Source organism: Thermobia domestica, chromosome 7, assembly GCF_964235325.1.
Source record: "Thermobia domestica chromosome 7, izTheDome1.hap1.1, whole genome shotgun sequence".
Taxonomy (NCBI): domain Eukaryota; kingdom Metazoa; phylum Arthropoda; class Insecta; order Zygentoma; family Lepismatidae; genus Thermobia; species Thermobia domestica.
Genome location: NC_137460.1, coordinates 210,549,293 through 210,621,381, shown reverse-complemented (window position 1 = coordinate 210,621,381; position 72,089 = coordinate 210,549,293). Strand labels below are relative to the sequence as shown.

The 72,089-nt window shown below is 34.6% G+C and overlaps 1 protein-coding gene across 1 annotated transcript; it reads left to right on the top strand.

The window, feature by feature from the left end:
• Positions 1 to 23,401: 23,401 nt before the first annotated feature.
• LOC145689514 (uncharacterized) lies at positions 23,402 to 47,806 on the top strand. The gene is made up of 7 exons (XM_081763687.1): positions 23,402 to 23,751; positions 26,430 to 26,847; positions 29,148 to 29,321; positions 36,288 to 37,310; positions 38,470 to 38,668; positions 40,039 to 40,289; positions 47,651 to 47,806. Exons 1-7 carry the CDS (start codon positions 23,552 to 23,554, stop codon positions 47,804 to 47,806), a joined length of 2,421 nt encoding a protein of 806 aa, XP_081619813.1. The 5' UTR covers positions 23,402 to 23,551.
• Positions 47,807 to 72,089: the final 24,283 nt, after the last annotated feature.

Genomic DNA, 72,089 nt, shown 5'->3' with positions numbered 1-72,089 from the left:
TTTAAGCAAGAATAGAACTGTTACATTATATTATTATTATTATTTTGAAAACAAATTGATATTTTAAAACATTAGAATTACGTGCTTACGAGACTTCCCCTTGTCACCCCTCTCCCCCCGCGAAAAGAAAACCTGGATAAGTGCTTAATATATAGTGATTAAATTCCCATCAAATCAAACAAGTTCTCATGTATCCGAACTTGATACATGGATACATGTATTCAAACTACAGACCAGGAGAGCATAACATGTTCTACAAGATAAAATTTTGAGATGACCAATTTCACATCACATCACATCAGGATTGTGAAGACAAGGGACGTACGCAGGGAGTGGGTCCGGACCCCCCAATATCCCGACATTTTTGTAAATTTAGTCTAATTTTAGGGGCAAATTTACAGTTTAATATAATTTAGCCTCAAATGTGTTTGAACCCGCCCAAAAGCTTTCGACCCCTCCCGAAATAAATTCCGGCGTACGTCTCTGGTGAAGACTATATCTGAATTCGGTTTTTTGTAATAAATAATATAAACAAAATTTTATATAGGCATATTTAACATTACTGTACTCTTTTGAATAACAGTTTCATGATTTGTTAAGATTTATAAGATATTATATTAGATTCAGCTAAAAACATTCCACAATATTTTAAACGTTATAATATATGTGGCAACAGTAGCGTAACTTGAAGCCTCAGAGTCCCCATAGCCCTTGGTTATGTGCCCCCTGGGCAGCAAGGCTTGTGGGGCGCAATTTACGCCTATGTGTGGCATATACTTTTGGGAAATAAACTATTCAATAAAATGATTCTGACAAGTATTCAGTGACATAAATAGAAAATATTTTGTCCAGCAGAATAAGTGGCGTAACAAGATGAAAGACCAAGACGGGTGACCCTCCCTCAATTCTGATAGAGTTTGAGGGGCGTCAAAGGTACATAAGATTCATTTTGCAGCCCTCAATAAAACAAAAAGGAGGCAATATTACAAACAAAGAGAATAAGTATATTAGTTATTTCTTTTGTCGGCGCTGACTGACTACGGTCCGCCTTCGGTAGAATCTTTTTGTACATAAAGTAGTTACTATATAAATTTTCTTTGTACCGTATATGTGAAATGAACCCTCCAAACATAATGTATAAATAAACATGAATAAAAGAATAAATAATGCTATGTAATATTGCAGTCACAGGATATGTAAACATATGCCTTACTCCCTTTATCTATATGTTAGGGAAGCGTAATAAAATAGGTTTCCCCCGACATTTTAAACTTCGTTACTCGGCTGAGTAGTGTTTTCTTGTCTTCTCAAAATCAGCTAAACGGAACATTTTCCTTCTTTAAAAAGTAGTATTACTGTTTTATTACAAACAGTAATAGTTTTTAAAACTATATTGAGGAATAAGAGCTCAAGATTTAAAATTATCGCACTTTTCCGTACGGTAATCGGGTTTGGAGGTACATCTGCGGACAGCCAAATTACTGTACAATTTCCATCTCTAAATCGAACAAAATCTGTTTTTAAATACTTTAGTATTTTATTTCGTAACAGAAGAAAAGACTTGATGGGTTGAAAATATATAAATATTGGGAACAGAAGGAAGAAGTTAAAGGGTTAGTTATAAAAATAAAAATAACGTAAGTGTATTAGCGCGATATTGCGCTCATTAGTACGCGTTTTCGTGCACAGAGAAATAATAATAATAATAATAATAATAATAATAATAATAATAATAATAATAATAATAATAATAATAATAATAATAATAATAATAATAATAATAATAATAAAACGTATCAGATACTCCATAGAAACACATTATGTACCAAGCAATACAGAACAAGTAATCATTTCATTTCCTCCTTTTCTCTGCAGGTATTTATTAAATGTATTTAATTTACTGGTATTTCCTATTCTGAAAATGTACAAGAATGAAGATAAAACAAGAAATTCCCATTTATCACAAACTTTCAATACTTTTTTTCCCTTTTTCTGAGACTTCAAGGGGGTCCGAATAATGATGAGAATCTTGAAAATATTTTCATTATTTCGGTCACTGGTTCTTAACAATGGCTTAACGCCCCCACAGGCGTTTTCCTTTCTAAAAGAGGCTTGGAACAAAAAGGGGCGATTGGAAGGTGTTTGAGATTTCATGACATGTTATAGTCTGTTTTCTTATTATTAGACGAAAACTATGACTTATTTTACCAATACACACAAACATACACGTATAAATATACAAAAGAATTGTGTATATATAAAACAATAATTATGTTCTTTATGTTCATTATTTGTCAACTGATTTGACTGTATTTAACACTTTTTCATTATTGAGATGGCAACATCGAATTAAACAACAAACATTTTCACACACGTTTTTGCGAGCGGAGGCAAGACCGACTGCGATGCTAACTCCATCTCTGGACGGAGAAATAAAACTCGTGAAAGTCCTTGACTGTTAAGTGAAAGAAGATGGAGCACGTCTCGACTTTCTACGACAACCCTGTCCAAAATTGCGGCGGGTCAAAATATAAGCAAAAGCTTAATTGAAAATCTATGGCCACCTTGAATCCAAGAGACAGCTTAAAAGCTATTTCGAAAGGATAGGCATACCAAACTGCTGAAGCTAGGAAAACCAAATTTGGCGTGAATGTTGATCAGTGGATGACGAAAAGATGCGAAATGTTCAAAAACGAAACGTCTTGAGTTCAAAATGCCGTAGTATGTATCGAACGCATGTCCAGCTCAAACCACTGGTGTTGGAGGTAATCCAATATGGCTGCCAGCGTGAAAAATGAGTTTGTATATAAATATATTATTTCTTTGAATACTGTAATTAAACCAACAAAGTTTGGCGCAACTCGAAGTACTGAAATGACTTACACATGGTTTGGTACTACTCGCCAATCTTGCAAATGATTTTTTTTTTTTTTGTATATTTGGTATTGCTTGGAGTATTGCGATCAAACCAACGAATGACATACAAATGTAACCGCCATGAATACGCAGTTACGAATTACAATAGAGCCACCCATCTACTGGTGCAGCAAGTCCTTTATACATGAACTACGTATGACAAAATTAGAGGAAGTCAGAGTTGTGTGTTCATCGCATATTCGTTATATTAAAGTAAATGATGGCGAGGGAACCAAACAAAACATATATGTGTTGTTACCGAATGAAATTATAGTTGAGATGAATCGAAATTCAATTGTTCTTTAATCTTCCTATTGTTTCTAAATATATAATAGAGAAAAATAGAGATTTAAATTTGTATTGTTATGAACGACATAAGTTTTAACCGGCCATCTTGGATTCGAGGTGGCCATTGTTTATCAAATAAGCTTTTGATTACTTTTTGACCCGCCGCAATTTTGGACAGAGTTGTCGTAGAGAGTAGAGACTTGCTCCATCTACTTTCATTTAAGAAGATCTTGAAAACGATGAGCTACTTAACCCCTCTTGCCATTTGAAACTTTTTAGTTGGACCCCACCTGGGACCATGTGGGGACCCTGGGACAAGACATTTTACCTTAAATTGTTGTACTTTGAAAATAATGCCACACTTCCTTTCCTATTTTCACATTTCTCACCGTTTCCGATTTATAGGGGTGACCATTGACTTTTCAATTAAGTTTCTGTTTACATTTTGACCCTCCGCCATTTTGCACAGGGTTGTCGTAGAGAGTCGAGACTTGCTGCATCTTCTTTCATTTTGCAACAGCTATCAGATGATGTGCTACTTAATCCCTCTTGTCATTTGAAAATTTTGAGTTGGACCCCATGTGGGACCTTGAGAGGATCCTGGGCAAACTTTTTTATCCGAAAAAGTGTGTTCTTGAAAATGACGGGATACATATTATTCGAGTTTTCCATTTACCCAACCGTTTCCGAACAAATGATTCGGTCAAAATATTCTGCCAGCTTTGTAGTTCTTACATTACAAAATATATTGTAACTCACGATATTCCGCTCGGTGGCACGTATAACTTTGGGATACATCTAGTTATAACATATCAAATGAAAACACATTTGTCTCGTTCGGATCTCAGCGGAGCCACTGCGTGACCCTTCCTTGTTAGGAGTCTGGATATGTAAACCCGCTTAACGTAGGGATTTATTTCTGTGAAATTTGGGACATGGCGAATAAATACGAGTGAGCTTGGAAATGTGAAAGTTCATCTGAATTTGTTTTACAATCACTTCAAAATACAACTTTATATATACTTTTAAAAAGCCATCCCTATTTTGAAAAAATAATTTTACTGTACTCAGGCTTGAACCGCCGCCCTCCGGTTCTAGAACTTTAACAGCGCTATTAAGCACGCTTGACCACAGAGACAACTCACGAAAATGCGTTGTGATATAGCTAATAGAAGCGTTCCAAGCGCAGGTTTACACTTGGAGTTTTAAATAGCCAGTTTCTGTCTTTTTCAGAAATTCCAACTGAAGATATTGATTGATTTCCCATATTGGAACTTTGCGTGAAGTGTGAATTGTATGGTCATTTCAAAAATGCACTATTTTCTGTTCTTTCAATTTTACGTATTTGTGAGTGTTCCTAAGACCTGTTGTGTGCAGCGATTTTCACACAGTTAAGCATTTTACTAACCCCCGGAGGCATAATATGTTAAACGTAGGCAGCATTCTGTTGTTATCATAGTAGTCACTTGTAAAGGCACACCTAGTATTAGTTTTTTTTGTTCTTGTGTTGACCTTGAAGGACCAACAAATGCCTTTCGTGAAGCTACAAGTTTTCTTTAACTTTATACTTTATAGCAAGAATATTAACTGCTATATAAGACACAATTATATACATGTGGCGTGGGAGATCCTGGTTTGATTCCAACGGGAGCTCATGTGTTTCGGATTACATGTTAATCAGTAGGTCCCGTCTCATATAGCCTCGCTGCTGAAAAGGGCGCTAAACTCAAAATCAACTCAACTCAATAATTATCTATACATTGAATTTAATAATAAGGAGGGAGAACTTGAAGGAGGGAGGCCGAATAAAGAGGGAGACCTTAAAATTTAAAACGTAGGGTCAGTGTGAGTCAGAGAGATCACGGTGGGTGGTGTGTCACAGTGAGTCACGTCCTGTTGACCCACGATCCACTGACCTACTCACAAATCTTGACCCAATTGACTCACTCCATCTCTGGACTGTACACACAGATAAAGCAGACATATATGTAATCTGACCTTAGTTGGCCTTCACTAATTTAAGATAATCTACAAAAAATGAAAGAAAGCAATTTCAAACGCAAAAATATAGAAATGTATTTTCAACGGAACAGAAAAAAACGTAACAGCCCAGATTTGAACCCGGATTTCTCCACTCAGCAAGCAGACGTCTTACCGACTTACCCACGGCATATCTTCCGACTTCTGGTTTTGAAACTTTATTTACACTGCGTGTGTTACGTAACAACGTTACGAGATGTCCTTACTGTTGTGTTCCGTAAATTTACGAAGTCGCTCTTTTAATCCTCAATCAATCCGACACACACACACACACGCATATATATATATATATATATATATATATATATATATATATATATATATATATATATATATATAGATAGATAGATAGATAGATAGATAGATAGATAGATAGATAGATAGATAGATAGATAGATATGTTGGTGCACCAGTAAGCTCCCAAGAATACAGATTAATTCATTCTCGATTTTAATCTACAGAACAAATGCTTTTTATGAAAGCAAGGGGACTGCTACCCATAGATGGCTAAGTGAGGTAAATAAAATTTAAACTTCAAATGGAACTGCGGTGGCTCACCGACAATGGCTGATTTAACACGTTTGATAACAGCGCGGGTAATAGCTGATTTATAGATAGAGCCTGTGTAGGTAAGTGGATACCGTGTGAGACTGTCATTCTAAGGGTCGGGGGTTCGAGTCTCGACCTAGACTGAGTTAAATTTTTTTCAAGGAATTCAACACTATAAATGATGTTCGCGTTTGATACTGAAAGAGATTTATCCTATGAAGGGAGAAAACCCACGATGGGGGCAGGGGAAAAGACGGACACTGTTTATCCTTAAGTGTTAAAATTTAATTTATTCCCATGTCTTTTGCTCTTTCCTTTCCCTCTTTCCTTCTTTTCTCATTTTGTTTAGCTTTCCATACTTTTTCGGTCTCTGCATGATGCGTATTATTGTTTTCGTTTCCTTTGCATTAATTCCTATCTCTTTGATCTTAAAGTAAATGGAATTTCTGTAGATTTATCTCGTGGTTGTTTCTCTAAGTGATGCTCTCAGATAGTAATACTTTTTCCTCCAAATGGAGGAATATCCTGGCATTTTATGTTTTCTGGTACGTATTTGCTGTCATGTTGGTTGTCCAACTATCAGACATACAGTGAAACTATTCTGCTACTGGAAAAAGCTATCATTTTTTATGTATCCAACCTCCATTTTCTACTGTCGCTGACTGTACATCCAATGCTTCGGAGGGAAGTCGGAAGTGTTATGAACCGGCAGCTCCATCTTTCTTTGTGTTCGGAATAACGTGTGATGATATGCATTTCGTCACAGTATATTTCACGTTTTCTTCACTTATAAGCGTGAAAGAAAACATCGCACCATGCGTTTAACGGAGTACAAGAGACCGTAATGCTGGCGATCTGTAACACTTCCGACATCGCGCTAAAGGATTCCGTGTTCACTGCTATCAAGGCTTATCGTTTGTCTACTTTAGACCAATCTTAAAAAATCAGAGCTTATCTCAAAATTCGGTTGATGGCATGTCTGGGAAATTCACCCTGTATGGAATACTCTGTACACCCATTGAACATTAATGAAATATGCATTTTTGAATTGTGTATGCGTGTCTTTCTTTACGCTGATAAGAACCACCATCCGCGGTCTCTCGAATTTGAAATAGGGCCTCTTGAAATTTGGCTCTTTCTTGATTTTGGACAGGCCTAGCTCTGAAAGTATGCACTTTTTGCCATAGGTCCATATGAACCTTTTCTCTTATTTTGATGTAATCACCTCTTAAAGTGTGTCGGTATAATTCATTAACACCCTTATAATGGTATTTGCCTATTCGTTATGACGTCATTGGTTTGTGACGTCATCAACTCGCTCAGAACTGTAATGTTTTCTTTTTTTCATGCCAGATTTTACATGAAGCAGAACGGAAATTTCTACTTGACTTCTTACTGTCGCAAAAATTAGTAGTAAAATACGTAGAATTTTCCAGGAATTTTTTTTCAATGTTGTATTACGTCAATACGCGTGGCGATCAAACGATAATTATTGGCGATCAAACGACATCAAACGATTTGGCTCAATTCCAATCAAATTTGCTTACAGGGGGGCTAACATGTCACCGGTAATAAAAATTTATGATCCTTTGTTGTTCTTTGCAGAATTGTACATGTATGTGTGTGAGCGAATAATCTTTTATCCAGCAAGCTGGCCTCAATGAAGGTAGAATTTTTTTGGCGTGGGTGTCTTATTTGTCTCCTAAATTTTAAATGGAAACAAGTTGCATATAATAGTTTTTGATAATACTGAACATATACACAACAATGTACCAAATTTACAACAATACGAGGTAACTCAAAGTGCCAGCCTCTCGAAAATTAAAATAATCAACAACGTTTTTAACAACTGTGCAAGTTTTTTAAACAAACAAAAAAAATCACTTGATTTTTTTAATCATATGACTCGAAATTATGAAGTTTTAAAGTTTTCAAATGGCCTCTATTTTGAAACAGTATGACTGATCGAATTTGTAATATGAATGAACTGACCAAATTTGGTTTTCATCCGATTTCGCACGTTCAACGTAGTGTGATGATAGATAATTGTTAACGTAAAAGTAGTTTGACACATGTCCATAAACAGTTCCTTGTTGATTCATGTATGAATGATATGATAGTAATTTTGAATCTAGCCTTCAGAGTAGTTCATTGAATAACGAATCAGCTGTTACGTCAAGTGCTGCAGACAGATCACTAGTAAATAGTAAACATATTAATCTTTTTCAGAAAAGGTTCAGTAGTGCAGTGAGTTAAACACGTATACTTGTAAAAAAAACAAAAATAAAAATAGATGCAAAATTAAATACAGATCACGAATATTTGTCCGTGTTAAACTATCTGCTAATCGTGCTGTTGCCATGAAAAAATCCAAGCATACAGGTAAATTGAAAATCCAATCTGCAATGTTAAAAAAAAAAAACGTGCATATTTCAATACATTGTGTTCTAAAAGAAATGTTATTAGTAGAAGCTATCTAGTCACTTGTGATGTCACATTCGTTACATTTAATTGTTTCTGCATTAGAGAAACCTCAATGCTGTTGTAAGCTAAATAGAATATTGCCTTAAGCCGGATAGCTTTTATTTTGAGAAACTGACACGTGGGATTATTTTGGTATTATCGAAATTTAAAATTCCTTTTACAATAATTTCATAGTTGACGATTAATATTTCAAAATTGGTAGTTTGTAATACAAATAAAAAGTATTTTTGTTGCAGTCACATTTCAGTTCAGCTGTAAATAGAAACTTCAGTAAATGTAAATTTTTCAAATGTAACCGAAGTAAGTCTGTCTATTTTCGACACGAGTGAAAGTAACAAATTTAATATCCAATTATTACAGGAAGAACTTTTAATGTACGATTTGTATTTGCAGTATTTGAACGATAAATTCAACTGCTAAAGACGTGTTTTCATGTTATCTCTTAACAATTTGTTGAATCCAAAATTAAGTAGATCTGACAGGTAAAAAAATCATTATTCGTCATCATTGTTCTTGTATGAGATCTCACGTTAATAGATGAGAGTTTACTATTGAATTGTATTGCACAAAAAGAGACATAAGCCGAAAACTTTCATTTATGTAAGTGGCCATACTCTCTCACTAGTGCCTTTGCGACAGCTTATTGCAGCCGGCATTTAGAACTTAATCCCTCTATACGAGAAGAGTCGCCTAGTGTTTTATGTAATATTATTGTTATATATCGTAATATTTAGTTTGTTGAATAAGATATTAATAAGTTTTTCATGAGTTATTGAAAACACTTTAAGATTACTGTGTGGAAAAGAATGGCAACTGTCTCTAACATTATCTTTAACCTTAGGGGTTCAATTTCCATTTTCATTTTACAATTCTACCTCACTAGAAGGTCTTGTTTGAAATTCAGAGGGGGTGGCATGAAACTCTGAATATGTGTATGGGAGGTTGATTTGAAAATTTAAGAGGATAGGCGCAGATGCGCATCTTCCATCGTGCCTCACTCTTATTGTAACAGTAGGAAAGAGTGGTTATTGAAAAAGTTTATATATGTATATCATGTTGCAGAATCATGTATACATGTTAGAGAAATATATATATATATATATATATATATATATATATTAAAATTGCCATTATATTGTGATTATTGTATCCAATGTATAGTAAAATGCTTAAAAATGCAGCGCTATTAATAATTTATCCTAAATATTGGAAAGGAAAATATATTTACTTATTTCCTTTTTGTTTGTACGGTACATTGAAGTATTCGTTTAACCAATGTATATCTTACTGGTTTATGTAAAGATGTTACCATATTATTATATGGTATAAAGCAGTGGTTCTCAAAGTGGGGTAAAAAATTGAAATGTGTTCTAATAAAATGAAACTCACAGTTGTTATACAAGAAGTATTTTTTTCAGTTACTAAAAAGAAAGCATTAGAAATTATACCTACGTTTCTAAATTTAAATGTTTTCCTACTTTACTAAATTTCTGCCGTATGAGTATGAAGAGCAGTCTAAAAAGGTATTGCAATATTTGATGCCTTTCCCTACTACTTACTTACGTGAGCAGACCTTTTTTACTCTTTACAGTATTAAAACCGAAAAGCAAAATCGTCTTAATGTGGAATCGGACCTAAGATTGATGCTGACAAAACTTATTCCAGATTTCTATGCAATTATGGAAAAACAAAGAATTTCATTCCTCACATTAGTGACCCCACATTCAGGGCCGGCGCGAGGGGGTTCCAGCCGTGCTACCGCCCAGGGCGGCAAGTCTGATGGGCGGTAAAATTTGAAAAAAAAGAAAAGAATACAGGGGCGGCAAAATTTGAGAAAGAAAATAAAGGGACGGCATGTGAAAGAACCGCCCAGGGCGGCAAAACTTCTAGCACCGGCCCTGCCCACATTGTTTATCAAGTGGATTTCCTTTTTTTAAATTAATAAAAAGACATTGATTTTCAGTAATGAAAGTTACTGTATTTTCAATTGAAATTTCGTTCACTAGTGGACAATCATGTATCTTTAGAATAAATTACTTATTGCATTCTTGGTCTTTTTCTTGTCCGTGGTAATTCTAATTAGTATATTTTTTAATACCATCTGAAATTTCAGACAGCATTACAAGTAGGTCCGCAGATCACTTTCCGAATGAACAGGGGTCCGCGTTATCAGAAAGTTTGATAACAACTGGTATAAGATATATTTCATGTGTAATTTCAAATGTTTGTACTTCGTTTCTAAATATGTTTGAAAGAATATTTTATTTTGCCAAACAATGTGTTCTGAATTAAAGAATAAACAAATGTTTTATCAAGTGTTTTAATGATACCGGTATCTATTAAAAAAAAAAAGAAAAGTAAAGGTTATTGAAATGCTCTTGTCGAAAAAACGAGTATTTTAAAGTAATTCAATAGCTCAACCGAACAAAATTCCAAGCAACAATTTCTGTCACATTGAGATTTTAACAGAACAACGGTATTGTAATAGAAGTTCCAATTCTATGTAACATTATTTGACATAAAAGCATGGTTTGAAACTGGAAAAAGTAAGTTTAAAGCCTATACATAATCAACATATTTTTTTTTTCGATTTCTGTAAACTTGGATTGTTGTCACTTGCAACGTGGTTCGGCGGAGCCTTTCAATTACTAAATACAGTTGCATTATTTATATTGTTATTTGAAGGGTGTGAGGCAAGAACATGGTAACCTACAATTTTACCTATTTTAAGAAATTAGAGGCTTTGTGCTGTACAATTTTAAAAGTTAGAAAGCTGATTTTTCACATAAGACTATACATGAAGGATTAAAATAATTGTATCAAATCAATATAGCGAATTTCTAATTTTGTATGCTGCAGTATGGGTTACCATGTTTTAACATTTAAGCCATAATTGATACATTAATACAAAACATGAGTATTACAGAAATGTACCTAACGACATAAAGAAATTATCTAAAGAAATCGATTCTAAATTAAGAACAAAATTTAATATAAGAACGAATTGTTTTCACAGAAGTTTACACAAAAATGAATCTTGGAAATCCTTAAGTTTTACGTCCCATAGTTATGCCGGCGAGGCTACAGGAGACTGAAATAAATCTTGGAGTATATTGCTTTTACTCTATGACGTGTTGTTCCTCCTCTGTATTATCAAGTTCTATGTCAATTTGATACACACGTTAGCATATTAGGTGGCGCTATTTCCGTTTTTCACCCCAAAGAGCTATTTCTAACCTAACCTAACCCAACCCTAACGGGAGTCCAGTTCCACTCTACCAGCCTTGATATTTGTCACAATTAGGTTTGCTTTCTACATCAAACGAAAACTATAGTTACTTAGAATTCGCAAAGTGGGATATAGGCCCTTGTACTTCACTAAAGTAAAGCAGTATTAATAAAAGAAAATCACGTCAGGCGACGTAACAATAATAGTTCTTTCGGTTTTTGAAGTACGAGGACCACGTGTTCACTTGTTTGCCAAAGTTACAAAATCTTGCTGGACCAGTCACAATCTGGCATGAATTTCCAGCAGCGTAGTGCGGATTCCGGAAGAATGTTTGCGAATACATACTATGCTAATGGAAGCTTGCTGGTGCGAAAAATTGTTTTCCTGGATTTTTATTGGACCAGAAACGGATCCTCGTAAATTTTTAAAATACACACAGTGATGCTGGAAATATACATACTGGATTCTAGGTGGTTCAGCAAAAAAAAAAATCTGGGTGAGTTATACTGAAATTACTAAAATGCAATACTTGATATCCCACAGCAACTACTGCAATGCAAAACTTAATATAGCACATTAACCATTTATTATTGAAAATACAGCATGATTCACTCAACACAATTGCACCAGTTGGTAACCTTTATCCGAAAACGATAATGGATTATTCAAAAGCGAATGGAAAGTACCAGATGAAATTCTGCAAAATCATGAAAACAGAACATGGTAAGCCACGTCAGTGCAATTTACCTCATTATTTCCAAACGACGACCCAGTGGTGTCATCTTCGCGACAATATTCACTTCCTGAGTCACTCAACAATAATTATCTTCATTGAGTTGGCTGTAAGAAACATCTAATGTGTTAATTCTTTTCTTTATAGATGGGAAAGTGTTACACAGCTCCTAATTGCCCGCCATCTTAACTGTGGATTACCATCATATGCATTCCAAAACGTTAGAAAGAGGCTTACCATAAGTGAATATTACTACGATCTATAGGACACAATTTGATCGCGGACAACATTAAACGAAGCAATATGCTTTGTTCTTTATCGGGTGCTGCATAAGTCAGAAATTGAAAATTTGTGGGTTACCATGTTCTTGCATCACACCCTTCGTTTATTATTTTATTTGTCTTTTCATAATATTTCAATATGTTTATTCACTTTAACAAGCGCATATCATAGTAATACTAGTAAATTTAATCGAAATAGCATATCATGGGAAAGGTACATAAAAGTTCGTGCATATCCCCTAGTAGCAAGAAAGCTTTCGGCTAGTTGGCCCGTGCTTGGCTTCTGGGTTTCTACGCTTGCACTTCAAATGCATGCTTTCATACAATTTGCCTTTTGTTGTACTTGCAAGCGACGCTTTAGACCCTTCGCAGAGAGTCATAGCATCACTGGCCGTTCATTGGCTATTGACTTGACTTGTAAAACGCTTGCGTCAAGCTTGAATGGAACACTGAATGCAAGGTTGCCGCCATGTAACTTCGTTACTGGAATCCATTTTGCGGTATGCTTCCACGTTTTCCAATCAAGCTGAATGCAAACTTGGCCGACTTGCAATTCAAGCTTACAGCAAGCGATTTGCAAGTTGTCTCTGTTACTAGCGTCGTATTGTTTATTTTGTCGAAAGTGAATAAGCATATCACTTGAACGCTTACTTTTATTACATAGTGTGCATTCATCCCGTTGAGCGTCAATGTAACCGTTCCAACTTTGTGACTTTTTTTTTCGTATACTGGAATAACATTCGGTGATCTTTATTGAATTTCTATGAAGTCTTTCGAAGTATTGTTTTTCATTTGTGTTTTGTTTCGATAATAATGTCACCTAGTGACAAAAAGTTGAACTAGAAAAAGGAAGAGGAAGATAGTTCTAACCTCTCCGAAGATTGTGTGTGATGGTGTGTATGTAGAGGTAAACCCAGTGGATGGACATGACACATCAAAATTCGAAAGATGACGTGGCTTAGCAACGTTACACTCGTCATCAGAAATTCTTCTGTTTAATCTCTGTTGTCAAATACAAGTTAACCACAATTGATGAAGTATCGTTACTCATTAATGAAAATAAACGATTAGTGAAACTTTGAAACTTAGTCAATCTGTTATTACTTTGTTTGCAAGAACACGCCCCTTCTTATCACCAAAAGGTATGGGAGGTCAAGCTTTTGGCGCACTCTCACAGTGAATACGTCACCAACTTTTTTTAAGTATCGGACACAGTGGCGTATTTAAGGGGGGCTTCCGGGCTTAAGACCCAGAAATTTTATTTACTATTTTAAAGTAAATGAAATATCTTGCAGAATTTTTACATTTCGAGGAATAAAGTTAGCAACCCCCCGAAACAAAATCGTAAATACGCCACTGATCGTACATATAGTTTTTCTAGTCCGAAGGTGGCTGTTTTTTGTCGACATGTAAACCAGTGTCATCGAACAGTTTAACAAGACGTATTGAACAGTGCAGTGAAATGATATACTAATCGAAGCACGTAAAATAACACCAAAATTTGCTGAAAGAAGACAAAAAGCATCAAACTGTTACTAAAAAGACAAAGCATTTAGTGACATGCAGCGCAGTTCCCATGTGAATTACAGACTAATGAATGAAGGACACTTTAGAAGTTGAAATGGAAATTGCCGTAATAATTTTGTTTTTCGAAACGTCCGCTCGCGATGTCACGGACTGAGAAATATTGGGGCCAATTACGTATGTACAAAACAAGGAAATATAGTCATAAGTGTTAATGCTTTTGTACACAGATTCAGGTATGTTATTTTATTACTTAACTAAGCTAACACAAAGAAGCAGAGTTTTTTCCATTTACATTTAGTAGATGTTATCTTCTTTTGAAATTTGCATAAGAATTAGGATAAGCTTCCACTAAGCTTACTATGATATACCTTACCATAAGACCGTCTAACGGTTGAAGTCTCCCGAATCTTGGCATTAGTGTACTTGGTTAATTCCTAAAAAACTGATCACATGGTAAGGACCCGCTCGAAGTGAACGACAATTCCTGGCTGTTTTATCGATTTAGCGCTAGGACAATATCTAACACCTAGGATGTTGGACTGTGCATAGCAGGTGTTCTCTAAATGATGACTGGTTGCCCGAATGGTCTGGACAGGAGAAACTCAATACACTAATAAGAGACAATTCTTCTATTATCCTAGAATATGGATAAATGTCTGCTTGTGATTTTTCAATAGGAAATGTTCAAGATTCTTACCATGTAATTGGAAATATCTAACATTTAAATTTTACTTTTGTCGTTTCAATTAATTAATGTTTTTATATTGAGTTTTTATATATATATTCAATAAATTATTGTAATTATTCTAGTATTCTTTCTTACTTCATTTACATTTGTTTATTCATGTTTTCTATAATTAAAACTAAAGATGTAAATTATGAATAGTCTGGTCCCTTAAAAACAAAAAAGGCTCGGATCATGACAGACTGGACACAAGTATGAAACTTGGCAGATTGAAAGTACTTCAGTATTCAATTTGTTTTAGGGTCGGGTGCCAAAATTTTCTGGCCGCCATTTTGAAATATGCCGCCATATTGGATTTTATGTAATGTTCTCTTAAAAGATCATTATCTCGGTAACCAATGGTCAGATTTTGATTATTATTTTTCTAAATTATAAGTTAAACAAGAATGTAATCGATTATTCCAGCAATGAAGACAAGGAAATATGATAAAAACGAGAAAATCAGAAATATTTAAGATTTTATGAAATATATTTACATATGAATGAATTTTTCTCCAAAATGGTTCATTTTATTAAAGCATGCATCTTATACCATTTGAAGGAGCATATAAAGAGCTTCAATTTGATGTATAATACGTTAAAAAGCGATGAAAAATAACTGAAATATAGTTAAATTAAGAAATCAGTACAGTAGAATACAAGGAGTGTGCAGAGAGTCAATTAGACGAAACTTGGTGTTGTGTGATAACAAGCATGCTCGGAACCTGACAAATTAATATTTTTTTCTCCACTTTTGTAAATTGTTATTCAAATCAATTTTATTTACATTATTGCTATTGTTATTAAATGAATATTATACTGTTCATATAAATTTTATTATTTAAGACACTAAAAAGCCACATCATAAATACCTCTTTGCATATATGTCAATTTTTAAACTTAACTTTTTCAAACATAATAAATAGCTACTGAAAAACTGAATATTCCAAATCAAAATGCTAAAAAAGTGACAAAAATTGATAACATCCAAACGCCTATTCCACAAAAAAAATTTAAAAAAAACCCTTCTTAGTCACATTACTGTTCATCACAGAAGCTCCCGCAGCAGCAAAGATCTGAACAACGTTTGTTGAACATACGCACTGTTTTGAGCAAAAAGGAAGAGGTTTGCGGCCATATTTTAGCAATTTCCTTAAACTTTAAGAAACTTCTGGTTTGGTCATCCATAAGGGCTTCCACGATCCGCCTTCTTTCACCCAGCCGAAGTTTCCTCGACTTGAAAATATTCAGTAGTTCAGATTTGTTTGACGACAGTAAAAGTTGCTCGTGATCAATGATGATAGCCAACTATGATTTTCGTGAGGAAAAAAGTCTTGCAGATCACTCTCAGGCGGTTTGCATGACATATACAGCCCACTGAACAAACTGTAATCATTTCTTAACCTCCTGAGACCCAGCGTTCCCTGTAGGGAACATCTATATGTTTGGTGTTATTCTTTATAACAGTAATAGGAAGGCGGGTATTTTTCTTGAACGGGTACTAGAAGCTGGCAACTATGTGACAGCATAGCGAATATCGATGTTCATTTGTTTTCTTAGGACATCAGACAGTGGAAAGTCAACGAAGATGGCAGAAAACTTCGCAGCTGCATCTCGTAAAGGTAAATATTTGTTTAGAAATACGATTCTTTCATTTGATTTTGTGTATTGTTGTTTTATGTACGCATAGGTAGTGTATTGTTGAATTATCGTAACAGTCATTTCTTACGACTTACCAAAATGTAAAAAACGAGTCCTTATTTTCGATGTTCCCTATAGGGAACATTGGGTCACCAAATTGACGAAAGTACCTATAGATGGTAGAGTACATTTTCTGAAAGTAATGTGTATGTCCTTGATAAATATTTAGCCTACCTCTGTGCAATACGTTAATTTACGTAAGTAATGGTCTAAATTCATGCTATGTTTTAAACTATTTAAAATTTATCTAATTAAAGAACTATTGTAGCCAAAATTCCTTTCTGGTAAATGGTAAATTTCCACTGTTTTCACATGGTCTAATTCTGTAACCAGAGACGACGATTGCAACCAAGAGAAATGTCCCCCTATTTTGGATAAGCAAGCTTAGTGCATGAATTGACAGAAATGATGATAAAATATGGTGCATAAGGTTAACCTAAAATGGTGATTTCCGCTATTTTTAAAAATTTATTTCAATCTGAAAGTCTATGGAATAAATAAATATATCGATATTTTTAAGTTCACACAAATAACAGTGATATAAGAATTTGAAAATGACATAAGCTAAAAATACCAGAAACGAATCCGCGCCAATTTGGTTCGATTGTCTTCAAAATTGCCTTACTTAGCTTCTGTATATATGCAATAGCTGAATCGGAATTCAACTATCACATTTGACATCTAACTAGAAAATCATAAATGGATCACTCAATTCTCATACAACTTGCATATATGCAGAAGCTGATCTTGATACCACACCAATCAAATTGGTGAGGGGACGTTTTTAGTGTTTGTTGCATACGTTGTTTCAAAATTCCAATATCACTTATTTCTTCGAACGTGAAATAAATATTTTTTGAGACATTTTGTATTATTGTTTTAGGATATTTTTTAAAATTGGCTTCAAAATCCATATCTGAGCGGAAATCCCTATTCTAGTCAATTCGGCGTTACTTACTCTTTGATTATAATTCAAGGCTTATTTTTCCGTATTTTGTCTTTACGCAGCTAAGAAAATACACAATGAATTCAAATTAAGATGCATAGTATCTTCACCCAAACTAAATGGAAACTGAGCTCCTAGGATTTGAAAAATTTATTTTGCAAATTAATGTAACGCGTTTCTAGTATATCAGACCTAATATATTGTAATTTTATTTTATTTTGTAGGTCTGAGAGACAAAGAAATTTAAGAGGTACTATTGTTCGATGGAAATTACTCAAATTTGGATCTCTCTGATGAAGATGAAGAGGAGTACTTGGACTTGATTCCACGGAATTATGTAGAGGACAACATTCAATTTGTAAATCAAGATTTGCAAGACTCAATCTGCAACAAGACTCTCCAGTTCACCTAGAAGGTATAGGACGTCCTACACGGTGGAAGCATATAGATGTTTTCCAACCTTTGCCCCCTGCTCCTGATTTTCAACAAGGCGTCTCCGATGTAAGAAAATGTCGCCCGATCCAACATTTTGAAAAGTACTTTCCTGGTGTTTTTTTACGAAGACGTTAGTAAAGCAACTAACAAAATATATCATGTTAAGAGTGGTAAAATCTTAAACGCTACGCCTATGGAGATAAAAAATTATTTGGAGTTATAGTTATGATGTCATATTTGAAGTATCCTTCACTGAACACAATTTTAAAATTAGATAAACCTGAAATGAAGAATCTGACCATCGATGAAAAGGCTCTTTATGAAACTGACTTCATCTCTTCTAGAAGGTTGTACAATATATACGGATCTATTTTTTACGTCCATTACACTCCTTGATTTACTTCATTCGGAAGCCAAGATGCAGGGAACTGGTACCATAAGAAAATGAAATACTCCCCAAGCTGTACATTTGAAATCTGACAGGGAGATGCAGTCCCCAGGTAGGGGATCAATTGATCAGGTGGTTAGAAATGATGGACAATATGCATAGCCAAATGGTTTGATAATAAGCCTGTGCTCTTGGCATCTTCCGTAGATGGTTGCTTACCATTCGATGAGTGTAAGAGATGGTGTAAGAAAGAAAAAAAGTATGTGACTGTCCAGAGGCCAATAATTGTAAAAAGTTCCAATTCCGAAATAGGAGGTGTTGATCTTTTGGACAGAGTTATCTCATACTACAGAATTGAAACACGAACGAGGAAATGAACAGTCAGAGTTATTATGTATCTCTATGACTTTGCCATTGCAGCCAGCTAGTTAGAAAAGAGGCGAGATGAAATAGTAAGAGGCACACCTAGAAAGAACAGATTCCAGTTTCTTGACTTCCAAATGTCTTTTGGAGAATCCCTCCTCCACGATACAACGAAAATGAAGGACTATGGAGAGTCAGAGACAGAGAACGAAACCGACGAAGAAAGTGAAATGACAAGAAATCCACGTAAACGACAAGCAACAAGTCCCCATCCCTCAGCTGAGTTCAGAAAGAAAGGTTCTCTTCATATGCCCGAAATTATGGATAGCGAAGCACATAGATTTCGACTTCCTGGATGTAAGAGCAATAAAGCCAGAGTTCTGTGCAAGGCATGTAATGTTCACTTGTGTCTGGTAGCTAATAGGAATTGCTTCAAAGAGTACCACAACATGCTGTAATTATTGAGAACAATATATATAAAAGTAGACGAAAAGGTTAAATTTCAACGATATCATAAAAAGGTAGTTTATTGTACGTATTTTAAGTGTGTATCTCTAACTATGTATGTATGTATAAAATTTACACTCTATTCTTAATCCTTGTAATGACATATTGTACTTATAATTGACAAAGAATAGTAAAATAGTTTAAATGAACATTGACTTATTCTTTAACAAATACTCTCACAAAACATGAGCTGGAGGCCCAATGTTCCCTATAGGGAACATTCAATTATGACATCATAAAAAATCTGAGTTGATAATTTTTTTCTTGAATTGACTTCTACATCTGATTTTCATCTAAGAAATGCATTTTTGATGACAAAATTGATTTTAGTCTTGTCTTGGGTCTCAGGAGGTTAATTCATCTATCTTCTGTTCAGATGATCTTCTACCATTCTTTAAGCATTTCTTAAGAAAACGAAAAACTATTACATTTTATAGGAGACTAAATTGACTTACTTCGTTTTACAAACACCGAGTCAACAAAATCTTCATATTGGTTTTTACGAATTACTTTTATTTCTGCAACAAATTTTGAACCATCCTCTAAGGCATAGCATGTGATGATAGATTCATTACTTGTTAGGTACCTAAAATAGTATTTCCTGCAGTAGAAATTGTGTCATGCAATGTTTGACAAAGATTGTTAAAGCTTACATCACTTCTAACATAATTTTCGTTAATTATTTCCTCAATGTGTGCAGCATCTTCAAATTCTTTTGTGGGTCAGCATAACTCAGGAGCGGTGAGCGTGGATTTTTTGTTAAGTTAATGGCTGCACTGGAGTCTCTAACACTTCTGTTATTTTTTTTTTTCATGAACTTGGCATGAAACAAAACTTTTGGTTAGTCTTTCAAAACACTCAGTTCTTCTTAAATTATGCCTTTCCTTCATTTAAACTCTTCATGTCACTGAGATGCACAGATAGAGGTAGAAGACACTCCAACACAGTTACATATAATAGGAAGTTACTTTGTCGGTGAGCTCCAACAAATATCAAAATTAGAAGTTCCAATTCCAGTACAAAATCTCAATATGAAAACATAGATCTTTTCTATATCATTCCTTCCCGCCGCTGTTGGAATTCGTGTTTACAGTTTCTGGACTCTTGTTCTGTATGGAACCCTGCCATTTGAAGAAAGCATGTACAGCTGGTTTTGGTATGCTCTTCTGGTTCCGGTTAGGTATGAGCAGTTCAGGAATGAATCAGCTGACTCTGAACCTGCTACTCCGGCCTCGGCTAAGGACGATGTCCATCCAGTGCCATTTAGTGTGTAACCTAACACCCTTCAAAGGGCCATTTCTATGTGTAGTCCACCAAATATAACGATAGAACTTCTCCATAGTATGAATCGGACCATCTCCACTTTATTTGTTTTGGTATTGCAAAGAGAGGTTGGTCAAGGAAAATAACCTGTATTTGATTAGAATTACATCGATCAGTAATTTTCTTTATGATAGACATACCATGCTTCACCATTGTAAGAGACGCCACTTTTCAGTAAAAATTGGCAACATGACGTTGGTACCTTTAGTAGAACATACACTTTCTGATTGAGTCAAATTATACTCTGCCCACAAGCATTTATTTATACCTGGCGGAGAATTTCTTTCAATCCACTGTCTCTCTGTCTAAAGTGCTTCTTCGAGCCCTGACCGTATTTGTCCTTGAAAAGTAATAGGAACTTGGAGTTTGTCTAAATCACATGATGATGCTGATGGCACAATAGCATAGATATCTGGTAATAAGTGATCTTCTACTGATGAAGAAACTTCAATTTGCATTGGGGGTAAACAGGGTTGGAATCGGAAGGCAATTGGAATACGCTAATACTTGTTCCATGGAAAGATCCTGTCGAAGTAGTTGATGATGTGTTGAGGTCAAAATTGTCCAATGCACCGATGGTGTACACATTAGTCCTTAATTGAAAGGGGCACACAAGACCCTCTAATTTGTAACGTCTGCATGTCACTGCTGCTATCTGATCTTCAATTTGGATCATACGATTATATGTTGCAAAAATGTCTAAGTTATGTAAATTACTGACGATCTTTTTTCTAGCGAGTAAGAGTGTGTACCTGTAAACCTACATACAGTGGGAGCGGTGGTTCATGAGATATGTTGTGCCTTTTTTTCATGGTGCTAATCTTCTGTTCTTAAAATTAAAATATATTAATTGACTTATTGCTAGGGCACCTTGAAAATATGTTATAGAAATTTCTCCTATGTTAGGTCCATACAGCAGCAATTGAACGAAATTCTTCAGACTTTTTGTAACACTTTAATCTTTACAATTTTCTGTAAAGTATCCTGAAAATGTTTGGCACTCACAGTTTATCATATTTCTTCTTAAAGACTTTGAACACATTGAGAAGGCAAAAATCTCCTCTTCATTTGATCGTTTAGACATGAAATCCTTGAGTAATTTCTAGTGTCCTTTCTTTAAATACCAATAACATATTTTGCCATCACTCTGTTTAGTACAATCAGAAATAAAATGAAGGAGAATTTTGTTCTTTAGTCTTGTTTTATTCACTGCTTTTGATAAACCTACCGCTTTCAACTTGTTTTCATACAGACTGCACAGCTCTGACAAATTCAAAATGAAATGACCATCTTCTATTTTAGATCCCAAGTAATCTATGAGTTCAGCATATACACGGAATTCTAAAACATCATCATCTTGACTTTCGGTTTCATTTAAAGATCTGTTTTCCGTTTTCCAACTTATGTACCTATTTTTATACGTGCATAAGCACTGTATGAAGTATATAACCTCCATTGCTACCAAGTCTCCTTCAAAACTTTTAGAAAGCAGAAATATATCCTGCTATTATTATGCCATTTCCTTAAGATTTTTGTCAAATGTAAGTGACAGTTTCTTCTAACCCCTTTTTAAGAATTACAAAAAATATAAACCGGTGGAATTACGTTTCCTCTACTTTCATTTCTCCTCTTACGCTTTGGTTCATTATTTTCTGTTGATTCTGTTTACTCTTTGTTTTTTATTCTTTTGCGATTTCTCTTTTTAGTTTTGAGGCAACAAACTTCAGTCTGCACTGTTTATATCACTTCGCTGCATTGTCAATTAGTGTGTTTACTAATTCTTCTTTTACAGTGACAAATTTCACAGATATCTACTAAGTTATCGAAATCTTTATAGAACCTCAGGAACTCTGAACACGAATCGCCTTGAAAGCATTTAATAAACACATTATTTCAAATACTGCAAGGAATTATATTTTTCAACTAAAAGGCACAATACACGTTTAATGTGTTCACAGTTACATTATAATAACCAATATTATGAAAAGAAACTAGCTGTTCATGCTTACATAGAATTGCTGCAATGAAAACTCCCATATCTATACTAAGTAATGATTAAACGTAGTTATTATTAAGTAATCATGACAAGAATAATAACTAGATAATTTAATGATAAAAAAGATTTCTGCCAGACACCGCTAAATTTCACAAAATTGACCGCTTACGCAGTCTTCCTATTTGGCATATTTCGACTATTTTTTATCGCATTTTAACGTATTGCACATCAAATTAAACCTCTCTTTATGCTCTTGCAAACGTTATGGGGTTCATACTTTCATAAAATGGGCCATTTTGGAGAAAAACTCATTCATATGTAAATATGTTTCATAAAATCTTCAATATTTCTAATTTTCTCGTTTTTATCATATTTCCTTGACTTCGTTACTGTTATAATCGATTACATTCTTGTTTAACTTATAATTTAGAAAACGAATAATCAAAATCGAACCATTGGTTACTGAGATAATGATCTTTTAAGGGGACATTTGCCATTTTGAGATTTACTAATATTAATGCATTACTCATGTTCTGTCTGTATGAAAACACTATTACATTGACTATATCAGTGATGTAAAGTGATTTTATACAAAATTAGATAATTAATTACTGCATAATTAATTATTAATTATGCATTTTTATTACGTGTTTTTCTCTGTAATCAATTGTCAGAAATATTTTTGTAAAAAAGTATATGATTCTTTACACATTTCTCATTGACATAAAATAATAATACACGTCAATATCGTGACAGATATTAAATTATTATTAATTGAAAATGGAAAAGCGCATTGCTGATACTACTGAATTCCGTATGAGGAACAAACTTTCAGTTTTGAGCACTATTTTTGTCAAAAATACTTTATTTATTCCTATATATGGCATATCAGGCAAATCCCTATATATTTGTCTTTTGATTGGTACCACAGTTTTGGATATAGACATATGCATTTCAAAGTAAAACATGAAACAATTTCGTAATATGTAAAATGCCACCCTCTTGGTTTGTGAGGTGGCGCCTCCCACTTCAGGCGACGTTTTTTTTCGGAACTTCTTGCAGTCTGGATAAGTCTTGACAGAGTTACCAACGCACAGTTTTATTCAGCTAGTGTTTTAGAAATGGGTCGTACGCGGCGATGTCCTTCCAGAAGTAGGAAGAGAAATAAGCATTCTAAGGCTATTCGTTTATCTTGGATAAAAAGGCGTAAAATAGAAGATAGCTCCAAGTGTGACACTTCTGTTTGTGTATCTTTGGAAGAAACAAGTGGAAGTTCTATGGAGGTTCCAATTGCAAGGGATGAATCAAATGATAAAGAAAGGTGAGATTTATTTTACTTTCCATCTTGATTATTAATTACTTTGAACCAACATAAAATGATTCTTTTATAAAATTGTTATCATTCTATCTAAATGTATACAGGGAAAGAACATTGTAAATCCAGTTTTATTGATTTTATACCAAAACTCATTTTTGTAGTCTGACTGAGCGTGTTCTTTACGCATATAGCTGCTTTTAACATCCAATTTACAGAGGAATGATCAAAATTTTTTACCACTTTGAGTAGTCCAAAACATCGTGTGCAACGCATACTTTTACGGTTGGGTGCAATCTCAAAATCGAAGAAAAAAAATGTACTTACCATGTTCTTTCCCTGTACCCTTCACATGTTTCACTAATCTTTTAGTGGATTATTATAATATTGCTAGGTGTATTATTTTTTTAAAATACAATTACGTGAATCATTTGCGTGTTTAATTTTATACAGCGATACATATAATAATAGTATTATGCGCAATGTTATATATGAAGGGCTTGGAACAATATGCCACATTTTAAAAAAAAATCACTATTTTTAGGACCTTGCATATCTTACGACCTGCAGTAGTCGATTTGGCTTTAAAGAAGTGGGGGAACACTCTCTATGTATTAATATAAAATGCTCTAATACATTGAATAACAAAATTATTTTGTAAGATTCCGGGGTAACGCGTTCCAGAACGAAATAAAGTAGGGGAACGGATATTTGATTTTCTGGTAAATGGAGAACGACGTTCTCCGTATTTCCTCCAAATCGACCACTGATAACCCGTTGATCTTGACAAGTTTGCAAAAATCGAAATTAGGATCAGTAGATATAGTAAGTATTCTTGTTTAAATTACTTTTTTATGATGCAATGGCAAATTTCACTTTTCTCTCGGATCATAAATATATATTAGTTTAGAGTCCCTTGTCAGCAGCGAGGCTATATGAAACATGGACCTACTGGTTAACATGGAATCCGAACCACAATCGTTCTATGCTCTCCCTTCGGGACTCGAACCCAGGACCCCTTGCAGAGAAGCGCACGTGCTAGCCACTAGACCAGCGACATATATATATATATATATATATATATATATATATATATATATATATATATATATATATATATATATATATATATATATATTGCATCTTATGTCTGAATATTATGTGTTTGTATATGTAGGTATTTTAGGAAATGTATTCTACCTTATTTATTAAGTGTTTACTTTTATTGGTTCAATAATATATATACCCTAATACACTTGCCATCTTCTTTGATACTGTTTAGAATTCACCTGAATTAGATGCTTTACAAAAACTTGTTATAATATACAGCTAAAATAAAAAATAGGAATTAATTTAACTGACAACATATAGAATTACAATAAGGATTAAACGATTATTTTACTTTAGGACTATTAATATTTCAGACTTGAAGAAATGTACTTTACTCGACTCATTCTATCACACATTTTATAATGGTTTACTGCTAAAATATGTACACTTCGAGGAAAATCACCTGCTAAATTGTTCATTGTAACTGAAGGTTTAGAGGAAAAAGTAATTATATATATATATATATATATATATATATATATATATATATATATATATATATATATATATATATATAGTGGCGGATCCAGGATATGATCAAGGGAGGGGCTAAACCATAATTTGTCGTTTTATCCAGTGTAAAGCAGAATTGAAGCCCATTTTATCCAATGTAAACCTGAGCGTCAAGGGGGGGCTATAGCCCCTTAGCCTCCCTTTGGATCCGCCCTTGTATATATATATATATATATATATATATATATATATATATATATATATATATATATATATATATATATATATATATATACATTGTTCACTAACTTAAAAGGCTTTTTTTTCGTGTGATTTATTTCTCTCATTTAATTTCAACAATACATATTTTCTTTATGTATCGAAATGTTACTTTAAAAAAAAGTCTGAAATTCAAACTTTAAATCTATACGTAATTTATTAGTGGAAAGCTATTTAAAAAATCATGCTTAATTTACAGATTATTCCTACTAAATAATTTTTAGAAATCCTTGGTCAACTCACACCTGAAGGGGACTCAGCCTCCTACAACAACATTCAGTTGTTTGTTTACATCAAAGATTCCGGCAGCGTGATTTTCGCCCTCAACTTTTTTTTTTTTTCGTCGTGGCTTTTGCTCCATATGATTTTCTACTCTTGGTTATTCCCCGAAAAGTCATGAAACCGAGTCTAAAATTGCACTGTTTTAATCTATCTAAATTGCAAACCAAAGAACAAAACCAGTTTCACATTTGAACTTCATATAAAAGTTACTTTTTTGGTTTTAATTTTCGAGCGACAATAGGAGATAATATAATAGTCATAGAGAAGAAAATCTAATTCAAATGTTTAAAAAGATAAACACATTTCGCAGTCCTACATACAGGAAAAAAGTAATTTTTGACCATCTGTCCTTCAATTATTCACCCTATTCATATAAGCCATATCGTTCAACATATAAGCACTAAATTTCTATAAATTTCATTTTCATTTCTATAATTTATTATTATTATTATTATTATTATTATTATTATTATTATTATTATTATTATTATTATTATTATTATTATTATTATTATTATTATTATTATTATTATTATTATTATTTTTATATGTCATTTCAGCTCTGACACTGAGTCTCTACCATCTCTTGTAGTGGAGCCCGAAACAGAGATTGTTAGTCGCAATGACTTTCCAAATGGCTACCGAATTGTAAATTTGGGCCACATTCTCAAGTGGTCCATAAAGCTCCAAGAAAACCACAGAAAGATATGTGTCTTAGGAAAAATGGATTTTCATAGAGAGAGACGTTCAGGACTAGTGTCTTACCTCTATTTCAAGTGCCGCGTGTGCAAACGCGAAGTATGTCACTCTACAGAGGAGGAACAACAGTCGAAAAGATCTGTAATCAATACTGCAGCTGTTTGGGGTACTGTTTCCATTGGAAGTGGGTATTCTCATCTAGAGGAATTTCTCAGTATTATGGATATCCCATGTATGAGCTTCAAACTTTTCAACAAGATTGAACAAGATCTGGAACCGGTAAGTAATAATTGACAAATCCGTTTGATCTTAAAAAAAAAAAACTGACAAATATACTTTCCTACTTATCAACAATATCACAAGTGGCTAATATAATAGTTGTATTGATATAGTTCTGTATAGAAGATTTTATCATAATAGCACTTGCGGAATGAAAGTAATCTTAGTTACAAGCAGGCCCGCAGCCAGCCATAGAAGTCTGGGGGTGCCATAAACATGTTAGGGCGGCCCAAGTCTTAAAATAATTGTTACAAATATATAAATTCATGATTTTTTGTGTTAATATAGTATATGATGCATTGAGATCTGCGAGCCATGAAAAATTTAGGGAGGTCTGGCCCCTTGCCCCCTTCTAGTTGCTGACCTGGTTACAAGGGCAACGTAGTAGTTTCAATTGCCAAAAATGTGGAAAATTCGAAAACGTAAATTAATCGTTAAAAAAAGAAAAAGAAAAAACACATAAAGCACATAAATCGGTGATTTCAGCTTTGATAGCGATCAAATATGACGGATTTATAATAAATTACTTTTGCTTTTGAGAAAATCTTTTTTTTTCTGCACCGCGACTAAGAAAGACGGTAATGATGAAATAAGCGATAATGGTGGAATGAAGGAAGTGGAAGGAAATTAGAGAACTCCAAAGAAAACACTTACGCGGTGTTTGTCCACCATAAAGTCCACATTGGTGGGACCGAGATCGAAGCAGGGTCCGTTCCACCACTGAACTAACGCGACCTCATAAGAAAAAATATATAAATGGGTCTCCCAAGCGGCTAATTTTGAATTGTAAATAAATTAATGACAAATAAATTTATCACCACTTCATATTGAACGGGGGAGTCTGAAAGAAAGCATGAATTCGCCGCCTAACTGCGAATATTTGAGTCGTGGTGGATGGTAGAGCGTTCACCTGGTACGTGGGTTTCCTGATTTGATCCCATCTCGCGCCAAACGGACAGATATCATTGCGTGGGTTTACTTGGGGGTTCTTTTCTTTCGTCCACTTTCTTCATTCAACCATTTCATTCATTATCATCATCAGCGTCTCCTTCAGGATCGGTGCATAAATTTCATATCTAAATGCGAATGCAGGATAAATTTGGGTTAAACAAAATGGGGTCAACATGGGCAGCTGTTGAAGGGTGGGGTGTAGTAAGATTTTTGAACTCACCACATTTTTAACTTTGCAATTTCAACTCAAAATAATGGAAAAAAGATGTTATAAATGGTTCAATAATATATTAACAAGCAAATTTTATTACAATTAACGTACGTAGTTAAAATCTACTTATTTTCAATCGCTGACTCCATTGGAGAAAATGATAAAATAACTTTAATCACAAGGAAATTGAGCGAGCGAGACCTTGATGTGAGGAGTTCGGCGCTTATATATATATATATATATATATATATATATATATATAAAGCCAGTATATGCATCTGACCCACAAAACCGGGTTCCTAATGGTTAAAATACTAACCTAACCTATCTATTTGGAGAAGTATCAAAGTTGAGACTTTGATTTAGGGGTTTTTGATTACGTTTTCGGAGTTTGCACCACTCTGCGACCCAAGCGTAGTCTCGCTATGATCCTCAGCTTCCGTAACCCGCCATATAACGAATTGTGGATCACACTCGTTTTGCTGCTCTCGTGGAATTTTCATATTGATGTTGTCAAGAATACTTTATGGTGTGTGTGATGAGATGGTTGCGCACCGGAGCCATACGAGACTTTAATCTGTAAATTAACGTGAAATCCAAACCATTGATCTTTCACGAAATATTACCCGAATCTCCCACACAGCAAGCGAGAACGCTATTTGGCCACAAGGAAATAGTTTTAGAAACCTTTCTGCAACAAATCCTCCGGTATTTCGACTGTAATTCAGCACTCTTGCAGGGGTGCGGGGCCGTAGGCTAACCAAACATTGATGATTTTATGTTTATGAGATGCGAGATCGGAGAGTGAGCATATGTGGGATTCAAGAGGTGAAGCCTCAGTCGCTATCTACATTTTATACAAAGTAAAATTCAAACTGATATTTTCTGAACGCTGCTAGTATTTGCAATGTATACCAGACAAAGCATGCAGAGACAAATAATAACTATTTATCCGTATAATTTCTGCACAATCATAGAGAAACTGAGTCACATTCTCGATGACTAGGGAAATTTATCTTGTTCGTTATTGATATCACTCAAAGTAGAAAGTAAATGGGTAATGAGATTTGTAATGAATCAAAATTAGAACAAAATAACGATATGCCATGTTTTCTAAAACAATGTATATCTTTTATAGGTGTGGACAGATTCTCTTTGGAGTCAGATGAAAGAAGCTGGAGAGGAAGAAAGAAGATTAGCAATTGAAAAGGGCCATGTAGATCCAGATGGTATACCATGGATAACTGTATACGTGGACGGAGGGTGGAGCAAAAGAAGTTATGGACATGGATACAATGCAGCTTCTGGAGTGGTGAGTATAATTATACAAATTTAATGACTTATATAGGAAGGAATTAAAAACTAAACCATATAGAAGTCAAAATAAAAAATTAGGACAATACATAGGATTTGTGACGTAGAGTACCACTAAGGAATGATTTTTGGTAATGCGACAGGGATAGAATGAAAATGGTGTCTGAAATATTTTAATAAAATGGAATTATTTCCGAATCTCGTGACGTTAGATACTTTAAATTTGATATTTGCATTTCTCATTGAAAATCATTTGACATGTTTTTAGCGTTTTGTGATGTTTTAATTAGATGGGACGAAGAGGAGGGAAGAAAAGGAAAATGGCGAAAGGGAAAGGAAAATAGGAAGGGGAGAAAAGGAAAATGCAATGGGAGTTGCAATTCGTATCTTGCCAATATCTCGGAAACTCTGACGGTTAGAAACATAGAATTTCGTATTTGGACTTTTCATTTAAAATAATGTAGCACGTATTTCAGTGCCTTTTTTTTAATATGGCCCAGAAGGGAAGAAAAATGGACGTGGATTATAATTACTATAATAAGATGTTCACTCCGGGTTAGAGACTTGAAATTTGGTATTGGGATTTCCCATTTAAAATAAATTAACACATGTTTCAGCATTTTTTGATATTTTAGTGAAAGTAGAAGAAAAGAGCTACATTGTAATTCTTATAATAAGATGTCGATATCTTGGAATCTTTGAAGGTTAGGAACATGGATGTGGTATTTATACTTTTCAATGAAGATTATTAGATACTTATTAAGCGTTTTTATGTACACCGGTGTATATCCTAGAAGGAAAGAAAAGAGGCGGGAAGAAAAGATGTTCAAATCTCGGAACCCCGGCATGTTAGAGACATGAAACTTGGAATTTGAACAAAAATTCGGGAAATGTGCAGGTGTATGATATGAAGAGCAAATGTAGGGGATCTGAGCAGTAGCGTAACTAAAGGCTTGGGGGCCCTCCCGCACAGGGTTGAATTCAGGGGGTAGCCCGGGAGGGAATCTCCCCCCCGAAGAAAATTAATTCCCCCCCGAAGAAACTCAAAAAATTTCAGTCACAAAATGTAGAAATTACTTCACGCAATTATTTGCTTTTCTTTCCGTGCACGTGCAGACGAAATCCGATCTCTCAATATACATATAAATGACGCGACGCAGACCCATTCTACATAAATATTAAACATGTAACATCTAAATCTTTTAGTTTTACGTCCCACGGTTATGCCGGTTAGGCTAAAGGAGACGGTGATGATGAGAGATGAGTGAAATGGTGGATTGAAGAAAGTGGGAGGAAACGGGAGAACCCCGAGTAAACCCACGAGCACAGTGTTTGTTCACCACAAAGTTCACTTGGCGGGGGCTGGGATCGAACCCGGGACCCCAAGCACCAGAGGTGAACGCTCTACCACTGAGCCACCGCGCCCCCCATGTAACATCTAAGATAGGATACCAAATAGTGAATAAAACTTGTATTTCTTAACGCTATGACCGAGTTTGGCAAAACATGAAATTGTTAACTGTTGAAGAAAGTTCTGTATTTTAGTAGGTACTATACTCTTGCCCTATATTATATATTAGTAGGTAGCACTAGCACAGATTGAGATAGGAAAGGAAAGATAGAGAAGATCTTTCGATCATTCTATATAATCTCTGATGTCAGCAGACTTCAGTTCTTGAAAATGTACAGTTTTTGCATTATCTCAAATAGAGCGCCTAAATCCCATTTCTCGCATCGGAAGTAACAGACGTAATGTGTTTTACGATTGTTAAATTAAACACACTTTTCTTTAATTAAAAATAAGTCAGTTAAAGGGTGAGATTCAGAGGGCGTCATTTAGGGGATCAGGGAGGAACAGTTATCCTTCCTGGGTTAAAGATTTATATAGAATTTATCAATATAATAGTAGTATATATTTCTAAGTGAAAGATTGCTATTGAAGGTGATGAAGATCCTGCTCAATGCCGTGCCATGTGGGAGAGGCAAGCGGGGCGACGGCCCCGGGCGCCGAAGTAAGTGCGATGTGGTCATGTGCACATATATAAAATGAAAGGAAAAAAGTAATGAAAAGTGCTCAAAATCAAGGAAAAGCAGGGTTTACTTTTTAAAATGTTCTTACCTTTCGCGGCTGGTCCGTCGACCTCACTCATATATACGGGGGTGCCTTCGTATACACTCGCGCCAAGCACTGATTTTCCACGACACGGCACTAATCCTACTGAAGATTTCGTAAACTAAGCTATTGATGTGTATGCAGTGAAGAAACCAAGGCTAATATGCTTGATTTAGAATCAGAAGTGTGAGAAAGAATGATAACTTTTTGTTAAGATATTCCTATGTATGTTTGTTTTAGGACAAAAAATATTTGGGTTAATTTAAATCTTTTTAAAAACTTCTACATTAGTAGCAAACAGTAACTACTGAATATAGGAAATAATAACAAAAATAGCTACTGTAAATAGCAGTTAAAGTTTAGTCTAAAATATTTTTGCCAGTCTTTATTTAATGTTTTAGATAAAATTAAAGGATTGTTTTTTTTTTTTTTCAATTGTAATCTCACATAGAATATTTATCAGCAATTAATCTTACAAGGTACATTCGCGAAGCGTCCCCTCGGGATTCATGTAAAACTGATTTAAATGCAAAGTTCTCCATGGCCTAATGTGTATTCTACTAATTTTAGCAGCCCATATGGGTAATTTGCATATTTATGAGCCTTCATCTACCCGGAATTCAATCACACACTACTATAACGCTCGGTCACAAAATTGCTTTTAGTTTCTTTAGATATAACTGAACATGAATGTGGGCATATGGAAAACAAATAAGATCAAGTACTGCTTCTCTGGCACGTGTTATCCACACCGGCCGCCATCTTGGATCCGCAATATTGAGTTCAACTTTCGTTTTTTTAAATGGGAATAGGTGCATGTGATACATCAAATTCATATAAAATTTTCTCGGAAATTCATTGGTGTAGTGAGTTTTACGGTAGCTTGTACCATTTGCGAGATATTACATGTTAAATCCCTCTAGGCACTTCGCGAATAGACATTATAGAGTAATGTGAGTTACGCTTACGTTTTTGATGTTGACAAATCAAAACAAATTTCTAACTGGAAAAAACTGTAGGTACAAACAATACTGTAATACAAACTCTCTACAACATTTCTGTGAGTAATTGTTATTAATTCCATGTTATTCTACGAACAAGGAAGTATTGTATTACGAACATTATGCCTAATGTAAATCTAGATGCGACCAGATTTCGGTGAAGATCTACCATATCCTATTTACGTCTGTGTGTCTGTATGTATGTACGTTCAGAAGACATTTCGTCAACAATGAATCACGTAAAAGATCACATATTCATACGAGGCCCTGCACAACTTTTTAATGGTTGAATTTGTGAAGTACCTCACATTTAACAAATGGTGCAAGCAATATCTTGCAAATGGTACAAGCTACCGTAAATCTCACTACACCAATGAATTTCCGAGAAAATTTTGTATGAATTTGATGTATCACATGCACCTATTCCCATTTGAAAAACCGAAAGTTGAATCCAATATGACAGTCGGTGTGGAAAAAACCTGTCAGAGAAGCAGTACTTGATCCAATTTGTTTTGCATATGCCCACATTTATATTCAGTTACATCTAAAGAAACTAAAAGCAATTTTGTGACCAAGCGTTATAGTAGTGTATGAATTCCGGATATATGAAGGCCCATAAATATGCAAAGTACCCGTATGGGCCGCTAAAATTAGTACAATATACTTTGGGTCGCGGAAAACTTTGCATTTAAATCAATTTTAGACGAATCCCGAGGGGACACTTCGCGAATGTACCTTGTCAATATTAGGTAAGATGTGCATGTGGATGGAATTGTTAAATATGCTGCTTTCTTGCAAAGATACATAAAAACAACCCCCCCCCGAGGAGTTGACATTCCCCCCCGGGAGAAAATGTCTGAATTCAACACTGCTCCCGCAGACAGCGTGGAGTGAGCCCCCTTCCCTACTTCCCACTTCACGATTTCGGGGCCCCTGATGGCTTGAGGCCCCCCGCAATACAGGGTCTACGGGGCCCTTATTTACGCCCCTGGATCTGAGGGCGAAGCCCCCGCGTACTGAACCTGACTCAACCTGCAAACCTGGGTTGGAGCTAATCCTTTGACAACTTCAACTGAAATTCAATATGCTTGCAGGATTATGAGGTACGATGCCATAGGTCGAGTAAACGCCTAATGAGATGCGAGGCCGTACACGGAGCGATTTTCCGGATCTGAAATGAAATTCGGTGTGCTTGCAAGTTTATCAGATGCAAGGCCGTTGGCCGATCAAAAGGGATAAGGGAGGTTGTGGGCGAAGCCCCAAATGAAATTAAATATGGTTCTAGGTTCATGAACTGAGAGGCCGTAAACCGAGCAAACTAGGAGATCTAGGGGTGAAGCCGACGAATATTTTGTCTATATATTCAACTAACCACATTCTTTTTAAAATAATGTTTGTAAGTTGTAATTTCACCCTACCAATCATTGTGAAGATGGGAAATGAATTGTTTTGTTTGCTATCCACGTTCTATTTGGGGTGACCCTCCCTGCTGGTCTAATGGCTATTATGCGCGACTTTGGTGAACGGGATCCCGTGTTCGATTCCCAGTGGGAGTGCATTGAACGATAATCTTCGGATTTCAGGAGTTGTATATCTACGTCTTATGTAGCCTCGCTGCTCAAAGGAACGCTAAACATAAAATCAAAAGTTCAACTTGGCATTCTTTTATGAGCACAAGTAATATAATTTTTGTTAGTATACATTCTGTGGAGATTGGAAACACCTTCCGCCAACAACAGGCTTTCAATAGTTTCCGCTTCCACTCCTGGCTGTGTGAATTTTTCGCGAAATACGTATGTTCATATGAAACACCCAAATAAGCTCCGAAACATTCCTGAAAGCTTTCACAGATGAATGGATATTATTTTTCTTCTGAAGCAGAAATAGTCTTTTGTGAAGGTCACTGCAAATAGGGGTGGGGGTTTATTGACCACGAAAGAGAAGATTGAAGAGCTGTTCCCATTTGCAGCCTTCCTTCTGCGAACTCGATATTATCTCATTGCCAGAAGCAACAGCTGAAGTGAAGGGATGAAATTTTATAACCACAATACCTTTTCCTTTTCCAGTACATTGTTTGTACTAGCAGATTTACAATTTAGACTAGCGGCAATTATCTTAGCCAAGATTCCAAACACCTCCTTCCCCAACTGGGATAGGTGGGGAAAAAAAAGACAATCTCTTGTTTCTGACCCTGCCGGCACGAACTATTTTTATACTCTTACATCTCGACCGTTACAATAGCTGTCATATTCCATCGTCTAGTTTATTCCAGGAATTACAATCTTACTCCTAGCAGGTCACTTACAATAATACGTACAACATACAGTACTACACATTATACGCCGCGTTCCCTGTTTCCATTGTGATAAACAGCCCGAAAGATTTCAGAGTAGTGGCACACACACAAAACTTGCGTAGGGATATGTACAGTTCGTCGGTAATCATTCGAGAAAGTGAAAGAGCAGTTAGAAACGTCCATTCGCAATATTTGAAGTACCGCTGTTCTATTCAATTTAGCAGAAAGCCTGCTCTGTTTCTTGTGCAGAGGTACAGGAAAGAACAACGCTACATATGTTCCCTTCGCACAAAAAAAAAAAAAAAAAAAAAAAGGCGAGAGAGAGAGAATCCAGTTTCATTGCGATTTTATGGTCAACTTCCTGGCCTGAGCTTTGTCTGCTGAAGCGGTTAAAATCCAAAGAGAAAAGTGTCATTTATAATAACATAAATGTTCAATCTGTGGTCAAAAATAGGCCGGTTTTCAATATTCAATAAATATTTGACATCCTGAAACAAATGAAATTTCAATACTTTATAAATATTATTTCACGATTCCTTGCTCTTAGGGATGTTTTTCCATTTTACCATTGATTTTTAGTTATTTTTTTATTTACTAAGTTTTCCACATTTATTTTTCTGTCATAAACCTTTTGCATGAAACGAACAGTGTAAGCATGAAAAAAAGTTTGTAGTAAGGAACATAATATATTACGGGGAAAGGGTATCATGATTTTACAGAGGCTTACGAGAGGCATCCCAAGTAAAGCATCCCAATACAATTAAAGTAAATAAAAACTACAACACAACTACAGAAAGAACTGAAAAAGCACCAGCAGAACAAGAAAACTTCCAGTCTTGTGGTTGCATGCTGCTTTACCCTATAGATCATTATAAAAGTATTCATGTACTCTGTGTCTAGTCTGGCATATGTTCCATAGAACGATTGTGGACTGAGTGAATATGCAACCGCAATGCTGCCTTTTCAGAACCTCCTATTATTATTATTATTATTATTATTATTATTAGTAGTAGTAGTAGTAGTAGTAGTAGTAGTAGTAGTAGTAGTAGTAGTAGTAGTAGTAGTAGTAGTAGTATTTTAAATACCGTGATCTCAGCCTGTTTCAATATATTTCCGCATCTTTTCATATAATGTATAAAACGAACCTTTCACATGACGCACTGTCAACAATGGATGGATCCAAATCTTTCTAGTACTGCTTTGTTTCCTTTTTCTTCGCCGTACGTACATCAAGGCAAGGAGATGTCGTTTGTTTATTGCTGGACTCATGTTCTATCCTTCACGTTCAAATTCTAACTACTTCTTGGCACCGGCATTACCGGGATGTGTGGGCAAAGCAGCGCCGGATCCGGTTTTGCCGGCCGCGTGTGCAAAGCATCCTCGGTTCCGGTTCCGGCATTATCGGTACTGGGCCAGCATTGCCGTGGACGTGTGCAAACGCTCTAAGGTCTACACTGTGTTTTGTTAAAATTGAATACGTTTTACGTTTTATCGTGCATAATGTTGCTAATACTTAAATTTTACTTACATTGTTGTATATATTATCTTTTCCAGGCATGTATTATTGGTCAAGAAACTAACAAGCTATTATTTTTGGGAGTGAGAAACAAATATTGTTCAGTGTGCGCTGCAGCGTCATCAAGAAATAAAAAACCAAGCGACCATCGATGCTACCGCAACTGGTCATCCTCATCTTCGTCGATGGAAGCTGACATAATCGTAGAAGGCTTTTGCAAGAGCCAAGAAATGCATACGCTTCGCTACAAACGATTTGTGGCAGATGGCGACTCCAGCGTTCACTCCAGGATAATCGAAAAGGTGCCGTATGGACGTCAAGTCACGAAAGTTGAATGCGCAAATCATTGTGTGCGGAATTATACATGTGCGCTCCACAAGCTGCGTATGCAAAATAGTTTTCCCTTGCAAGCCAGAACAATTTTGCGAGATAGAATTCCACGTCTAACCGCTGCTGCTCGGGGAGCTATATCCTATAATGCAAAACAGAAGTGTTCAGTGCAGGATCTTAGAGATGACCTGCGAAATGGTCCATCGCACGTATTTGGGAACCACGAGAAGTGCAAACAGTACTTTTGTACAAAGAAAGAAGATAGAAACTTAGTTCCAGATTTAGAAAAGGCCGGATTGTATTACCACATTATGGCTGCTGTAGACCAGTTAATAAGAAAGGCAGACCGATTAGTTCCAAACGAAACAACTAATCGGGTTGAGCTGTATATGAGCCTTCTGTCAAAGTTCAATGCTGGTAAGAGGCTTAATTTGACAAATCGCGGTGCCTTCCAGCGCCGATGCTATGTTACAGGACTATCATATAACAAAAAAGCAACATGGCACCGTAGTCCTTGGAAATCTGTGATAGAAAATAGTCCTGGAATGTATTTCAGGAGATTTATGAACAAGAGAAGCCGCAAGCGTTCTCACTCTTGTTCACGACGAGTAAGAAGAAAATTAGAACTTCCACCAGAAAAGGACAGAGATTATGGGCCGAACCCGGATAAACCACCGCTGTCTCCGACTTCGCTTCAATCAGCCTGTGAAGCCGAGCTCAAAACATACGACGTAAGTTTTCATTTCTTAAACCATATTAAATTATTTGAATTTTTTTTAAAGTTTACTTTAAGTTCGTTTTATCATTTATTTTATACCTTTAATAGCACTGAAAGTTGAAACAATATTTTTGGAATATTTATTTTATACTCAATATTGAAATTGCATTATTGTTTGATTTCTAATACTTATAAAATAGTAAAAAGGCCTATTTCTTACCGCCCATTGCATGTTTATTGAATACTGAAATTATGTTACTATGAATACTTATTCAAAAAAACAAACAAAATAATAATAATAATAAAGCATAAATATTTTTTTTTCTTAAATATCCATTGAATAACAAGCATAAAAAGTGTAAATATTTCATATTAGTGATTCAATGAATGTTTGAAAAGTAATGTTTAAAAAATTTTATGCTATACTATTTTTTTATTTTTTTTTATGAATTTTTGGTTTAATAAATACTCATGTAATATAATTTTAATATTCAATAAATACGCAATGGGCGGTCAAAAATAGGCCTTTTTAAAAATTCTATAAATTCAAAACAATGAAATTTTAATATTTTATAAACTGTTTTCAACAAATGATTCACCGTTTCAAGAAAGAATAATAGGCCCACTTATTTCTCTCTACTAAAACTAGAACTGGTACAAATTTATATTACTTCAGGTTTCAATTGAATTTTTGTGGAGCCAAAATTATAATTGCGCATAAATCAAAAACGGAAGTAGATAGCGAATAGCAGCTTTCGTTAACTGATTTAGCATCTTACTATGTCAATCCTTTTTAAGCCAAAACTGGAAGTGGTAGGTATTTACTACTACTTCCGGCTAAACTTGATTTTTATAAGCCAAAACGGTAAGAGATATCGAAAAGTGGTTTCCGGGAATCGATTCAATCTCGAATTTGTTTGATTTTGCTTTGAATTTGCATAGCTTGTAAGTCTGCCATAGTTTCACACTGTGAAACGAAACTAACTTATTATTATTATTATTATTATTATTATTATTATTATTATTATTATTATTATTATTATTATTATTATGTTACAACAGAACAGAGAACAAATATAGAAGTTTCTTCTAGAGGACAGCACGGTAACTTAGTTTACGAGGAGCAGCGTCGTAACAGACTAACAGCGTCTATGTTTGGTAGGATAATTAAGCGTAAAGATAACACCGCCTGTCATTCATTGGTAAAGGATGTACTTTACAAAAGAAATGTATGTACACCAGCCATGGAATATGGGAGGAATTATGAACATGTGGCTCTCCGAAGGCTTGCGGCTGAGAAAGGCTGGACAATACAAAAGAGAGGACTGTACATAGATCTCACACACGGATTTTTGGCCGCTAGTCCTGATGGTAAGAACATTTTTTCATTAGTAAATCTTTCCGAATGAAAATTATTTTTATTTATTTTCTGTATACAACCATCTCGTACTTAGAAACCTGCCCCATACTTTTCATGTCGGAAATAGATGAGATAAAGCCTACTATCAATTTACTTCACTTCAATGCGTGGACATGGGAGAACTAAGAACCTATAGATATAGGTTATTTACTCTAAAGTATTTTGTGTACTTTCAGTATCGATTCCAGTATTGGATTCAACAGTAGCCCATATGAACAAATACAATTTACCTGACATGTATTTATTATCTACTATAGTCGGTTCAAAGAAAAAATGAGAAATGTTGCTTTTGTTGAAAATTTTTTCCAAATATAATGTGCGTTTTACTTCTTTTAAAAAATCGAATGTTATTTTTTCTATATAAAATTGAATAATTAAGTACAATAAATTTTGAATTCACAACGCGGTCGCTCCTTCGCCATTATAACCCTGACCAAAGGTTTTTCCTGTTTGATGGGCTATCGTCCTATCCTATAAAATTTCTGGTGGATTTTGTTCTCTGAAGTTTTGTTCGTAGTTTCGTTTTTTATGGCTCCGTTTCTTTGTAAATTTTTGATATTGATATTTAAAAAGTTTGGGAAAGCAAAAATTACTGCTTTCATAATAAAAACTAGAAGCAAAAGTTACAGCTGCTGTAAAATATTCGTAATTCTGATTTCCGTTTATTCGTAGCCGACTGAGGGGCCTGTAAGTAGCAGTATATGTGCAATGCGAAAAAATGATAACGAATTTATTTAGGGAGGGCCTTGAGCCCAATAGCTCCCCTAAATATGTCCCTGGAAGGAACAGTTAGGTGGCCTAACTTACGCCTTTCAGAAAATGTTAACCAGTTTACTATTCCTGTTTATCATGACTGTTTTCCAGAGGTTCCCAACCGTATTTACCCGGCGCCTTCCTTCGTAAATATTGTTTTTCCTGAATAAACTTCAACGTTTACAATGCGATTTTTATAATACGCGTAGTTATACTTATACAACAAATAATTTAGTATTCCATTCTTCAATAACACACATTGACTTACGTATGTGATTGTGTGCAAACGTTCACACCCAGTTCTCGTACCAATATGACTTCAAATAGTTATGATTTTGGAACTGCAAGGGAAAGATATTGCCCATAATTTGTAATTCACGAGAGTTTAATTTGATTGAAGATTTGCAGTTTGCCTTTAGTTATGTCTTTTCTCCTGAACCAGTGTCGAACAAATTTTACTTTTTGACTAAATTTGAAATAGGGAGGATACTAATTTTTCATATGCAACACCTTAATCGTCACAAAGTAATAATTAATATTATAATTGGTATTATCTGCATATTTACAGGGTATGTAGTTGAAGAGAATGCACTAGTGGAAGTCAAGTGCGTTCCTTCCCTTAGGAACAAAGATATTCAAGAAGAAATAAGAAAGAGGAAAGGGACATTTTTCTTACTTGTCCAGCCGGATGGAAGCTTGAAACTAAAACAAAATAGTGATTACTACTACCAAATTCAGGGACAGCTAAACATTGCCGAACTAAATAAATGCTATTTGGTAGTGTATATTGACGACAAAACACCTCTGTATATTGAAAAGGTAGTAAGGAATGAAGATTTATGGAAGAATATTATGCTTCCTAAACTCTGTCGTTTTTTTAAACAATGCATGCTACCAGAGATTGTCGATCCATTAATCCCACGTGGAATGAAATGTAGAGATCCCGACTACATAGTGAAAGCCCAGGAGGAAATCCAGAGAAGAAAGGAAAGCAAAGAAAATAGTACAAATAAAAAAGGGAAAAAGTGAGAAAGGCGAAATATGTTTTACATGTTTGGAACGACCTATTCTCAAACATTACTATTTGTAATTCCAACAAGTATTCTTCTTCTTCTTTATATTATTATTATTTGTATCCCTATATTGTGCTGTTTTGTTGTTACAGTAAATGTAAACATTATTTTTTTTATCAATATCGTCAGTGTGTGTTCAATATATGTATTTATGTTGTCATTATTATTATTATTATTATTATTATTATTATTATTATTATTATTATTATTATTATTATTATTATTATTATTATTATTATTATTATTATCATTATTATTATTATTTTGAAATGTTGCTTTAATAATTTAGTTCTCGTAATATTTTGGACATTTTTAAAAGCAAGATAACGCACTAAGTAAAGAACTGTAGCGACTAAAGACTCCAAAGTTTAAAAAAAGGGTAGTGGCTCTACAGATAGTTACAAAGTCACGTGGCATTCTAATAAATCCATAAAATATATAGCTACATATAGCCATTACAAACAACAAACACTTGCAACCTTGATTGATTTTGGAACATACCATAGCGGGTTTGATGCTATTCTCGTTGGCTTTGCTCTTTCTAGCGTCCACCTGCATAGAACAGTCCTGCTTTACGTACAACATAATTAATAATTTTCAAGACAAATGTGTTTAAAATAATAATAATAATAATGTTAGTAATAACGTTCTGAAAACGTAATAGATTTCGTGGAACAAAATTGTCAATTGTATATTTAGGTAGGAACACGTAAGCGTGTTTGCACACGATACCGTCAAAATCGGTGGAAGCCCCGACAATATCGTTGCCGGTGATGAGCGAAGTAAGGGACACACAATGTATATTCTGCACTGTTTTTCTAAAACTCTTCTCCATATATGAAAAGAAATAAAAAGAATAATAATAATCGGGAAAATTATTTTTTAAAACAAAGGATTACAATTATTTTAAAATATTTGCGTTTTGGGGGCGTGGGAATCTAACTTTCTAGGATCTTTTCTATAATGCAAAAAGATGAAGTTATATATATATATGTAAGTGTATATGTAAATAGAAAGTCATATAGGTGAAAAACAAGTGTCAGTGATTATTAGTATTAGTGACAGCAAAAGCATACAGTGTAGTGTAGTGTTAAGAATATTAGTTTTGGTGCACAAGTGTTAGTGTGGTAAACACAGGTGAAAACCATTAGTGCAGTGAAAGAAATAGGTGAATACCAAATAAATATATTTAAATATATATATATATATATATATATATATATATATATATATATATATATATATATATATATATATATATATATATATATATAAAACATGTGGGCGAAAAAACCTAAACACACAGGGAAAACCTGCAAGAAACAAGAAGAAGCCTAAGGTAAAAAGAAGAAGAAGCCAAAAGGTAAAAACATAAATACGCAGAGAACACAGATACCAAACACACATACAGAAATACACAATAAACAAGCAAACTAGATTCAAACTTTTTTCCTAAATTTTTAGTTTTTTTTTTTTTTTGTTGTTGTTTTGTTTCGTTTTTGTAAATTTTCCCTTTTTTGGTCTCTTTTCCTTCCCCATCCTTTCCCTCCCAAATTTTCCTACTTTTTTTCTTTTTTCACTTATGGAAATAAAGAAAAAAACTACCATAGAAATCATTCGCAGTGATGATAACTCGTCGGTTTTCGAATGCTCTAGGTAACCGACTAAGAGTAACTCGACTGAGCGAATGTAAAAAAAAAAAAAAAAAAAAAAAAAAAAAAAAAAAAAAGCAAACAGCCCTCTGAACATGCAGTGATTTTTCCCCAAGATGTCACATGCGTTGTCCCTACCTTCCAAATTCAAATTCACATTCTGTCGATTGGATACAATTTGAACAAGGCAATATGGGATGGAATCAGTTCCCTTCTAATCTCGGAAGGAGGTTCCGAAAAATGTGGTCTTTACTTAAAAGTTAAGAGAAATTAAATGAATATATTTGCTCCAAGAAATCGTTGGCCTCCACAAAAATAACAAAACACATGACCTGTCGTCGGTCTTGTTTCAAGCATTCACCGTCGTTCCCAATACCACCAATTACAACAGCGAACCTGGGATTAATACTGCTCATTTGTAGCCGCAATTGACATAAAAGAAAGGAGCGATTGATTTCGATAAATACTTAGCAGCTAGCATTTTCGCCGATCCCAAGCTAGTACTAGTAGTAGTTTCTCCTCAACCTACCGAACACACACACACACACACACACACACACACACACACAAAAGGGCGGGGTAAAAATAAACATTTTTCTTTGCTGTTTCATTTTCTTTTAGGTAAAAAAATAAAATTGAAGAAAATTTTTAACAGGAATGGGTAGAAAACAAGTCAGGAAAGACTTGTAGCGTATGAGCATGTCACAGCAATCTTTGCTCATTTTGATACAGCCGTCACTTCGAAAATATTTCCTTAGTAGTGTTTAACCCTTTAGGGGATTTATAGTACGAATCAGTACCATGGAGTAGTGTTGTATTTAAACGCTTGAACACGTATTGAACCCGGTTCTTTTTATTGTTCAAGTCAAGCATGGATCAAAGAACACCCCAGATTCGTTTTGCAACCGGATGGTAAAGTTGGCGGTGCCAAGGAGGGGCAGGAGTGTGACTTTTTTTTTTTTTTTTTTAGGAAAATTTCAAAAAAGTTCGCACCTTAATTTTCAAGATATCAAAATTAAAATTTTGCATGCGGATTGTGTGCATCTTTAATTATTTCTCATTTCTTTTGAGATTCCTATCTGAACCCGGACCCAAGGGGCGCAAATATTCCGAGAGGTTGGTTTTTCAGAAAAAAGTCCGGTTTTTACCGAACTTTCGGATTCATATGTACGATACAGACATGTGGGTGGTACTGTTGGAAAGGACACGTAATACTGAAGAAAATGAAGTTTGAACCATAATTCTAGGCCAAATAGTAATGTTATATGAATTTTTAGAATATATGTATATACAGGGTAGCCCAAAAGTAGGAATACAGTCTAGTGTACTGATTGACTTATGACATTATATATAATTTACTTATTATTATCCAGACAGGATTTACTTATGCTAGTTTATTTGATTTATTTTCACTTATACGTTAAAGTGGAAATAGAACGAAGCAAATAACCTCACTATCTTAATAAACGGTCATATTTAATCAATGCAGGGTTGTATACCTACTTTTGGGCCATCCTGTATATCTATAAATGGATCACCTTCAGATTTTCAAAAAAAAAAAAATCTGTTCTTTGTTTTCAAGATATCGAACTGAAATTTTGCACACGTACTGTGTACATAACAGCATATTTTTCAAGAAATTTTCAGATCCCTACGTGAACCCAGGCCGGCCAGAGTTCCGAGGTGGGTGACTCTTCGAAAAAGAAACGATATCCCGGTTCAGATGCAGATACGGACATGTGATGGTAGCGTTTGAAAGAGCGCGTAATACGAAGAAAATGGCGTTTGAACCATGATGCTAGGCCAAGTAAATAATGACGCAGTAAATTTTTGTATATATATATATATATATATATATATATATATATATATATATATATATATATATATATATATATAAATGGGCCCAAACATTTTGAAAAAAAATCGAAAAAGCTCCCGGTTTTCCACCCTTTTCTCGTTTCTGGTGTATAATACGGACAAGCGAGTGCTACCGTAGGAAAAGATGATGCTCTATTCTGAAAAAAAAAAAAAAAAAAAAAAAAAGTACGAACGATCCTACGATAAATAGTAAGGAAGCAGTGACTGTTTCAGTGAAAGTCTAAATTTACCTCACGAAGTGGAAATCCCAAAAGGTTTAAACTTTCTTTGTGGATTGACTAATTAAGAGTTCCTTCGCAATTTGCAAGATGTTAGAAAATTAGTTAAAAAGGAAAAGAGACAATAGCTGTGTAAATTCCATTGACGAAAATGTGAAAAAATACATCGGGAAATAGTGAAGAAAAATCCAAAAGAACACGTTAATTTGCCAGCTACTTCAGAGAAAGTATATTTATTTATTTATTTCACATTATAACGGTTGTTATTACATCTCCGGCTTGATGGTGATGTCATATGGATAACGTCCTTCTCGGCATTGGATAGGAGAGTACTTGGGGCCTGTTAGGTACTATTCCAACATTTGCCTGATGTGAATGAAGAAAAACCTCTCTTGGGATAGCTGACCTGCAAAATCTTTTTCACACATTCTTGACCGATTATTATTATTATTATTATTATTATTATTATTATTATTATTATTATTATTATTATTATTATTATTATTATTATTATTATTATTATTATTATTACGAGGGTCATTCAATAAGTAAAGAGACAAAGTCTATATTTTTAACACTAATCATTTTTTTTTTTTTTTTTTTGTTTCAGGGTTGTTAGCTGGCAACCTTGGGATATGCTCTGATCTGCTGTTTCGTAATTTTATGTCAACATAACTTCAAAAATATCAATTCATCATGGCAAGTCCTCTAGAAGATTGCACCTTAGAAGAACAGCGCTCAGTCATTAGGTTTTTAGTCGCAGAAGGTGTAAAACCAAGTGAATTTTTTTCTAGAATGTTGAGACAGTACGGTAACAGTTGTATGAACCGTGCGAATGTGTACAAGTGGGTTGAAGGTGATGAACCCCGATATGGCGAATGTGTACAAAGTGATGAACCCCGATATGGACGTCCAGTGGAAGTTTCTGGTTCTTCGTTGGAATCGAGGATTGACGGACTTATTCGTGATAACAGAAGAATTACTGCTGAAATGATAGCTGAGGAAGTTCAAGTAAGTGTTGGAACTGTTCACAATGTCATTAGGAACATTTTAAAGTACAGAAAAACGTGTGCCAGATGGGTTCCCAGACGGTGCAAAGGTGGCTTCGGGGTAAATCGAAAGATTTCTTCGCCAAGGGAATTAGGAAGCTGCAAGAAAGATGGGACAAATGCATAACTGTAAAGGGTGATTATATTAAAAAATAGCCTTAGTTTTGATAGATTAAAATAAATCTTTATTGAGCTATAGCAATTTGTCTCTTTACTTATTGAATGTCCCTCGTATTATTATTATTATTATTATTATTATTATTATTATTATTATTATTATTATTATTATTATTATTATTGGAATCATTTGCGTGAATGGCCCCAGGGTCAAATTTCGCTGGAAATAACTGTTCGAGTAATTCTACTCTTAAAAAATCGAGCCAGCCATCCTTACTGGTCCAACTAAACACAATTTGGGAGAGAGAGAGGTTATAAGCTGTAGGACGGACAAACTACAGATTGAGGGCGATTAATTTCTTCTTGGTTATGGCCCTGATTATTACAGCAGCCAGTAGGCTGTGGCTCGCGACCGATCTACAATGTTAAAATTCAAAATGTCAATCTTAAATTACTCCAAATGTACTCAACATTTTAACTCAAACGAGATATGTATACATTAAATACATCCTTTGAAAGTGTCATAGTGATAGATAGGGCCAAAGGAATGAGCAACATGGCGGAAACAACATTGGTCAAAGTCATTGTTTTCTTCTTATAGTTATCAGTCATACAAGTACAGCCACTTCTACAGCCTGATCTAGTTAACGCTGAGAGCTAAATAAGGTCTTACATTAATCTATAACATTATAGGTAATCTTTTTCTTAGTCTCTGGTTGATAGGTTAAGTGGTTCGGTAGCTGCTCTCAAAAACATAGCTCTCCATTCAGACTTCTCTTGTTACTTCATATACATATCCTGCTTATTATGCAACCGATACGCGCAGAGAGCCAGTGTGAGTTCCGTATAAGCAAGGATATTTCATAACTTTCTTATGAACGTTGAACTTTAGTGCAAAGACCAATAGTATTGAAACACCCGATGTATATATATATAATATGTGTGTGTGTGACAAGGGATGGAGCGTATACCCACCTAAAAAATTAGCATTACATCACTGTATATTGTATATATACACGGTGTTCCAGAAGTCCCCTAACATAGGGTAAATATTATCGGTTTTTCAACAAAATGTAAGAGGGGAAACCGTCACCAAATATGATGTTTTCCATCCAAAAGTGAAGGAATTTTTAAATCGGACTACTATTTGGGCTGTACACTCTTTATGCGTCCAATAATGAAAATTCAACCTTGCCATTTATCTGGATCAACAACATAAGTGAATGAAGTTACTGTCTTTTACGCTAACGTGTCGATGGTCAGCCTCCATTGAAAACAGCATTCACCATACTGTTACAAAATTTATTCACCTCCTGACCCGCCCTTCCCTCCTCCAGTCCCTCTATTAATGGAAACGTTGCATTTTCATTTAACATTATGCACATAAAGACTACAGCCCAAACGGCTAGTCCGATTTAAAATATTCCTTCACTTTAGATTGAAAACATATTTGGAGACCGGTTCCCCTCTTACATTTTGTTGATAATAACAGAGTTACGCTATGTCAAGGAAGTTTTGAGACGCACTGTATTTAAATGGCTAGGGTAAATTACCCAGTTATGGGCCCGGAGGAAGTTAAAAAAAATATGTATTTCACACATTGTATCACTAAATTTTGTGAGTTTCTTTATTTCATGAACAAATAAATTTTTCCTGAAAGGAAGTCTATTTAGACATAGTAAAATCAGAATGTATTTATTTATTTATCTTTTAATGAGAACCCGAAAATGAGTAGTTGTTGGTACTTACCAGTCATTTTGCGCTTTATATTTAACTTATATGTTAGTCCTAGAAATGTACACATTTGCGTGCGGAATGAAATGGATATTTCTCCCACTTTTTTTTTTTTTTTTTTTTTTTTTTTTTGCTAAAGATCATGAAGAAATAAACCAATTTTTAGATTTCATCAAATGTTTTGGTAAGGAGTAACTTTGTTATACATGGTGTTTTAGAACAAGACCGGCAACGTTTGAGAGGTGATTCCTAACACCAAAATAAGACAAAAAAGTATTGATCAGCCTATGGTCAAAAGTGCATAGTTTGGGAGTTACAGGCTGCTGAAAACGTGATAAAATTAACTTAAAAGGTCCATTGCTACACTGCTTTGAGACTGATCGGAGACTGATCGGAGTTGGGTCAATACATCTTTTAGGAATTAATATGCGTTCTATCTAAATATCTATGTTTCAGAATTCCCCGGTACTTGCGCAACAGTTTTTACAGGGGCAGTTTGAAAGTACTTCAAACCTTTTGAGTACTGTTCAGCTGCTTCTCCAAAAATTCTTGTGCAAATTCCGGGAGGTTCTGAAACATGGATATTTGGATAGAACACGTGTTAGTTTCTAAGTGATGTTTTGGCCCGACTCCAATCGGTCCCATAGTAGTGGAGGGATTGACTTTTAATTTATTTTTTCACGTTTTCGGCAACTTGTAACTCCAAAACTGTGCACTTTTGACCGTAGGTTGGTATATAATTTTTATTTTGGTCACCTCCGAAACGTTGTCAGTGTTGTTTTAAAACATCCTGTAAAATAGGGCCAGGGGTGGATCCAGGACGGACTTCGGAGGTGGCGAGAGGGGAACAGTCGGGTTTGTGGCGGTAAAATATTCCACTGGCGATCTGTAGTTGGTACAAATTGCTACTTAGGTACACTGTTCATGGTGTGGGATTTCCCTGAATTCATTTATAAATAGTACTATATACATCTAAAAAAAAATATTTACCTTCACTTACTCGGACACAGACGCGCAGCCAGAATTTTTTGTATTGAGAGGTGTCCAGTACTACAAGACAGTGCTTGTATGTAATATTGAAACGATTCTGCACTTGAAAAAAATATACTTATTTAAAATTTTACCAAACTTCCCTATGATAGAATTAGATTTTTTTTTAATTAGGATTTATAGTACAGATGAAGTGTAAAATCAAATTATGAGAATACACCAACAATTTATCTGCTAAGGAATTGTGGTTTTATTACGGAAGTGTACGGAATCTTTTGAATTATTGTTTTTGAGGGTCTGGTGTAAGCGGAGTAACCCGTGGGTGCGCTCGTGCTCAGAAATAAGCTTAGTGGCTAAGGCATAAAATTCTACAAGGCAGTTAGTGACCAGTTGGGATAATCTTTTTTAAATTAAAAATCAAGAAAATCAGTATTTTTTTTTATTTTAACGCTTTACTCTTATTCCATGGTGGCTGCAGGAGATCTACTACCTTTAGTGGTATCTGAACATTTTTTTATTGTTCTACTGTACCCTATCTCTTATCGGAATTGAACCCTGGATAGCGAGCTCCGAAGGCAAGTGTGCTAGATACTAGACAAAGTAGAAGACCTTAAAATCAAATTAATCTCTAGTAGACTGTTACCTTGAATAGTATCAAATTAATATCTCTAGAACTGCTTTATATCCTTGTGCCAAGCAAAGGGGGTTTATGTACACTCATGCCCAAAATTATTGTCGCATATCTATAACTGTTTTCTTGTAAGAATATAATTTGATAATGATTTTGCAGGTTGCTTTTAATACTGATACTATGTGTATAATCGGGAAATGTATGTTTGTGGCAAATTTCAAAGGAAAAGAATTATAAATACGAAAATTATAATTAGTAAAATAAAATGTTGCTAAATGGACAAGGCAATATTATTTTCGTTTTATTGTACCTATTTACTGCTCTTTTGACATGAAATTTGCCACATATAGTCTATGTCTTTGCCACATGTCATTTGAAATTTGCCACATACACACATACTAACATTGTAAGAAATACTGGGCGGATTCGTTATCAAATTTTATTTCTAGAACAACATATTTATAGACATGCGACAATAATTTTGGATATGAGTGTACATTAGAAATCCTAATTTTTGATACCGTTCAGGAACGTAACTAGAGTTCTGATTTTGGGAAGCCATATTAGCAAATGGGCTCCTTCATATAAATAACGTTAAATAAATATTTGGAGGGCTAAGTCAACTTTTAGGAGGTACGTGGGGCCCCATGTTCTCTCCTAGCTACGTTCCTGGCACCGTTGTAAGCATGCGACGAATGTACAATTTTTAACAGTATGACATAAATGCACATTCTTTACGGTTTAACGAAGCGATCAACATACAATATGTGCAACATTTCCATTAGAACAATAAATAACGCAAAAACACTGAAAGCATATTCCTTAACCTATTGCCTAGAATCGAGCAGAAAACTTGAATATCATGAAAGCCTTTCACTTAAACGCGAATTTTTTACAATAAATTAAAAAAAATAAAATAAACAGACGCCACTTGGAAATGTCATCGACGAAAGACAGGGGAAAAAGTAGATAACGCCGATATTGCCACTTAATATAATAAATCTGAAAAAATCTAAAAAAAAAAAAAAAAAAAAAAACTGGTCTGTGCCAATTTCAGGTTGATTTACCCTGTATTTTCCTGAAACGAAACGAAACCATTTGGTATGTTGGGATGGAAACACCCTACTTTACATTGAGAAGCTAGTTCCAACTGAGCTCACTACAAACGCTTGAAGCGACCTACGCAGGTGACCTCTGTTGACACTGATACAAACTACGTAGTGGATCCCCCGGCTTTAAGAGAACATTACATAAAATCCAATATGGCGGCATATTTCAAAATGGCGGCCAGAAAATTTTGGCACCCGACTCTAAAACGAATTGAATACCGAAGTACTTTCAGTCTGCCAAGTTTCATATTTGTGTCCGGCCTGTCACGATCCTATCCTTAATAGACCAGACTAGAAGTAGTGACAGGCGTTTTGCAAAATTTATATTCTTCCCAACAAAAGTTGTTTACATTAATTTATTTATTAACGGGCGGGAGCTCATGTGGTTCGGACTCCACGTTAATCAGTAGGTCCACGTCTCATATAGCCTCGCTGCTGAACGGGACGCTAAACTAAAATCAACTCATTATTTATTAACGGCATTATGGCTATCAGAATTTAATATTACGCCATTTTTAAATTACAACGCAATATCTTAGTTTCTCGTTCTCTTTGATTATAATCACTTATATAAATTAATATGTTAAGCTGGATCGCTAGTCACCATTAGGGTAAAACTTTCTCACTAGATGGCAGAGCACATTGCGATACACGCGATGTTGCCACATGAGTTACAGGTAGAAGATTGTTTAGACACGGTCGCATTTTATACATGATTTACAACAAAGAGAAATGAGAGCTTTTATTTCCATTTTACTCAATACTGCCTGCTTTAAAATATGAATTAATTATATTCTTTGATCAAAAGAGATTTTTTAACTCATGAAACGTTATGCGTATCTCTCAAACTAGATGTCTTTATGGGGCAGATAAGGAATGCCTATACTAATACAAAATCATTACATTAATTTCATCTTTTGGACAAAACAGACTCTCAGTACGCTCAAAAATGATGTTTTATAAGCGTAGTTGTAATCCTTGGTGTAAAACTTATCTCTACTTTAGAGATTTAATATATCATGGCTAAAATTCCATTGTTTTCTGGTCAAAGGGCAACTCAATTTGCATTTAGGGGAAAATTATATCATTTCTATGGTAATAGTTTCTTAGAAAACGGCAGTTAAAAGTTATACATTTATTTATAATTAGATGCCTCTACGGTGCAGATTAAGGATACGTGTACAAATACAAAATCATTACCTAGGTAGATAGGACAAAACAGATTCTTAGTATGTTCAAAAATGTTATTTTATAGGCGAAGTTGCAATCCTTGGAGCAGCTTTACTTTAGGGGTTTAACAAAGAGAAATGGCTAACATTCCAGCGTTTTCTGGACAAAATTCGACTCAAATTGCATTTAGGGGTAACGAAAACTACTTTTATAGTGAAATTTTCTCTGCAAATTACAAAGATATACGTTTATCTATAACTAGATGTCTCAAAGGTGCAAATAAAAAATAAGTATACAAATACAAAACCATTACACAAATCCGATCTTTTCAACAAAACAGACTTAGTTCTTTCAAGCGTGGTATTTTGTCTGTTGTATTCCCGTGCAGGTATTTTGTAAGTTGTGTTCCTCAGTGCATATATTTTGTAAGTTGAATGTCTTAGTGTAACTTTACTTTAGATGCATTATCATCAGGCCCGTATCCAGGGGGGTCTAGGCGGGCCGGGCCCCACTAAATTTTGGCTGGCCCCCTAAATTTTACACGGTAGGCTTGCAGATGAACTATAATATTGTTGCATCGAGCCCCCTCTAACTTCAGACGGGCCCCCCTACAATTTTGTAGTAGATACCGGGATGATAATCATTATGGCTAAAATTCCAACATTTTCTGGACCAAACATGGCTACGTTAATGAAAACTATCACCAACTTTTACTAGGTTGTTTACTTACATACACAGATTTGTTCCACAATCCAGGTGCAATCAGAAATCTGAGATAGGGCTTTATGAAGTCGTTTTGACGTATGATTAGCGTCATACTAAAGGTCTGACTACTGCAGGAAACATATGTTAGTCGAACTCTAGTAATCACGCGTCAGAACGACTCTGCATAAGTTCCCGCAGCAAGTAAAACTACGCGATTAGCACGGGTGTTAGGGTGCCGAAGGCGCTATTTGATATTTTCTAGTTTAATATTCCACGATTATAATCCGAAAGGAGCAGTGGTGCTGATTATCGAAATGGTGGACTGCAGGAAGTGGAAAAACACCGAGAAAATCCACACACACTATGGGTCCTACAGAAAGTCTTCCTGGTGAAAAGTGGGATCGAACCAACGATCTCGTGCTCCAAAGGTAATCTATCTACCAAGCTATTTACAGCAAATTTTATTAAAATCTGTTAGTATATTCAACCTACTTCATTTCTCCAAGTGTTTTGAAAGTACTTGCTTTTGCGCCTTGATTGCTGTCCTTAATATATCATATGATCTTCAACAATAATAAACTCAAGTATGAATTCTGTAATTCTTGTTTATAGTGGCATATATTCAAAACAATTTCAAGCTATTTTTTAGTACTGGTTCATACTTGATACTATGCACACCTGAAGATAATAACAGTTCCGAATAGGAACACTTTTATCCAGAAACACCCGCAGGATTTTTCCAAGGTCGGGGAAGCGGCAAAAGCCCGATACACCTTGATGCGCATAATGCATGATGCAAAAGAGTTATTATTAAGGCATAATAACTCTTTTGCATCATGCATTATGCGATCAAGGTGTATCGGGCTTTTGCCGCTTCCCCGACCTTGGAAAAATCCTTCATGTGTTTCTGGATAAAAGCTGTTTTGAAACAACCAATCTCCTTTCGAAAATGCAGGGTAAAGCGATTGTCCCCTTGCCTCCGCTGCGGACGCTCATGGCCTGATCGTTAACAGCGCATACGGGCCTATTGCTTTACTCAATGGTGTCATTCACCTAGTTCGCCCGAACCGGTTATTAAAATTTCTCAGGTTCTTGGAAAAGGTTGTTAAAATTGTATCTCCACTTCCATATCCGGTACTTACGGAAACAACAATTTTCTAGTGTTACGATGTGTCAAAAAACCTTTAAAATTTGAAAAAGGAAAGTATGGAACAAATGAATTTCATTTTTCTACACAATCCACTCTACGCTCAATATAAGTTTCCCATTAAGTTTGGATGTGAAAGAAAAAGTATACTAGAATATAAGAAAAGAAAGGTAAATTACTTGATACCTTTTGCAATTTTTAACTATATTTTCACCTATCTAGGACGTTTCTAAAAAGTTCAGACTTCTAGACCTCCTTTTCGCTCTCTTATGTGTCCTTTAACTAATTTCTACAGTTACTTAGTGAATCACATATACATATATTACAGATGTCGTATCTCTTTCTCTTCTCTCTACATCATGTCTGGAGATGAATGTTTTGATAATAGGTTACAAACACGATTTTAAAAAATAATACGATCTGAGATATCAGTAATACCTATTGTGGTGTTTAACTTGACATATAAAACAATAAATAGAAAAGCTGAGAGTACGAATCTTTTCGTGCACTGATGCTTCAATAACAGTCCACTGATGCTTCAAATCTGTCTCTTTATTCCCTTCACCTATGTTAATTCCCTAGTTAAAATAAAAACTCTTCATAATTAATCACTAATTCTTATACAAACATCCCTTCCTTGGAGTACTGCGCTGTCACATACCCGTCACGGCGATGTAAAGGCACTTTTGGCGACGAGGATACAAAACAAGGAAATATAGTCATAAGTGTTAATGCTTTTGTACACAGATTCAGGTATGTTATTTTATTATTTAACTAAAGCTTAAGAAGCAGAGTTTTTCTATTTACAACATTTAGTAGATGTTATCTTCTTTTGAAATTTGCATAAGAATTAGGATAAGCTTCCACTAAGCTTACTATGATATACCTTACCATAAGACCGTCTAACGGTTGAAGTCTCCCGAATCTTGGCATTAGTGTACTGGGTTAATTCCTAAAGAACTGATCACATGGTAAGGACCCGCTCGAAGTGAACGACAACTCCTGGCTGTTTTATCGATTTAGCGCTAGGACAATATCTAACACCTAGGATGTTGGACTGTGCATAGCAGGTGTTCTCTAAATGATGACTGGTTGCCCGAATGGTCTGGACAGGAGAAACTCAATACACTAATAAGAGACAATTCTTCTATTATCCTAGAATATGGATAAATGTCTGCTTGTGATTTTTCAATAGGAAATGTTCAAGATTCTTACCATGTAATTGGAAATGTCTAACATTTAAATTTTACTTTTGTCGTTTCAATTAATTAATGTTTTTATATTGAGTTTTTTATATATATATTCAATAAATTATTGTAATTATTCTAGTATTCTTTCTTACTTCATTTACATTTGTTTATTCATGTTTTCTATAATTAAAACTAAAGATGTAAATTATGAAGTAGTGACAGGCGTTTTGCAAAATTTATATTCTTCCCAACAAAAGTTGTTTACATTAATTTATTTATTAACGGGCGGGAGCTCATGTGGTTCGGACTCCACGTTAATCAGTAGGTCCACGTCTCATATAGCCTCGCTGCTGAATGGGACGCTAAACTAAAATCAACTCATTATTTATTAACGGCATTATGGCTATCAGAATTTAATATTACGCCATTTTTAAATTACAACGCAATATCTTAGTTTCTCGTTCTCCTTGATTATAATCACTTATATAAATTATTAATATTTTTATACCTAATATTTACATATTCTTCATAACTCGACAGTTATGCATTTACAGTATTTAAGCAACGTGTTGACTCACGATTTCATTAGTTGGAGATTCCATATCGTTACCATAATTTATTTTGAGTTTGTTTCGAACCTATTTTATTGATTGTAAGTTTCGAGATCTTCGATAACTTATTATAACATTCAGTAAGAAAATAATGGCTTTAATACCTTTTATCCATAGCTGCTCCATCATGCTTATTAATAATTTGAATCATTCCATAATTTCGTATTTATTTGCGTATATCTAAAATTTCTGAGAATATGTGTGTTCTATTTTACGTGCTAGTATATGTTTTATACATTACATTGTAATGACTTTCTTTAAAGAAACTGTTGACAAGTATTACACCTTTCTGTACCCTTATTCGCGAAGTATTCTGTAGCCTGTTATTCACAGATCTAAAATGTAAATTATGGCGTCAGTCCGATAATTATTCCCTTATAAACGTATAATTTCTATTCTGTGTAATTGTTCTAATTTTATCCGTTGTTTAATAAAGGGAATGTATGCTTAGAGTACGCACAGTAATTTGAACTTACTGTGTCCATTTTCAAATTTTGTTAGATTTTTATGTCATGTCGAGAGCAGTTTTGACTGAGAGCTCCAGGTTGAGCAGCTGTTGAGAAAAGAACGAATAAATTATAATCGCAACAACTAAATATTCGGATGCGAAATCCATCAGCTTAATAATAATAATATATTCTACAAGTCTGTTAAACTGGTTATATTAAACATTTGAAATATGTAAAGTCAACACAGAAATTACTATTTGAAAGAAGCACTATTCTTTTCAGTGATATTTCCTGTGGTAAATACTTAATACAACAATGTATCTTAATCTGCCATTTCTCACAAGGAATCAGAGATATTTTAATAGAATTTGTTTTTCTTTTCAGTGGATTTATATGAATAAATGAGAATTTCGCATAGAGATGTTATCATTTCAATTGAATTTGATGATAATATTTTGGAAACCTGGAAGAGTCAAACTTAATTGATACAACATGCGGGTGCCACTTAATTCAAAAGTTACTTTTTTTTTTTTTTTTAGTGTCAAATCTCTTAAAATAACCGCTATTCAGTTCTAAGGAACTGGACCACTTTCCCATTCGCCGATTGTTTATTTAGTTTTTATCATTTTTCTTCTATCAAAATTTTGGTTGCACATTCAATTCTGGTTATTTTAATCTAAATTATTTTCGCTCTATTCGTTATTAGGAAAATACAGTCAACTGGTGTATCATTTACTTATTGTGTTATTATCTTATACCTCTATATCGATTTATTGCCTTTACTTATTTTTTCATCTCCATAACTTATTCTCTTCGTTTCAAATACCAAATGATCTTTGGAATCTGAAAACACTTCAGTGTTTCAAACCTAAAATTGAATTTAGATTTTTTATTACAGATCTTTGATTCACAGAATCGAAAATCAGTTTCTATTTTTAGGTCTATATGGAAATAGATTTACGGGTCCTAATTTTTTTTCTACAACTGAAAATATAAAATATAGAGATGCAAGGGCTCGAAAAAAAAAACAGCTTTTTGGGAAAAAACTCGTTTTTTTCTGCTTCGCTTTTTTGCTTGGGAAATTTTGGGCTTTTTTCAAAATTTTGCTTTAAATTGATAAAGCAGACTTTGTTTCGCTTCTCTACAGCACAAGAACTCATTTGATTAGTGGTTGATGTAGATAATAATATAGAACCTCTAAAATAAACTATGAATTTTGAAACGATTTTTAAAAAATTCTTAACATATTTACATTATGAATTCCAAAGGATTAACCAATATATATATATAATAATTTTTTAATTTCTTATACACAAAAATAAGTACTTTTTTAAAAAGATACACAAATAACTAGCAAAATTGTAGGTAGCATTTTTACTTCAAAATATCACACCCTTTTTTTCAAACAAAAAATAAAACATGAGAGAAATACATTTATATGATAATCTTAAAAGCTGCACATCAAAATCTTGGTTTCGGGTAGTTCTGTACATTCTTGAAATTTTTAAGTTTTAACTTTCATATACATTGTATAAATATTTTGAACAAATTTTTCATTCATTGATCGCATACGTAATAATGTTACCACCTATTAGGTGCTTGGAATATGCAAAATCGGTAAAATTCTGAATTCTATAGTGCATTGACTGTTTCTTAAGCTTATTCAGAATCGGGAAAGTACCAAATTTTCTGTTAATGGATCATATGCGTAATAGACTATTCATCTGATCGTGCGGTTTCCTAGACTTATAACCACCATCACGATTTACCCAGTCCTGAAGGTTTCTGAATTTTTAACGACAGGAATTCAACATAGAAAAAAATATCATTACGAAACTTTAAAAAAAAAAAAATCGAAAAATTATGGAATACATTTAAGAAGAGTGGAAAAAATCAATCACTGTTCCAATTCACAAGAAAGGCGACAAAACTGAATGTAATAATTATCGAGACATTTCTCTTAACATTCTATTAACAAGATTGATTCCATACGCAGATGAAATTACTGGAGATTATCAGTGTGGATTTAGGGAAATCGATCAACTATCGACCAGATGGAATATATTACCCAGTACATCAGCTGTTTATTGGTTTTAAAAAGGCTTACAACTCGGATAGGAGGGAAACATTGTACAACATTCTTACAGAATTCGGAATAGCGAAAAAGCTAGTTAGATTAATTAAGATGTGTTTAAATGAATCCCAGAGTAAAGTCTGAGCAGAAAAATTCTTGTCCATGAGCTTCCGCGTCGAGAATGGCCTGAAACAAGGAGATGCGTTATCGCCATTATTGTTCAGCTTTGTTCCGGAGTACGCTATAAGGAAAATTAAAGGTAGCAACCAGGCCCTAGAGCTGAATGGTATTCACCAGGTTACGGCGTATGCTGATGATGTAAATGTAATAGGGGATGATAGGAGAACAATAGAAAGAAATGCAGAGTCCTTATTAAACTCTTTCTGCGACATTGGTTTAGAAGTAAGTGCAGAGAAAACTAAATACATGGAAGTTCATTGGGATCGTAATATGGCAAATTATGGTTGCGTTAAAATGTCAAATAATACTTTCGGCAAAGCGGATACTTTCAAATATCTGGGATCAATATCAGCAGACCAAAATCATATCCACAAAGAAATTAAATGTCGACTGAAATCAGGAAATTCGTGTTATTATTCAGTTTAAAGTATTTTGTCGTCGCGAATTCTGTCGAGGAATTTAAAGCTTAAAATATATAAAACTATAATCATGCCTGTTGTGTTTTATAGTTGTGAAACATGGTCGCTTGAGGGAAGAACGTAGACTGAAAGTATTTGAAAATAAAATCCTGACACGAATATTCGGACCCAAGAGGGACAGGAATGAGGGAAACTTCATAACGAAGAACGTAATTTATACGGTTTACCAAACATCGTTACGGTCATCAAGTCTAAGAGGCTCAGGTGAGCAGGTCATGCAGCCAGAATGGAAGAAGGAAATTTTAACTGGAAATCCAATCGGAAAACGTCCATTAGGAAGACTTCGGCGCAGATGGGAGGACAATATTAAAAGGGATGTCGCAGAAATAGGAATACAAAGTAAAAACTGGATCCAGTTGGCTAAGGATTGAAGTCAGTCGAGAGTTTTTTAGAGGTTTTTTTTTTTTTTTTTTTTTGTGAACGCGGTATTGAATCTTCGGATTCCATAGGCCATAGAGAGAGAGAATATATTTAAGTTAAGCACAACTGCACAACAACCATGAGTAAGTGATTAGCTTTTACACTTCTATCGGGAAGTCCGGGATTCAACCCCGCATTCGACCATTTTGATAAAAGTTTTTCTTAATTCAGGGTGTCTATCGGTCACGAAAGTCACGAATGTCACGCAAAAGTCACGAAATCAGAAAACGGTCATGAAAGTCAAGAAAAAGTCATGAAATTCAGCTTTTGGGTTACGATTTTTTAAAATTTGTACACATATAAATACTGCCTGAAACACTTCGTTCTATAAAACGTCGAAATTCTCGGCCAAAAGTGTCTATCGTCAGATTTAGGCGCTAGCAAATTGTAAGCAAAGCACGCTTCTATCGCATGCATGAAAATCCGGACTAATTCGCATCCAAATTCGCTCTAGAAAGTGCTATGAAATTTTGTAGTTTCTTAAAGAAAAGGTCACGAAAAAGACACGAAATTTCATTTTTGAATTTTAGTAGACACCCTGTAATTATATCTGTGAATATAGAGATAATGCGTGAGCTGTGAGTTCTGGCCGACTTCCTTTGTTATCGTTTTTAAATCATTATTACTAATTACCAGCAATGACGGATTTGCGAAGGGGGTTAAGATGGGGATGTTTTACTACGAGTGAGGCTTGTACCCCGAAATTACAGAATTTCTAAAACAAACGAAATATTTGTTATGCCTTTACTCATAAACTTCAAGTTCTTCTCAAATAAAAATTAGGTACTTTTAGAAAAACTAAACATTAATAAGAAAAACCTCTCCCAAAATACTTTTCAAAATCCGCCACTGATTATCAGTATAAAATGGTCTTCAAGGTTGTATCTGGAAGATTATTGCTGAATGTACAAACAAAACGAAATATTAGTTATGCTTGTATTCATAAACTTTCAAATAAAAATTAGTACATTTTAGAAAAAACAAACATTAAGCAGAGAAACACCTCCAAAAATACTTTTCTGAATCCGCTACTGATTATTTGTATAAAATGGTATTCAAGTTTGTATCCGGAAGATTATTGCTAAATCATTGCACAGCTACAGTATAACAAGACTGTGGAAGTACGCTTTGACAGATATACTGACAAACGTACGCTCTGACGGATATATTGAATAACAAAAGTTTAACACATGTGTTAGAAGCTAGAGTAGACTTACTAATCTCTAGGAAATGAAACACGGATGACAAAAGAAATGATGCAGAAAAGAAAAAGATGTCGATAACTCAGAAATTAAAATAAAGTTAAATATTTTCTACAGTTGCCCTCAAATACTACGTACTTTATGTTTACTTTAATTCATAAAACATGTGTTCTATCCATCATAATGGTGAATTCCAGAGCGAAATATAGCATTTAGGTCATGAAATCTTATTTAACTTTAGAGTATACTATAAGAAAGCTATTTAAATAGAAAAATCATGAAAATGAAAAAAGCCAAAATTTCCAAAATTCTCGTTTTTTTTTTTCAAAAAAGCCGGCTTTTTATGTGCAAAAAAAACCATCGATTCAAAAAAGCCGGCTTTTTTGCATCTCTAATAAAATATAAAAGACACTATTTTAAACAGTAGAATCACAGGTTCTAACAAGTGTACTCAGAAACTGTTTGTGAGAAACCTAGAATAATTAATGGAAGTTCATTTAGTTAGGTTTGTGTTTATGGTGGTACATATGGTTTCAAAATAATCTAGAAGAAAAGTTAGACCTAAGATAGACTCTGTAACACAATAGGTAGTAATGCATAGTAATAAATTTGAAACTGTGTGAATTCAGTGAAAATATCAAAGACGGTAATTAATCAATATTACAGTAAATCTTTTATTTAAAAGGTTTGTAGTTATTTAAACATATTAGGGGTTGAAATTTTATATCCATCTTACCCCTTTTCTACGCGTGGCTACATCAGCGTTTGCTCAACAATGGTAAGGTATCCTGTATCTTTCACTTTCCTTCTGTGAGCTGAGGTGTGAAATTAAAACAGTCACTTGGTAACAGCTATAATTTTTAGTTATACTTACACACAAACGAAATTCTGTGTAAACGGATTGATTTTTTTTAAAGCACAGGCGTCAATGCCACCGGAGACCTGCCCCCCAATATGTGTAAAACGATTTTCGTCACCCCCCAACATTTAAACTATCTTAAGTCAATTATGACGCAAAAGAAATTCGACCATATAGCAGTTTATTACGTTGACAAAACATTGTTACACAAAATGGATATGAAAAAAATAGCACAAAAGTTTGTTTCCAATTGTAAAAAAAAAAAGAAAGAAAAAGAAAAAGAAAAAAAGCAATTTTTGGTCCTATGAAGGCGAAGGTGGAGCAAACTATAAAGTATCAAACTGTTTTTGTATAGATAGCGAACAGCTAAGCGAGTTTAGCCTAAGAAAGCTTAGTTTTCAACTAATTTTTTAACTGTACATATTTTGCTTATATTTCGTGCTTTCTTGCTATATTTTCTACATTTCTTCATGGTTTAGGTAGACTAGGTTAGGTTAGGATAGGATATTTGGATTGGGGGGGGGGGCAGAATTCTCTGCTTAAAGCCTTATGAAGAACAAATGTAACCTGTTTTTGCTCTCGAGCTCTCGTGGTTAAACTGTTAGCGTACGCGCCTTTGGCGTGGGAGACCCGGATTCGATTCCCGGCGAGAGCTCATGTTCGGATTCCACGTTAGTCAGTAGGTCCCGTTTCATATAGCCTCGCTGCTGAAAGGGACGTTAAACTCAATATCAACTCAACTCAACTGATTTTCTCTTTACTTTGGGCCGTAGAAAATTGAGGCACTATCATCAGTACAGTACAGTGTCTCCGTGATTTGACTAGACAATAATCCTTTAAGTGAAGCATAAATACAGTTTATAACCAGCTTAGTATCTTCCAACACGGAATTAAGAAAATTGGAAGGAAGTGCAAAAACAAATGTTATGGAAGTCAATAATGGAAAGCATGCTTAAAGCTATGTCTAAGAGAAAAGAGGAACAGTTTTACTTATTTAATGTAAAATCCTTTCTCAAAAGGAATGAAAATACGCAACAAGACAAAATCAACTTCAAAAATGAAGTTAATAAGTTTTATGAAGCTTCCATTGAATATCTAAGGAAATGGAGTGTATTGTTCCTTACTTTTTCAATATTCAAATGGATGCTGTTGAACATCCTCAGTTGGGGGCAGGTTGAAATAAATCTATGCTTACTTCAAAGAGAAAAGTATTGAAATAAATTATTCTTTCCTTTTCGATCACGTGACTTCGTTGAAGGATTTTGTTAATGATACGAGATAAAGGAGTGGAGAAAATAAAATTTTAAAAAATCCCTCCAGTGCCACGAGAAGTGGGTTTGTTTTTACAAAACCCATACTAGGTCTGAACAGCACACTGAATCTTTAAAGATATACCAATATGTGTTTGCGATCCCTGCTTATAATGGCAATACTGAAAGAATATTTTAACTCATGAATATTGAATGGACAGACTAAAGAAACAGACCGGGAATGAAGACCCTTTCTGAAATTCTTAAAGTTCTATACAATTTAGAAATGGACTGTTGTAACTTTCATAACTTTGTATTCGAAAAGAAGGAAGTTTTAAAGATAGCTATGACAACAGCTAAGTATTCTCATGAATCTACCTCATGAAATCAACTTATGTTTTCCATTACATTATTCTCATGAACATACCTCATGTTTTTCATTTTAATAATTGATAAAATGTTTCATATTTTAGTAATATTTTCAAATATTTCATTATTTTATATTTTCTTTTCTTGTTAGCTGCTGATAGTTATTTGTTATTTAACTAACTCTACGACTTTATCAATAGGTTTTAAACGAAAAAGTGTAAATTTGCTCCTTTTATGAGAGATACAAAAAGAGAGAACGAAGAGGCTAAAAAGTATATTTAAGGGAGCAATCTATCCAAAAATAAAAGGTGTCCCGTTTTTTTTAGTTGACGATTTGGTCACCCTATCTACATAGTAGAATAATTACACTTACGTAACACCAACTCATTTCTCCTGTAAACATGGTGATTTAACCTGATTTTGGCCCCCCAGTTCCAAAATTATCCCCTTTATTGTTTGTGAGTATTCATTTCACACTATAATTTATCATTATTTTGTTCTTGACATACACTTAGCATCATTTAAATTTAACTAAAATTGTAAAACAAGGTTGAATTTTACTATTTGAGTAAACAAACTGTAAAGTATGCGTGCTTGTGTGGTTTAAAACGTTTTTAAAAAAAACTATCAAGAATAAAAATAAAACACAAAAATGTTTAAGTTTTTGTTTGCTTTTAAAGTCAAAAATGTTTTAAAATACAATGTAGAACTTCTTTTATTGGATATAGTATACGTAAAGCCGCGTCAGTTCCCGAAGGAGCTGGACGCTCATACTTTCAGGGATTATTCATTGAGTATCTACGAACTTACCAAGGGGGTAACAAAGCGACTTTGATTTACTTATCGACTGATACGAAAATAAAACAGAAGGTACCTGTACTTCATATCTGCATGTGTAGTGCCCTTGTACTTTATCTATGACTGTGTGTGTAAGGGGGGGGGGGGGAATTTAACGCATATCGCATGTCTTGTGCACATGGATACTTCTTACTATTGCACTACGTAGAAAATTTATGGTATTCATGTAGAAATGGTAATAGAACACAGAAGAAACGCAGATCACGACGTTCTCATGTATACTATTACCCTTTTATTTTCCGAGGGAAGGCCCCCGGAACCCTACTTTTCTGTGATGTTCACCAAAATCCTTCCGGTAGTCTGTCCTCCCTCCGTCCTCCCCCGAAGTTTGTATGGGCCTACTGCTAACGCCCATGTTTGAAAGGACATTTGAATTTTCAAGCTTTAAGTGTTCAAGAGAGTGATTATTTCGATAACCTTCTGTATTCTGTCTAAATTATGCTCGAGAGATGGCAGCACAACTAAATCATTGCTATTTCCTAAAATGTTTCAAATATTTCACCATTTACAGAAATATTGTATAGTGTTTCATGTTTGCTTTTATTGTTATTTAAATGGTATGCTCAAAATGCATTTTTTGAAAGTAGGCCTACTATTAAACGTGAAACAAGAACTCAAAACTGTACGCATATAAGTGTTTTAACAATCATTATAATTATCCAGGGGGACGGTTCTGTAACTCTGAGCAAGAACAAAAGTATCATCATATAATTTTTAAAGAAGCGTTGATGAGCGATATATGCTCTCGCTTCAAAAGTGTTTTGTTCCGGCAGTGTTGCCATGTTGAGGGATAAATCCCACGGCGTAGGGATTGTGGGATGATTCTGGTAAGGCGTCTGAAATGTAGGGATTTTCTGGCTATCTTAAGCTTGATGCGTGTATTTTACTTCAAGGAATTTTCAAATTGAGTTTCCTTATTTTTGCTTTCGGTTTCTAAGCAAACATTCGTTTTTATTTGTCCCTCTCTCTGGTCGTTTGTGAGGCCTGTACACCGCCCGTGGGATTCACTAACCCTCCTCCTCGCTATAAAAGAAGGGGAGGCAGTAGTATGTGTAATAAACCAGCATCCCCAAAGACAATTAACCTTGCCTTAGTGCGTTTGCACACGGCAACGATAATATCGGTGGAAGCCCCGATAATATCGGTGTCGGTGTCGGCGTACTTTGCACACGTCGCCGACAATATCGGTAGAAGACCCGACAATATCGTTGCCGGTGATGAGCGAAGTAAGCGACACACACAAAAAATCTCCATATATGAAAACAAATAAAAAAAAATAATAATTGGGAAAATTATTTTTTAAAACAAGGACTACAAAAACTGTTCTGAAGAGATGTGGAGGACGGTACGAAACTTAGAAAAAATAGCCCTATGCCTAAACATGTTTAGATTTAACAGTGCCGTTTTAAATAGATGCTGTAAACATATCATTTTCGTTTCGATGAGAATTGATGCTGCTGTACATTGCAAACTATATTAGTTTTAATTTTTGTTGGAATACTGTTACATATTTTATGTATATTATTTTGTTTTCCATGCAATTAACATTAATGTCATAGTAGATTAAATGATAAGATTCGAATTAGTAATTCTGTTTTACATTGCTCCATACATACACTGGAGCAAATCCCGGGGGGATGAAGGGGACATGTCTCCTCCAATTTTGGAACTGGGGAGATTGTCCCCCCCAATAATCCGATTTGAAATGTGTTTTTTTGGGAGAGAAATTTGATTGTGTCCGATCGCCAGAAAGGAAAGTGAGATGAAATTAATGTCCACTCAGAATAAGCCTCAAATCTGTCCGCCTCCCAATGTTGAAGACAACTCTGCTACCTTGATCCTCCACCAGGGCCTAAAATTCAACGAAATCACAGCTCCACACTGGTAAAAATTTTATATAGTATAGAAAAACTAGTTTAATCAGCATTTGTTTTGACATATAATCAGTGTTCTGTCCAGTACATTATGTTTACCTTCGACCAAAATATTATTATTATTATTATTATTATTATTATTATTATTATTATTATTATTATTATTATTATTATTATTATCTTCATCTACGTATACCAAATCAATTTTACTATATAGGCTGGTATTGTTAGAATTAAATAAAAAATAATTACATATTTAATTTTATTTAATTCTAACAATGAGAACTAATAGCAAACTTTATTTGTTATGTATCTCTGAAAGTACTATTCTGCTTATCTGTTTTCTTGCAGAAAAAAAAAACGTAACAAGAAGTCTCGCATCATCACCAAAATCACATCCTCCCCCCACACACACACACAAAAAAAAACAGACAATATACTCACGATTGCAAATTATCTGTTAGCAGTTACTTTGTGTTTATATGTTACATAAAAAGTTATTTTCATCTGCTTAAAGTGCATGTAGCCCCCGCTTTATCGAGTATTAATGTAGCAAAATTATCGCTCTTATTTTTGGGACGAACTCAGTGAAATAAACAGAATTTAAAGGATTTATTTCCAGAGGAGTTTTGGACCAGGAATGACTGCTATTATGAACCTTTATATTCTTCTTCACATATAGCAAAATGAATAATCTTCGCATCTTTATTCTGAACTAAGATAAATAATAATTTTAAATTGAGACTGATATGGCGGTCTGGTTAAGGTTGAACTGTTGTATATCAGTGCTAGGCGTACTCCCGACTGCCATACATATGCCGTACAGGTTCGTCAGTGTCGAATCTGAACATGAATTTAACAACTGGTACTACTATTACTATCGGATTTAGCAGCTTTCATTATTTATCTATAAATTACATTAATAACTCTCCCATCTTGGTTTCCACTCCCCTCCTTTTGTGGTGATACTTTCAAATTCTCAGGATCACCGTGACAACGCGAAAATGCATAGCGAAAATGGTATGGCAATTTTCAAAGGTAATTAATAACAGCTGACTGGTATTTCAAACATAAATTATCCCTAATTATATTTTTCTAAACAAGTCAGGCCAAAACCCTGTGGAGACTGTTCCCAGTTCAAATGTTTAACTTTATGACTTAAGTACCATGGAAATTAAAATACTAGTATGTGTGTTGAACATCGCTGATTAAATCTTAAACTCTGGGTAAAATAAACTAGACGTAGCTGACGTTTGGCGCAACCAGGTATATGTATTTCACTATAAACATTGTAAATTCCGCATAATACTATCATTGATATAGGATTGGGAACTGACAAATACTGTTCAACCTGATGAACATATTGTGATTTACCAATTACCATATTATGGTCACCGTATTAAAGACGTAAAACTGATTCAAAAGTTAAGCCCTGCCAATGCTGGCAAAGCCCTCGCACAGTTCCCGTGACGTGCACATAGTCAAAAAGTATTTATTTCTTGCTTTTTTTAAAAGGGGGAAATGTAATTTTCTGTTTGACGACTTAGGAATGGGTTTTCAGATTTGACAGGTATTATACTGTTTGGGATTGTATGTTATACAGTTAAAAATTCAGATTTTTAACTGTTATCATATAGATTTTAGTAATTTAGTACTTATTGTGTTTTTGCACTCACATTGACATATGTTGTTTTCAGCCTATAAAAACACAGTAAGTGGCATTTCTTGAAGTAAAACCATTAAAAAACATGTAACAATATTTAACAACACTTGTAAACTCAACATAGGGCTATAATTTTGAAAAAAGAAATTATATATATATATATATATATATATATATATATATATATATATATATATATATATATATATATATATATATATATATATCTGTGTGTGTTTGTGTGTATGTATGTATTATAGGTTCATAAAAGCGATGCGGGGGTACTAGTCTACAGCATTCTACTTACTCCCCATTATCACTGCAGCATACACAAAACGATGGAAAGTAATGACGAAGAAACAGAAACAGATGTTACGTTTCTTATATTAGTAGGCGTACCTATTTTCAGGGATCCCTTCACGTGAGGCGCCGTTTTCCGCACTTAACATCGCCGGGACGCAGCCCCCCACTTAAATTCTGCCCCGCACCTTACCCGCACTTAAAATTGCCGCGTAAATACGTGAAAAGAATTTTAAAAAAACCTCCGAGTTAGTGAAGTACTTCTCCACTGACAAAACCATGTACTCTTTGCGCCAACATGCCCAACTTGGCTCAAATTTACTGCGTTATAGGCTACTGCCTACCAGTGGCGGCGATACCGGCTTCGGGGCCCCCCCGCAAAAACTGAACTGAGTGGCCTTTTTTTACTCGAACTTCATTTACAATTTCTATATGCGTACTAATGTACCATTTTACAATGTTAACAATATTACCACTATGATTACAGCTACTATGAATAATAATAATAATAATAATAATAATAATAATAATAATAATAATAATAATAATAATAATAATAATAATAATAATATATATAATAATAATACAGTATAACCACGGTTAACCGATCTAAAGTAGGGGCTTATTTCGGAAATGTTTTGTTGTTGTTTGTCTGTTAAGTCATGGACATCTGTTACCGGGCCTGTACTACAGTACTTCTTATTTATCTGAAATGTTTTGAAGATCAAATAACTTCAAAACTCTCTTTGTATGCTACACTTATGTTCTTCATTAAAGTTAAGGAGTTCCGTAATTTAGTGGTTACAGCGTTGGATTCATATCCACGTGATCCTGGGTTCAATCATCCGCTGGAATACTCCAAATTTTTGACGTCTGCCCAGCGTCGTGAGGAAAATTGAGGAATGATACGCCTCTTGGTGGAGGGTGACACAATGGGCTGACCACCTGTTCGTCATCCAAGTAGTTGTAGGCAGGGTGGATTGATTTAAATCAGTCTGATTTAAATCACGATTTTAATCAAGATTTAAATCATTTGATTTTTTAAAAATAAAAATCGTTGATTTAAATCAAAATCCGAAATAAATTAATTTAAAGTGAAAATAAGTAAAATCCCGTTTCTGTTCTGTTATTTCAATTATGGAAGATAATAATCATAATACAATCGGACTCAAATGTATGTAAGCACAGTATGGAAACGAGTATCATGCAAAGGATGATTAGAGAAATCCCATTTTGAACGAATAACGGGTGAATCCTGCTTACGGTTTTTAAATCGTTAACTATTCCAACGGGGAAATCACCATGGGCATTTAAAGCGAAAATTTTCTTCTGTCCACGTCTATTTCTTTGTTTCCAGATAATAGGAGCGCATTTAGAGGGGTCCGATCCCCTCTCCTAAAAATAAATAAATAAATAAAACTAAGCGAAATTTATGGACTAAATACATAGAAGTTCCTCGGGTTCATAATACGGCAAATTTTATACGCGTTAAAATATTGAATAATACTTTTGATAAAGTGGATACTTTCAAATATCTAGGATCAATATTAACAGACCTAAACCATATTCACGAAGAACTTAAATGTCGACTAAAAGCAGGGAATTCGTGTTATTATTCACTTCAAAATCTCTTATCGTCGCGAATTCTGTCGAGGAATTTGAAGCTTAAAATATATAAAACGATAATCATGCCTGTTGTTCTGTATAGCTGCGAAACACGGTCGCTAACTATGAGGGAAGAACATAGATTGGAAGTATTTGAGAGCAAGATCCTGAGACGAATATTCGGACTCAAGGGGAACGGGAATGGGGAATGGCGGAAACTTCATAACGAGGAACTACATAATTTATATGGTTTACCCAACATTGTTAGGGTCGTCAAGTCTAGGAGGCTTAGGTGGGCGGGTCATGTAGCTAGAATGGAAGAAAGTAGAAACGCTTTCAAAGTCTTCACTGGAAGACCGATAGGAAAACGACCATTAGAAAGACCTAGGCGCAGATGGAAGGACAATATTAAGATGCATCTCGCAGAAATAAGAATATAAAGTAGAAACTGGACTCAATTGGCTAAGGATAGAAATCAATGGAGAGCTTTTGTAAACGTAGCATTGAAGCTCCGGGTTCCATAGACCATAGAGTTACTAAGAAGTTACTTAATTTTAGGTGATATATATATATACTTTATATGCATTTCGTGCCGCTAGCTAGTTCCGATTTCTTTAAATGTGCCCCTGCGAAATATCAGTAAGTAACTTTCGTGAAAAGAAAAGTGTCATGCTGATAAATGTTGCTGTACTTTTTCCTTAATGCTGAAGAAATATTGAAATAGGTTAACGACTGGAGATTAATTCAAAATTCAACCCCAATACTTTCACTTAAATGGCATAACTAACATTTAATACTAATTCCTAATGTTTTTCTTCAGTTTGTGACTTGTACTACACGAGGAGAAAGATTTTATTTAAATTTAAAAAATCAATTTAAATAAAAAAATCAACAAAAATGATTTTTTTCCAACCTGGTTGTAGGTCCACCAGTCGTTAACATATGGCATTGAGGCCGGCTCAGGACTTAAGGTCTGTTACGCCAGTGGTTTCAGTTTTTAGTTTTTGTAAGTCAAATGAACATTTTTAGGACTACAGTACATCTATATGTAGTTAGTACTGTAACAGTTTACATCTATAGCATATGGATTAGGTACAGCCTAGCGCGTCCCCGTCTTCTAGATTATTCCCGTACAGTACACTACAGTACATGTTTATTGGATTTGCGATTTCGGATAATTCGGGCTTCGGTTATCCGGGATTATACTGTAACTACATTCCACACAGAGGAAAATTAACGTAGAATATTTTTTGTGTACTCGCGTAAAATACAGTGTTCTCATTGCCTAGAATAAAACGGAATGGAAACTCTTCTTGTATCGTCACACCGGAACACGTAACACACAAACCCACATGATAAAACTAAGGAGAGGTATTGTAAGCGGCACTATCACTATATTTCACTTGAAATGGAATGGAACACAAAATTTGTAAGAACTGTTTACCTAACCTTCAGTTCTTCAGGAGCAAGAATTTGTCCATAATTTTATCCATTTTTTTTTTTTTTTTTTTTTTTTTATGTTCGATGCTCAAAATGGCAATGAAACTGTTAGAATTAGTTATAGACTGTGTAGAAACGCTTTCAAAATGCACTAAAATTATAAATGACAAGTAAAATGAGTCTTGCTGAGCGTACTTTGTAGGGGCCCCCTCAGGTCTGGGGCCCCCCGCACCGCGGGGTCTGCGGGGCCCTTATCGCCGCCACTGCTGCCTACTGTACTGCTGACTGTGAGCGCGATTTCTCAAAACCGGGTAATATTTAGTCAGTAGTGGGTGCCAGTGGCGGCGGTTGGACGTTGAAAGGGGGGGGGCAAGACATGATGTGAACAATTGTACCTAAGTATATCAATGTTAGATTTCCTGGTTGTTTCTAACACTGTTTGATGAAAGGTTGTATAACTAATAGGATACTATCTTTTTTCACTTAAAATACCGTATATCGTATTTCTATTTTATTAAGTAAATACATGAGAGCAATACAGGTAGGTACTAGTCATTTATCCTCTAAAACAACGAAAGTGTAAGAAGAGATTTGAGTTCTTGCTCATGAACATCTTAAAATTCTGTCTGGAAAAGTGTGTGATCAGATTGTTTAATAAATTTGCAAAACAAATGAATAGAAGGGATAATACGGTGTATTAATCATAGTAATGAATAATGACGCTTGTTTTGCAGAAGTTATATTGAAACTGGGAATTAATGAACAACTTATACTTTTAATTTCACACATGCCATGAAGTAGTGCAAACATATGCTATGACATATAAAGAAATATGCGATTGCAATATTAATTGCTTTGAATTGCAATTAAAACGCAATTCCTGTAGCTTTCTTAACTCCACGGGAAGACAAATAACCAATACGTACTCATGCAACGGCAAACAGCATATGCCACCATTTTTTCTATGAAACAGTAATACATACAAAACCTTTACCAGGGTGTCCACATTCTGGAAAATAAGTGAAAGTCAAGGAAAGATCAAGAACTAAAAATGTATCAGGTGAAGTGAGGGAGATGGCAGATTGGTTAGGGAAAGTCAGGGAAAAATCGATTTAGATCCATTGTTCAATTACTGGATTTAAAAAAAAAGGGTTGATTTCTTTACTGTTACTGGATGCAAAATGTGGTGTTCTCAATGATGATATTCAGGGAGTCAGTGTTCTCTGGTATAGTTGTTGAAACTATTTTTTTGCGAGAAACACGTCCAACTGCACCCTGGCATATTTGCTCAAAAGGGTAGATGCTGTTCTAGAAGAATTGCATGGTGCCAAGAGGATATCTGGACAAGTGGCTGAGGACGCGAAGAAATATTATCTCCAGCTCACAGTGAAAGCTCACACTGAAGAATTTAAGGAACACTCGAATGAATTCATAGCCAATGACAGAGATGGTATTGGATTTGATGAGTTTTTTACTTAGTCTTAGGAATGGTCAGTTATCAAATGCGTTTTATCTTCTTTCACGGAAACGCATTTTTTGAAAGTGGTTTCACAATAAATAAAATTCTCATTGTTGACAACTTACAAGAAGAATCTCTGGTGTCTCAACGGATCATATATGATTCTGTGATGAGAATATGTGGATCATCAGGATTAATAATTACATGAGGTATGATAAATTCAGTGAGAAGTTCAATGAGACAATATCAGGTGTATTTGAAAAAGAAAAGAGAAATAAATGCTGGAGACGAGAAGAGGAGAGAGAAACGGAAGATTCAGCAAAAACTAAAGGAGCTGGAGGAAGAAAAGATGAAAATTAAACTGCGGAGACCACAAGAAGGATATTCAGATCAATGAGAAGAAAACTATGCGAGAAAGGATGGAAAAAAGTTTCTAAATGGGTTGTATTTAACAACTGCACCAGCAAAAGTATGTGTTACATAATGTGTGTGTGTGTGTTTGTTTTTTTTAATAATCAGTAAAATCACGTATGAACTGTTTATTATTATAGGCAATATTATAATGCTGTGTAATTGGTATTATAATGTGTAAGCATATAATGTGTAATTTTTTCCATATCTTAAGTACTGTGAAATGAAATGAAATCTTTGAGTTTTACGTCCCACGCTTATGCCGGTTAGGCTAAAGGAGGCGGTGATTATGAGAAATGAATGAAATGGTGGAATGAAGAAAGTGGGAGGAAACGGGAGAACCCCGAGAAAACCCACGCCCACGGTGTTTGTCCACCACAAAGTTCACTTGGCGGGGGCTGAGATCGAACCCGGGACCCCAAGCACCAGAGGTGAACGCTCTACCCCTGA

Bases quoted from the DNA above. Each gene is read 5' to 3' on its own strand.
- LOC145689514 (XM_081763687.1), top strand. From the start codon at position 23,552: ATGGGTCGTACGCGGCGATGTCCTTCCAGAAGTAGGAAGAGAAATAAG. The intron at 23,752-26,429 runs GTGAGATTTATT...ATGTCATTTCAG, and splicing joins GAATCAAATGATAAAGAAAG to CTCTGACACTGAGTCTCTAC. The intron at 38,669-40,038 runs GTAAGAACATTT...GCATATTTACAG, and splicing joins TTTGGCCGCTAGTCCTGATG to GGTATGTAGTTGAAGAGAAT.